The sequence below is a fragment of the Procambarus clarkii genome, unplaced genomic scaffold (genome assembly GCF_040958095.1).
Source record: "Procambarus clarkii isolate CNS0578487 unplaced genomic scaffold, FALCON_Pclarkii_2.0 HiC_scaffold_106, whole genome shotgun sequence".
Lineage (NCBI taxonomy): Eukaryota > Metazoa > Arthropoda > Malacostraca > Decapoda > Cambaridae > Procambarus > Procambarus clarkii.
In genome coordinates, this window is record NW_027189139.1 from 1,665,640 (window position 1) to 1,734,229 (window position 68,590).

Below are 68,590 nucleotides of genomic sequence, written 5' to 3' on the forward strand. Positions count from 1 at the left end.
CAAGGTTTGCTTCAATGGAGCAGTCTCCAGAACAATGAATATGGAACTCGGGACCCCCCAAGGCGGAGTCTTAAGCCCTACACTATTCAATGTACTTATGAACGCCATTGCAAATATTGATTTTCCGGAAGGAACACAACAAGTGGGATATGCAGATGATGTCCTAATACAAGCTCCCACGTTGGGAAAAATTGAACAGTCCATTGAACTCCTTGGAAGGAAATGTATTGAGCTCGGTTTCACTCTCTCCACAAACAAGACGAAGGCATACTCCCATCACAAGCGGAGAGCAAATGAAGAACTGCAAATTAATGGTGTAACACTTGAATGGGTTGACCACTATCGGTACCTTGGCGTCACTGTCGGCTCTAACAAGGGAAAGAAAGAGGAGCTCAATCAACTCATAGGAACATGCAAAAGTCGACTCAGGGCACTGAAAGCTATGACCTGGAATGGACATGGAGCCTCTATTGCCGTGCTCAAAATGATGTACACAGCCTATGTGCGCTCCGTCATAGAATATGCCGCACCAGTACTGTGCACCTATTCCCAAAGCGATATGAAAAGGCTTGAAAGCATTCAAAATGAAGCCATGACAATCATTCTTGGAGTCCCAAGAACTGCCAAAACGACTAATCTACGAGAGGAGTTGTCCCTTCCCAGTGTTAAAAGCAGAATTCAGGAGCTGAATGCTAAGCTTGCAATTAAGATAGCCAGAGATCCCCATTACAATGATATTGCCAAGAAAAAACTGAGCTCTGTGCTACTTTCAGGGGAAAACAGGAGAAGCAAAAAATGGCATCACAGAGCAGTCTGCTACCTTGAAGAGCTTCACCTGCTTGGGCAAGCCCGTGAGCTCCTGCCTGTAGAGAGGTTACCTCCCTGGGAGGATGACTCATGCAAGATCATCATCAATGAAATGGCAATGAAAAAATCCAACATGATACCACAAGAAATGAGGCACAAGTATCTCGAGGACATTTATAAAGAAGCCGGAGATGAACTAGATCAAATCTACACTGACGGGTCATCTAATCCTGTCAATGGCAGGGCTGGTGCAGCATACACGGTAATCAAGGATAATACCTTCCAACGCAGAAATGAAGGAAAAGCACGTATTGAGAACTATTGTTATGATCTCAGCCTACAGGAGAAACGAGTCTCCCTCCTTGAGAGTTATTCGTCAAGCCTGACCTGATTAGAAGGTCTAGCAAATATTGAGGTGATAACGCATATGTAAAATAGTTGCTTGGATATGTATAACAGTTTGAGATTATGGGCAATGAAGGAGAAAACAGATAAATGACGGGCTAGGAGATGTGGACATTTTGCTGGAGGCGTGAGGCTCTCTTCCGGAGGACCTTGACCTCACTTGAGTGCCAGACATCGCAGGGGGAAGCCGCGCTCCGTTGAGCTCCCGTCAGAAGGGAACCCCTAGTGATATATCTCGAAGAGAAGAGAAGTGTGCAGACGTGCCAGCTGTGGAATCGAGCTGGGGACGTGTGGTCTCAAGTCGTGGACGATAATTAGTGAATATTAAATCGCCCAGAAGCATTATTGTGGGCCGTGGGAGCGCCCTGACCAGACGCCGTCAGAGGGAAAGCGCCCTCGACCAATTAATCTGTGGTAAGCACGATATACGCCAGTTCATAGTGATCACTTGTAGTTGGTCGTGTGCCCAGCGACAGTAGCAATGTTTATTTATAAGTTAGGCATGTTTAATAAGGCAGAAAGCCTGAAATAAGAGAGTGGAGAGGGAGGAACACGGAGCGACGTCCGCCCCCTCTGAGCGCTGGCGGACGACTGAGGGAGCCTGGCTCCGGATGTAGGAAGACCCTCCCAGTGAGTGAGGACCGCCGCCAGGCGAGGTGGAGTATGGACCCGCCCAAAACGGGGGAGTCCACTCTCACTGTATGTAGAGGACAGATAGAGGTTTGAGGCAAGCATATTGTGTGGTTATTTTTGTTTATGTGTTAAGGGGAACATTTTATTGGAGTGTCGATGGGTTGCAGGTTTGTTCTTTGGGGAGGAAGTTGCTGAGAACTTCGAAGCCAGCAGATGAAGTAGCTGATGAGACTCCAAGGTAGTGGAGCAGAGGACCTCGAGCTGTGAGGAGAAGCAGCAGTGAAGGGGAGTGTCACGTGCTTCTGTAGAGGTGGAGAAGTACCACAGTTGCTCGGGGAAACTTCATGGTGTAGCAGCCAAGAGAGCTGTGGAGGACCCTAGCAGAAGGGTGAAGCACCGTAGTTGCTCAAGGAAACTTCATGATAGCAGCCTGGAGGAGCTGCAGAGGATCCTGGTAGTGAAGCCCGGAAGAACCTAAGAATATTAGGGTAGTGAACTTCCAGAGGTGGAAGGGGAAGTTCTGGTGGATTACTTATAGGGAGTTGATAGTGTTTGGTTGTCATTAGCGTGCAAGACGCAGTGAGAGGTGAGTGACTGTTGGCATTCTTACGTCAAGGAGTTTTTTATACTGAAGTATCAATGAACATTTATACTGGTATATGTTATTGCATTCAAATGCTGATTTTCTGTATATATATGTTATCTTGCTGATGGTGCAACAGTGTATGTAGACTTGATCAACTTGAGGAGGTTGATAGTATCATGTGGTGAACCATGAGATAGGATACCACTTGATAAGCTGATAATAGAGTTCTGATGGTGTTGGAGTGCAACCTGATTGTGATATTATAGAGTATAGGATTCATTATTATTATATGTGTGTATGTATCGTGTATGTGCTTTGTCCAGTAAATGTATCCCAATTTGCTGGTGTTTGCCCTCGTCCTAGTGAGGCTTCCCAGGAGGTAGTAAAGAAGGAGAGAGAGAGAGAAAGAACCAAGAACCACTGCCGTGGACAGGGTAAAAGGTAATACTAATAAGTCAAAAAGGGGATTGAGGAGATCATATCACCTAGGGAGAGAGTGGGGAGTCACAGCGGCTCGAGTGGGTGTGTGCACGTGACAACGAGGCTAAATGTTGGAGCCGCATCCCCTAAACGTGTGACGTTGACCCCCTCTCCAAGAGCCAGAAGTGCCAAGGGTGATCTCCTAGTATAAGCACTCTACCGAGTTGTGGGTTGGGTTGTCCGTAGAGAAGGATCAACGACGACAACACCAACCAACCCACAGTCTATAATACTATGCCTCTTCAACGCAAGCAGAGCTAACTGCCATTGTTATGGCGTTAAGGTTTCTTGAACGGAACACTAATGGTGCAGTGATTTGCACCGATTCAAAAGCAGCACTGCAAAGCCTAAGTAAAAATCAGGCAGAAAATCTTGCAATAGTCGCTGAAATCAAGAGAGCTGTGAGAGTACTTACCAATCAGGGAAGAGTCATCAAGTTTCTGTAGATCCCCTCCCATGTTGGAATATGTGGAAATGAACGAGCAGATGTGCTGGCTGTTGAAGGCGCTGAAGGAGACCATATTGAATACTTCATACCCAAGACTCAACTACAAATTAGAGGTATTATCAGGCAACATCACCGTGACAAGGTAACTGAGGAAAGGAGGATAGAAGCACAAACCAGTGAATCTGTACGATGGTACAACATGGTTGCAGCTGGCAATCCCAATCAGTATGGCCGAAGAGGAGGACGACGAGGGAGAGAATCTGTAATAGCGAGAATCCGTCTTGGATACAAATATCCATGGAGATTTGGAATGGAAACAACAGTTGATCAGCGAAGTTGCAGAATCTGTGGTGAGAGTGATGGACACCGCCTTGACCACTATCTACGTGAATGTGAACACCTGAGAGACATTAGGAATAACTGTAGAATAATAAACCCCACATTGTTTGAGTTAGGAAAACACTATTTGTCAAATATTGATACTGTTCTTAAAAGATTTCCCCATTTTGCACCCGCAAGATAACGTAAGCTTTTAAGGGTTGATCAATGTTAATCTTCTTGTTTGAGGAGCTGTTCACTTGAGACAGTTAAGCAAGTCCCAGGTGTGTCTGGGTACAAGTGACAGGATGAACAACCCAGCGGGTTTTCTTCCTATTGGGGAGTGTTGTACATTCTGCTATGGCGGTATGTTCACTCACAAGATGAGTGGCGCTGCCCAATAAACTCGCCCCTCGGGGCAAAATTTAAAATTTAAATTTAAATGTCATACTAAATATGTTACAATTCCATTTCAATGTTTCTGATTGCATTGATATATTGAATTTTCATAGATTTTGATTTATTTTCATTTTGATTTATTTACTTTGTATGAATTGAGTTGACACTGAGCTGTGCTGTTTACCATACCTTTCATTTCGTGAGTATAGTTTATTTTTATATTTTTTCATATTTTCATTTAATTTTTTAACTGTTTTTCTTATATTTCAGTGATGGGAACATCAGATCACTTGATGTTCCCATTTTTCAGATGGGAACATCAGACCATTTGGAAAGGAATCAGACGAGGGAATAGGGAATGGTGGGGATGACGAGGGGACGGAAGTGAGAAATGGTGGGGAGGACGAGGTGACAAGGGAGGGGGGCGGGGTAATGGTGGGGAAGGTCGAGGGGACGGGGGAGTTTGGGATGGTGGGGACGAGGGGATGGGGGAAAGTAGAATGGTGGAGAGGGCAAAGGGACAGGGAAGGTTGCTGAGCCACAGCAACTCGTGGCCGGGCGCTGCTAGTCTATATAAATAAAAATGGAAATGTTTGTTTGTTCAAAATCGCTAATCTCCTAAAGTTCTTCACCGATTGCTTTGAAATTTTCACACAACGTTCCATTCGCATCCGAGCAGGTTTTTATATACAGACTATATTGATGTCACGTCTGTGACGGAAAACACATGCGTTTTTGAAAAAAACTGTGTTTTTCATATCAGAGAAATCTTCAAAACCTCTTTACCGATTGCTTTAAAAATTTTACACAACGTTGCATTCGAATAGGCGCGTGTTTTTCTATACCTATTATATACATGTTTTACATATGACAGGAAAAAACATGCTTTTTTGAAAAACAACGCCATCTGTTGGACGTAGGAGCAACACACGCTGTAATCTCCCAAAGTTCCTCACCGATTGCTTTGAAATTTTGACACAACGTTCCATTCGAATATGCGCGTGTTTTTATATACCTATCATATAGATGTCACATCAGTGACAGATAAAAACATTTTTTTTTTTAAAAACAGCGCCATTGTAACGTAATACGATAGCATAATTGCATCTGCACATAATAGAAACACACACATGCAGTAATAAATATGTTACGAATTCCATTTCAATGTTTTCGATTGCATTGATAAATTTCATTTCCATAGATTTCAATTTATTTTAATTTTTTATTGAATTATTTTGTGTGACATTGTGTTGGAATTGACCTGAGTTGTTTACCATACTGTTAGCATTTCATAAGTATAAGTGTTAATGCCACACACCTCTGACAGGTAAAAATATTCTTTTTTTTTTAGGAAATAGCGCCATCTGTTGCACGTAAGAGCCTCAAAAAGCTATACTAAATATGTTACAATTCCATTTTAATTTCTTTGATTGCATAGACAAATTAAATTTTCATACATTTCAATTTATTTTCACTTTGATTTAATTATTTTGTGTGACATTGCATTGGAACTGAGCTGTGTAGGTGACAATACCATTCATTTCGTGAGAATAAGTATAGATGCCACACCTGTTACAGGTAAAAACATGATTGTTTTTAAGAAACAGTGTCATCTGTTGCACGTACGAGCCACACACGCTATATAATATATGCTACAATTCCATTTCAATGCTTCCGATTGCATTGATAAATTTAATTTCCATAGATTTCGATATATTTGCAATTTGATTTAATTATTTGGTGTGACATTGAGTTGGAATTGAGCTGTGTTGTTTACTGTACAGTTCATTTCGTGAGTATAGATTATTTTTATATGTTTTCATTGTTGTACATTTCATCTTTTAACTCTTTTTCTTATAATTCAGTGATGGGAACATCTGATCATTTCAGAATGCATCGGACGAGGGAGTGTGGAATGGTGAGGACGACGAGGGAACTGGAGTGGGGGATGGTGGGGAGGACGAGGGGAAACGAGAAACGCACATGTGTTTCAGAGCCACAACAATGCGTGACCGGGTACAGCTAGTAATACCATAAATAGTATCGTTGGAGGAGTGTTAGTGTGTTTGGCCTTGAACGAGTGAGGGAGGGGAGGGAGCTTTAGCTGGCTGTGTGGTGAGGTGTGTTATTGCCTGAACACACTATACCATCTTAGATGAACAGTTATGGTGAACAAAACATGTTGAGATATATATAACGTCTGTATATAGTGAATAAAAGCAAAAACAGTATGGTGCGAGGAGAATGTTGGCGAGTGAGGGAAGGTGAAGAAGGGAGTCGTGGCCAGAGGCCGGCTGGCAAATGTGGTGGCCCTCTTCGTTGTTTTTTGACTCACAATACAAGCTTAGTGGTTCATTATTGTGACCATAACATGCAGATACTTATATATAATATTTATATATAGTGTAATAAAAGCAAACCTATTTATTTATTGTTTTATGAGCATATTAATTGAATCACTAATATGCACACCATAATTTTAAGTATAGCAATGGTTTACACATTTTATTATATAAATGTATCTCACTACACACTATTGAATAATATTACTGCAAAAAAAAACTAAGGAAATCTCAGAGACATTAAAATAATTAGGTAACAATATCTTTGTGGCAACTCCCGCCTGACAGCTAAGGTAGGAGCAGACCTCATCTGCCCCTGCTCTGTCAACGCTTCTTTTTTGCCAGACTTCCCCTCCCTATTGCGGCCAAAATATGTCAACAACGATTTTTTTTTCAATTTTTTCTGTAATCAGGGAACACAAATGAACACTTTTATAAGACAAAAGAATCTTTTAGATTTTTTTTTCCTCCTGGCGGTGTTGGAGGCCAAAAATCTCATAGCGGTTTGAGGGTTAATGAGGGTACTGTTGTGTTGTGGTCACCAGTATTTAGAGTAACATAATATGTGGAGTGCAATTAGCTGTCTGTAGGACAGCTGGTTGATCACCTCTTGTTAATTTGTTTAATCAACATCAGTTTATAGTGAGTTCACATAGTGGTGTTATGGAGCCCCCCCCCCCCTCCAATTTCTCCCCAGATCCTGCTTTAAGAGTAATTTCGTCTGGCCCTGCTGATTCTCTGAGATGCAGGGAGTCTGTTGATATATGTGGCGACCAGATTGGCCACCCGATAAGGGAGAAATTTGTATTTATAAGTTTGTAAGTGAAGGCGGGAGTTGTGCCCTTGATACAAACAAAATGGCGCCCCCTGCCAGCAAATCCGCCAATTTGTAGACGGCGCCAGCTGGCTGTGGATTGGCTGGCTGAGGTCACGTGCCACGGGCGACCAATCAGCTCCCGCTGTGACGTCACCGAGTGCCCCTGGCAGTGCCAGCGGAGGTGGCGTCAGAGTTGACCTGACAGTGGACGTGAGAGGTTGTGCGTTGATCAGCTCTCGAAGATTGGAGGCCCTGGGAATCTCTCTCCGTGAATTTAGGCAGCCATCGCTGCCCACTATTATTACTGAAGACCCCGTGCTTCTGGAAAGCAAGAAGAAATCAAGTTTATTGGTCAAAGAAGTGCCAAAACTTGAGGAATCGGTCGGCGACAACGTTGGTGGGGCGGGCAGGTCTGCTGTGGCCGGGTCACATTCACTGAGGACGTTGGAGGGACGACACCGTTCCTCGGACAAGGAGCAACGCCTTGTGGAAGTAACGAGTGTGTGTATACAGTGATTAGCTCAGTGCCCACTGGGTGAACCTGGATTGGGATATCTGAAACTCTGGGAGTGGCTCGGCGGTGACGCAATGACTTTACAACACCTGTCGAGGACTTGTAGCGTGCTACTGGATCGTCAAGGACCGACTCAGGAAGTGTGGGACCTTCACACCACGGAGGGACAGGCGTCGTGAGCCAGGAATGTTGAACGCAGATCAATTTTCCCTCCATTACCCCTTGTTGTGTAGGCTAGATAGGCCACGATATTTATATATATATGTTACAGTACAATATTGGTGCACTAGTATTAGGATAGGCTGCAGGACAGCTTGTGTCCTGGACTGTTATAGAGGACAGTGTGTGTGTGGACGACGTGGAGAGGCAGTGGCCGACGTTGACGAAGAGGCCCTCTCTGTGAAAGGGTTGTTGTTGCTTAAGATTCTCTACTTGAAACAAAAAGTTCCAAGTAGCACAGGCTATGGTGAGCCCGTAGTGGACCTACCTGGCACAGGAGCGAGGCTGTAACTTGGTGTGTGATCCCCCTTTTAAATCTGCCCGGCTGACGGAGTTGCTGGAGTCCTTTCTGGACCCCTTCGTGGTCGGAAAGAAGATCTGCGGTGGTGGGCATCACGTGGTCCTCTCCTGTGGGACCAGGTAACTCTGGTGAGTCACGTGAGACAGAGAGACTGAGTACTCTGTCTCCTGAGCCCCTAGCAGCCCCCCCTTGCTGGCGGAGCTCCAGCCCACCCCCCATAACAAGAATTGGCGACCTTGCCAAGATACGTTCGTCCAGGTAAAGTGTTGCCAGGGTACGTTCGTTAGCCTACAGTGTTGCCCAGCTTTCAGGACAGTGTTGCCAGGGTACCAATACAGTGTTACCAGTGTCGTGATCAGTGTTGCCTGTGAATTCAGTGATAGTGTAACCCATCCAGCTAAAGGGCTGAAACGGTGAAATTAGTGGGTGCTGTTGTGTATGTTCGATAACATAGAGATGGAGGAAGATAAAGTAAAGAAGTTTATTGCGACGAGGGATGAGAAAATTTTGGAGGAGTATACAAAAGCTCAGCTCCAACAAGTGGCAAACCACTAAGGTAGCTGAGCGTAGGATAGAGATCATGGCACAGCTCACAGCTCGAGAGAAGACACGAGAGGAGCCATCCCAGGGAGGGTCGTCCCAAGGCGAGCCGTCCCAAGCTCCTACCAGTGTGGCCAGAACTCACAGTGAACGTGAAAGCAGAAGGGGATCCAAAAGTAGCAGGAAGGGCATGCAGCTGGAGATAATGCGAATGCAATTAGAGACCAAACTGCGTCGAGAGGAGAGAGAAGCACAGCTGCAGCGCGAGGAGAGAGAGGTGCAGTTGCGGCGTGAAGAGTGTGAGAGAGAGGTGCAGCTGAAACGAGAAGAAAGAGAGGTGCAGCTGAAACGAGAAGAAAGAGAGGCGCGGCTGAAACGAGAAGACAGGGAAGCCCAGCTACAAATGTGGCGAGCCGAGATAGAGGCGAACAGGGAGGTCGAGCTGATGGCTAGTCTCGATACCTGCACGTCAGGACGACCTCAAGGCCCGGGAGCACGATCTACCCACCTATGATCCTCTGGAGGCCGAGGCTTTCTTCCGCCATTTTGAGAGGATAGCAACATTGAAGGAATGGCCAGAGGAGGATTGGGCTGTGTTAGTGCAGAGTAGATTGACTGGTGAGGCCAGAGAAGCTTATAACATGTTATAAGCTTCTCTGGCCTCACATCGAGGAGTGCGCCATATACAACACAATCAGGAGCGCGGTTGTCCTCTCATATAGACTAACCCCGGAGGTCTACATGAAACGCTTCCGTGATTGCACAAGGGCATCGGGAAGGTCATATGTTGAGACTGCTCGGGACATGAAACGCAGGTTTCTATGATGTCTGAAGGCCAAAGAGGTAGAGACGATGGTGGAACTGAAGCAGTTGTTAGTGATGGAAAATTTCATGTTGAAGCTCCATCTGGAACTCAAGGTCAGAGTGAAGAAGGCAGGAATAAAGGACCTTAAAGCTGCAGTGGACCGAGCTGACATGCAGGAGGAGGCACTGCACCTCAGAATGGAAGGACCGCCCAGACAATCACCATTGGGATACCTTAAGGTCTGGAGGGTACTTTAAGAGTTCAGGAGGAGCGTGGACTCTCCCAAGAGTAGTTTGCCCAGTGAAGTAAACCGGTTCAAGAGCTCAAGGGACGCGGGGAGGAAGCCCCAAGCTGTGAGCCGTGGACCGAACTCGGGAGCCGGAGGTGCTGCCCGGGAACCGACGATGTGAAGTCCAAGGAGGACCCAGGGAACATCTTCCGTGGGTGCTACCAGGGTGACTGGTACAGGGTCGCCCAGGAGAGGTGGCCGGTGTTACAACTGTGGGGGGGGGGAAGGCGAGGACATTTTGCACGGGAGTGCGGTCTCCCCAGGCGTGGTGGGAACGTGGCTTTCACGAGAGTAGGGAGCAAAGGAGCCAACGATACCTTAAGTAATATGCCAGCTATGAGGGAGAAGAGGATTCACTCCTTTGTGTGTGAGGGGACGGGGAAGATAAGAGGAGCTGATCCTGTACCAAGAAGGATGCTGAGGGACACGGGATCCGACTTCACCCTTGTTAGTGAATCCCTCTTTCCCGAGGACTACAAAAGTTACTGTACATGGGAAGCCCTGATAAGAACGTTGGGGGGACAAGTGAGGATGCCCCTTCATAAAGTGACTCTTGATTCAGACTATGGTTGCCAGACTCTCGTGGTAGGGACTGCCCAGAATGGAAGCTCAGTTGATCCTAGGGAACGCCTCCTGTGGGGGATTGTGTACTCTTGAACTCGATTAAGGGCACAGAGTGAATAGAGCCCTATCGACAGAGCAGCACAACGGATGCCAGAAGTGACGCGACGGAAATTGCGAGAGTGGCATTTCCGGTATGCGCGGTGATGTTGAGACGGCGTCAGGGAAGGTGATGTGAGCGGATCCTGTCACGCCGAAGAGAACATGCCGGGTGACCTGGAGCTCGATCATTTGTTCTGAGAGGAGGCCAGAGGACAAGTGATAGGTGAGGAAGAGTCGGATAAGGGTATCCAAGTTACTTTCACCAGTCTCCACTCCACCAGTTACCACTCACCAGGTATGGACAGCGCCCATCTAGGTGAGATGCAAAGGGAAGAGTTTCCGGAGTTGGTGCGGGAGGCAGAAGGAGGTCTCACCAGACCCGAGTCACCGACTCACTTCTTCATGGAGAAGGGAGTGCTAATGAGGCAATGGAGACCGGTATGGGAGGAAGCGGGTGATGGTATGCTGAGAGTAAGGCATCAGGTGGTGGTGCCGGCGCAGTACAGAAGCACGGTGCTGAAGCTTGCACACTCAGTGGATACCGCGGGTCATTTGGGAGTGACCAAGACCTTAAACTGGCTTCGGGAACATTTTTATTGGCCGGGCACGGACGCGGATGTAAGAAAAATCTGCAAGACGTATTTCCCGTGCCAGAGGGCGGGGAAGAACGTCCCTGCCATCCCGAAAGCACTTTTGGTTTCAGTTCCTGCGTTTGGCCAGGCGTTTGAACGCCTAATAATCGACGTGGTGGGACCATTACCTAGGACAAGAAAGGGAAATAATTACTTATTGACAATCATGTGTGCTTCGATGAGATTTCCAGAGGCGATCCCAGTACAGAAGGTGACATCAAGATGTGTCATGGAACACTTTCAGCAATCCTTTGCTTGGGTAGGAGTGCCCAAGGAGATCCAGTCTGACTGCGGAAGTATTTTCCAGTCGAAGTGGTTTAGGCAGGCTATTGCAATTTGGGGAATTGCCCAACTACGATCGTCACCCTAGAGATCTCAATCGCAATGAGCGATTGAGAGATTCCACTCCACCCTGAAGACTGTTTTGAGAGTGTATTGTGAGGAACAGGGAGGAGGAGTGGGACGAGGCTGTCTACCCAGCCCGATTTTCAATCAGAGATGCTATAGTTGAGTCTCTGGAATTCTCTCCATTCCAACTAGTATTCGGGCATAAAGTGAGGAGCCCGTTATTGATGCTGAAGGAGCAGTTGACGGCGGAGAAGACGTTAGTGACAGTGGAGGAGTATGTGCAGAAATTCCATGAACGATTGAAAACGGCGAAGGAGCTGGCTGCTGAGCACCTGAAGACAGCTCAAAAGAAGATGTCGATCTGGTATGCAGGAATGCAGACCTAAGGGAGTTAGAGGTGGGAACCAGAGTGATGATGTTGCTACCTGGGAGAGGTAGAGTGACGGAATCACGCTTTGGTGGTGCCATACTCGGTTGTCAGGCGTGTGGGTCGGGTAAGTTATGAGATCAGCAAGCCGAATCGCTCCCACAAGACACAGGTTTGTCATATCAACCGTTCAAAGCCGTACTTCCCAGAGGAGCAGGAGAGTGCGATAGTGAAAGGAACAACACAGTCACAAGAAGGGAAATTGGTTCTGTGTATGGACATGAATCAAGTGTTGCCAGCAGAGGAAGGAAAGTGGGCCCGTGCCGATGGTACGCGCCTGTCAAATACAGAGATACCTGAGAACCAGGAATGAGTATGTTTGTGTGAGAAGAGAAGCAGATAAAAAGTATGAAAATGATATAGCAAATAAAAACCACAGAACCAAAGCTACTCCACAGTCAAATCAAGAGGAAAACAACAGTGAAAGAACAGGTGATGAAATGTAGAATGGGTGAGGACAGGTATACAGAGTATGACAAAGAGGTGTGTGAAGTACTCAACTACTGGTTCTAGGAGATCTTCACAGCAGAACGAGGTGAGATCACTGCATTAGGAAAGATAGCAGTAAACAAGGCAGCCTTGGAAGGGTTCGAAATTACAAGATATGAGGTCAAGAGATATCTGTTGGATCTGGACGTGAGTAAGGCTGTTGGTCCAGACGGAATCTCACCATGGGTATTGTGACGGAGTTCCCCCTCTTATAATTCTCCCACGCCTGCAGTAAGAGTCATGTCTACTTTTCCCAAGCGTTCTCTACGTTGCAGGCTACAATTTGATATATGGGAGAGAGTGAAGTGTTCTCGGAGAGCCGAGAAATTTGTGAAATAGTAATGTTTTGGCCTGTGGTTTAGGTCCTTTAGGGAGCCAAGATGGCGCTTACCTCTCTGATCTCCCGCCAAAACCGTATGACGTCAGTGGCACCGGATTGGTCACCGACAGCAATGTGGCACCGGGAGCCAATGAAACTTCCCGTAGCGAAAGTGACGTCACGAAGGAAGGGGGTCCGGCCAGCGCGCCGAGCTGGCGCCAGCAGTCAGACACGACACGTCATAGAGGTCGGACGTGCGACAAGTGGTCCTGTCAGTTGGACAGTTGTTTCCCGCTACCATGGATTTACGCGTCACCTGAAGTCCGCCAGTACTCTGAGAAGTCTTCCCTAGTTCATGTGTTGAACCAGAAGAGGGAATTGACGGTTATTTGAGCAACAAGTGCTCCAGTCAGGTGCTGTGCAAGAAGCAGTGAAGCCGTGCAGTGACGTATGTGGCGATTCACCAGTTCGTGACAGCGTAGTGGCAGACAGAGCCACTGGGTAGCTGAGGAAGAGAGGACTATTTGGGGAAACCGGACGACTGTAGCTGAGACGTAGGCGACAGCCGTTGCTGGGAGAAGACGACGGCCAGGAGACCGACTCCAACCTTCAAGAAGTCAAGAAGGAGGACGGACCTGCAGTGAGGAGGCACGGAGACGACGCGCTAAACGGTGGGACGACGAGAGGCTCTGGTAGGACACGACGACGTGTAGTGTGGGGGCGTTCCCGACACGAGGACCAGGAGCTACATCTCGACTCTCATCGGAGGATAGGGTGAAGTAGGTGTTTCTAGTTCCCTCCCCATTCCCCTTTAGTTAGCTATATTATTCGGCTATATTATCTAGCCTGAGGATTTTATATGTCGTGAGCAAGTCTCACCCATGTCACGGTAAAGCACCAGTGTGCTAGACAGTACTATCAAGAGTACTTGTAATATTCATGTTGATTATTGGTGTGTACAGGCACCAGGAACCAGTGATAAATTTACTGTGTTGTGTATATCTTTCTATAGATTTTGATATGAACATATAGTGGTAAATTATATATAATATTATGCCAGTATTTGGAGGTTAGGCTATGTGCCCAGAAACTATTTATTTTCCATGTATTGATGATTGATTTATATACCATATATATGTCTATGTTCATTCAGTGAATAATCATTTGTGAGTACAGTGAATTATTGCGTTATCGCCCACGAGAGAAAGTACTGAAAACTCCAGTGTTAATATTTCATAATATATTGTTGGATGAATAACAGTGTAAGACCATTACAGTGAGTCATTGTAGAATTGATTGTAGAAAAGACTGTTTGAGCCTGAGTACAGTGTAACTAAGTAATTCGGTTTATTTGTGCCAATATCGAGTGTGCGAGTTTCTAGTAATATTGGAGAATTTAAAGAAACCGCGCGCGTGAATCTAGAAAACAAGCAAATTTCGCGCGGAGAGACCATTGCGATCAGCTGTTCTTGACACTTGATGAGGAGGGGAGAATGTTGCCCTCTAGTGATCGCAAACTAACCGTGGGAATTACCGGCCGCGTCAGGATCAGTTGATTAATTGATTATTGTTTGGCTTTGTGACATCTCTCATACATTTTAAGTAAAATACAAAACTATCTTTGTGTTTATATCATCCCCTCCATTGATCTTGTGGCTATATTATACTGGTAAACATAGAGTGATAACAATAAGTACCTGCCTGATTCCTGATCTTTGAGTGTGACCTTGCCAAGGCTACCACTGAATACACCAGTCCACTGATGGTGTTACTGGCCACCTAAAAACACCAGTTGGCGACCTTGTGATTAACCGTAGAGCCCTATTGTTGGGGAGGGCACACGACAGTCGATGTGATCGAGTCGTGTTCTCACTCTTTCTTAATAAGAGGCCGTTAAGATTGACTGGGAGACTCTCCTGGCGTGCAGTGGCGCCGTGAGGATCGAGGGAAGACCCGCAGGGCTACGGTGAGTAACCTTGAGCATAACTATTGCTCACCCCAGACTAGAGAGAAGAGAGGTGGAACCCCCAACATTGGCGACCTTGCCAGGATATAGATCGAAGTAAAGGTTGCAGTGGTGGTACTTGGCAGTGGTGTTAGAGATCAGGTGCAGGTTAACACTCATAGCACAAGATGGAGGATGATAAAGTGACCAAGTTTATTGACTCTAGAGACGACCAGGTGCTGGAAGAGTGCACCAAGGCACAGTTACAGGCTATAGCGAATCATTTTGGAATAAAGCTGAAATCTGCCAGAGTTGGTGAAAGAGGACTAGAGATAATGGCTCAGCTCAAGGCTCGAGACGAAGCTTTGGGGGAGGAACGGCCCCAAACACCTGCCAGTGAGGGTGAACACCTGAGTATTGGTGGAAGCAGCAGGGGATCCAGCGGCAGCAGGCACAGCATAAAGCTGGAAATAATGAAGCTGCAGCTAGAAGCACAGCAGCTAAGAGAAGAGCGAGAAGAGCAGCTGAGGAGAGAGGAAGCACAGCAGCGCAAAGAAGAGCGAGAAGCACAGCAGCGCAAAGAAGAGCGAGAAGCAGAAGCGCAGCTGAGGAGAGAAGAAGGACAGCAGCGCAAAGAAGAGCGAGAGGCACAGCAGCGCAAGGAAGAGCGAGAAGCAGAAGCGCAGATGCAGCGTGAGGAGCGAGAAGCACAGATGCAGCGTGAGGAACGAGAAGCACAGCTGCGCCGGGAAGAGCGAGAACGAGAAGCAGAAGCACAGCTGAAGCGTGAGGAACGAGAAGCACAGCTACGCAGGGAAGAACGAGAGCAAGAAGTTAGGATGAAACAACAGGAAATAGAAGCCAACAGGGAGGTGGAGCTGAAGCGAGCTGAACTGGGACTAGGTGCCCCTGCCCCGCCACAGGAAGACCGACGAGTGAGGGAACGAGACCTGCCGGTCTTTGTGCCTAGTGAAGCCGAAAGTTTCTTCGATCACTTTGAGAGAGTTGCTGCTATGAAGAGGTGGCCGAGGGCGGAGTGGGCGGAGTTGGTCCAAGGGAGGCTCACGGGTGAAGCTCGTGAAGCCTTCACTATGCTCGACTTCCAAGAATGCACTAACTACGATGCGGTAAAACGAGCTGTGCTCCGTTCCTTTAAACTCACGCCAGAGTGTTACCGGAAGAGGTTTAGAGAATGTACCCGGTCACCAAGAAAATCGTATGCGGAGACGGCGAGGGACATGGAAAGAAAGTTCCTTAAGTGGATGGACTCTGAAGAAGCGGGGTCGGCCGAAGAAATCAAGGAACTAATGGTCATGGAAAAGTTTATGTCCGTGCTCCCTCCGGAGATCAGGATGAGGGTAAAGGAGGCGGACATAAAGGACCTGAGGGCCGCAGCCGACCGAGCCGACATGTTAGAAGAAGCCCTACGCCCACGCCGAGAGGGACAGCACCGACCACCCGCATACGTCGGAAACGATAGGAGTTATAGAAGGACGGATGGATGGAGGACAGGAGTGAGTTCTCCCAAGTCCCATCTCTCAAGTTGGAACACCCGAGGATCAAAAGGTGCTGTAGAGCCGATAGGGGAGAACCAAGCTGAGAGCTCGGGAACTGTTACTGCAGCGAAAGAAACGACAAGTGAGGCGAGAAGGACACAGGGTGCGACGGTCTCTGGAGGCAGTGCTAAGGCGAGCGGTGGCGGATGGTCTCCGCCGAGGGGCCGCTGCTACAACTGCGGAATCATCGGACACGTCGCGCGGGAATGCAGACGCCCTAAGCAGCAGGGACACGTTGCTTTAGTGATGTTCGATGACCAGAGGGCCGAGGGAGTGCGGGATGAACCCGTGCTAAATGGGGAGAAGAAAGTTCACCCATTTATGTGTCAAGGAACCGTAAGGATGGGGGTCGCAGACCCCATCCCAGTGAAGATGCTAAGAGACACCGGGGCTGACTTTACCCTGGTAAGTGAAACCCTGTTCCCCGAGGGTTACGAAAGTACCAGTGTGGGGGTGGCACGGGTGGCCACTGTGGGAGGCCCAGTGAGGATGCCCCTACACCAGGTAACTTTAAATTCCGATTATGGCTGCCAGACCCTTGTGGTGGGAGTCTGTACTTCAATGCCCAAGATGGAGGCACAGGTCATTTTGGGGAATGACGCATGTGGAGGATACGTCCTCCCGCATCTCGTGAAGGGCGAAGAGTGCCTAGAACTAAACAAGGAGACAGGCGGAGAGTTGAACGTCTGTGGGGACGAGAAGGGAATCGCACCGGTGGCGATCCCAGTTTGTGCTGTGATACCAAGACGACGCGAAGAACAAGGAGGTTGTGGATCTGATGGGGCTGAGGAGACGACTGACAGCCTGGGAACAGATCACCTCTGCGTAGGACCCAGAGAACGAATGCAGGGCGAAAGTAGCCCGAATGGTGAGTTGCAGATGACCCTCACCAGTTCTCCAGGGGTAAACCGCACTCGTCTCGGAGAGTTACAGCAGGAGGAGTTCCCCGAATTGGTTAGTAAGGCCGAAGGTGGACGTGTGGGTCCTGAGAAGGCTTACTTTCCATTTATCTATATTATATATGCCATGCTATTCATGATGAAGGAACGATGGACACCAGGAGCGACCGTGAGAACGGTGAATAAATATGTCCAAAAGTTCAAAGAACGTCTCACTAGAGCGAAGAAACTGGCTAGGAAACTCCTGAAGAAGGCGCAACGTAAGATGTCGGAGTGGTACGACAGGAGAGCTGCGCAGAGGGATTTTCAGGCCGGATCCAAAGTAATGGTTGTGCTGCCAGGTAAAGGTAGAGTGACCAGGTCGCGGTTCAAGAGACCATACCGAGTGCTGCGACGGTTGGGTCCAGTGTCGTACGAGATTGGGAAGCCGGATGGACCCCGAAAGGAACAGGTGTGTCCCGCAGACCGCCTGAAACCTTTCTTCACTGTGGAAGGAAGAGCCGACAAGCAGGACGGAAAGATGTCCCGAGAAACCCAGCGGAAGACGGGTCTGTGTGTACCGAGGTACCGAGAACTCCCGGAGGAGGAAAATAAGTGGTCCAGGGCGGACGGCACGAGTCTCACCCGCACTGAGAGTCTGACAAGGATCAAGTTCAAGCACATCAAGGGGAAGGACGACGTAGTAGCGGACGCCCTGTCCCGCATACACTAACGAGACATGACTCTTATTTTAAGGGGAGGGGTATGTGACGGAGTTCCCCCCCTTATAATTCTCCCACGCCTGCAGTAAGAGTCATGTCTACTTTTCCCAAGCGTTCTCTACGTTGCAGGCTACAATTTGATATATGGGAGAGAGTGAAGTGTTCTCGGAGAGCCGAGAAATTTGTGAAATAGTAATGTTTTGGCCTGTGGTTTAGGTCCTTTAGGGAGCCAAGATGGCGCTTACCTCTCTGATCTCCCGCCAAAACCGTATGACGTCAGTGGCACCGGATTGGTCACCGACAGCAATGTGGCACCGGGAGCCAATGAAAACTTCCCGTAGCGAAAGTGACGTCACGAAGGAAGGGGGTCCGGCCAGCGCGCCGAGCTGGCGCCAGCAGTCAGACACGACACGTCATAGAGGTCGGACGTGCGACGAGTGGTCCTTTCAGTTGGACAGTTGTTTCCCGCTACCGTAGATTTACGCGTCACCTGAAGTCCGCCAGTACTCTGAGAAGTCTTCCCTAGTTCATGTGTTGAACCAGAAGAGGGAATTGACGGTTATTTGAGCAACAAGTGCTCCAGTCAGGTGCTGTGCAAGAAGCAGTGAAGCCGTGCAGTGACGTATGTGGCGATTCACCAGTTCGTGACAGCGTAGTGGCAGACAGAGCCACTGGGTAGCTGAGGAAGAGAGGACTATTTGGGGAAACCGGACGACTGTAGCTGAGACGTAGGCGACAGCCGTTGCTGGGAGAAGACGACGGCCAGGAGACCGACTCCAACCTTCAAGAAGTCAAGAAGGAGGACGGACCTGCAGTGAGGAGGCACGGAGACGACGCGCTAAACGGTGGGACGACGAGAGGCTCTGGTAGGACACGACGACGTATAGTGTGGGGGCGTTCCCGACACGAGGACCAGGAGCTACATCTCGACTCTCATCGGAGGATAGGGTGAAGTAGGTGTTTCTAGTTCCCTCCCCATTCCCCTTTAGTTAGCTATATTATTCGGCTATATTATCTAGCCTGAGGATTTTATATGTCGTGAGCAAGTCTCACCCATGTCACGGTAAAGCACCAGTGTGCTAGACAGTACTATCAAGAGTACTTGTAATATTCATGTTGATTATTGGTGTGTACAGGCACCAGGAACCAGTGATAAATTTACTGTGTTGTGTATATCTTTCTATAGATTTTGATATGAACATATAGTGGTAAATTATATATAATATTATGCCAGTATTTGGAGGTTAGGCTATGTGCCCAGAAACTATTTATTTTCCATGTATTGATGATTGATTTATATACCATATATATGTCTATGTTCATTCAGTGAATAATCATTTGTGAGTACAGTGAATTATTGCGTTATCGCCCACGAGAGAAAGTACTGAAAACTCCAGTGTTAATATTTCATAATATATTGTTGGATGAATAACAGTGTAAGACCATTACAGTGAGTCATTGTAGAATTGATTGTAGAAAAGACTGTTTGAGCCTGAGTACAGTGAACTAAGTAATTCGGTTTATTTGTGCCAATATCGAGTGTGCGAGTTTCTAGTAATATTGGAGAATTTAAAGAAACAGCGCGCGTGAATCTAGAAAACAAGCAAATTTCGCGTGGAGAGACCATTGCGATCAGCTGTTCTTGACACTTGATGAGGAGGGGAGAATGTTGCCCTCTAGTGATCGCATACTAACCGTGGGAATTACCGGCCGCGTCAGGATCAGTTGATTAATTGATTATTGTTTGGCTTTGTGACATCTCTCATACATTTTAAGTAAAATACAAAACTATCTTTGTGTTTATATCATCCCCTCCATTGATCTTGTGGCTATATTATACTGGTAAACATAGAGTGATAACAATAAGTACCTGCCTGATTCCTGATCTTTGAGTGTGACCTTGCCAAGGCTACCACTGAATACACCAGTCCACTGATGGTGTTACTGGCCACCTAAAAACACCAGTTGGCGACCTTGTGATTAACCGTAGAGCCCTATTGTTGGGGAGGGCACACGACAGTCGATGTGATCGAGTCGTGTTCTCACTCTTTCTTAATAAGAGGCCGTTAAGATTGACTGGGAGACTCTCCTGGCGTGCAGTGGCGCCGTGAGGATCGAGGGAAGACCCGCAGGGCTACGGTGAGTAACCTTGAGCATAACTATTGCTCACCCCAGACTAGAGAGAAGAGAGGTGGAACCCCCAACAGTATTGAAAGAGTGTGCAGAAGCACTATGCTTGCCACTCTTCATAGTGTATTGTAGGTCATTAGGGCCGGGAGACATACCAGAAATATGGAAGAAAGGTAATGTATTTCAAATATACAAAAAGAGAGAGACAGACAAGAGGCACTGAACTACAGGCCAGTGTCCTTAACCTGTATACCATGCAATGTGATGGCGAAGATCGTGAGTAAAAACATTGTAACACATCTGGAGAGAAGGGCCTTGACCTGATACATCGCCAACATGGGTTCAGGGAGGATAAATCTTGCCTTATTGGCATAATATTTACACTTGAAACTGTTTATGCACTCTGCCTTCACCACTTCTCTTCCTAATGCATTCGATTTGTCAACTACTCTGACACCAAAAAAGTTCTTTCTAATATCTCTGTGGCTCAATTGGGTACTCTAGCGTCCCCTTGTGGGTGTGCCCCATTGTTAAATAGCTTTATCTGCCCTATAAATTCCTTTGAGAATCTTGTATGTGGTGATCATGTCCCCGCTAATTCTTCTGTCTTTCAGCGACGTCAGGTTTAATTCCTGAGGCCTCTCCTTGGAGCTCATACGTCAGAGTTCAGGTACTAGTCTGGTGGCAAACCTATGAACCTTTTTCAGTTTAGTTTTATGGTTAACTAGATATGGACTCCATGCTGGAGCTGCATACTCCAGGATTAGTCTGACATATGGTGTTCAAAGTTCTGAATGATTCCTTACACAAGTTTATAGCATCCGTTCTTATGTTGGCCAGTCTGGCATATACCACTGATGTTATCCTCTTGGTGTGGGCTTCAAGGGATAGATCTGGCATGTTATCAACCCCCAAATCTTTCTTTCTCTCTAACTCTTGAAGAACTTCATCTCCCAAATGATTCCTTGCATCTGGCCTCCTGCTCCCTACACCCATCTTAATTACATTACATTTTCTTGGGTTAAACTCTAGCAACCATTTGTTCGACCATTTCTTCAGTTTGCCTAGGTGTTCCTGAAGCCTCAAGCAGTCCTCCTCTGTCATAATCCTACTCATAATTTTGGCATCGTCAGCAAACATTGAGAGGAATGGGTCTGTACTCTGTAGGAGATCATTTACGTATATCAGAAACAGGATAGGACCGAGTACAGAGCCCTATGGGACTCCAATGGTGATTTTACGCCAATCTGAGGTCTCACCCCACAATGTAACTCTGCTTCCTATTGCTTTGGTACTCCCTTATCTACTGGAGCACCTTACCAGTTACTCCTGCTTGTTTCTCGAGCTTATGTACCAGCCTCATATGGGGTACTGTGTGAAAGGCTTTCCAGCATTCCAAGAAAATGCAGTCTGCCCATCCTTCTCTTTCTTGCTTAATCTTTATCACCTGGTTGTAGAATTCTATTAAGCCAGTAAGGCAAGATTTATCATCCCTGAACCTATGTTGGCTATTTGTCACGTCAGGGCTCTTCTCTTCAGATTTGTTACTATTTTTTTTTCTCGCGATCTTCGCCATCACATTGCATAGTATACAGGTTAAGGACACTGGCCTGTTGTTCAGTGCCTCTTGTCTGTCTCTCTTTTTGTATATTGGGAATTCATTACCTGTCTTCCATAATTTTTGGATGGGGCTGGGGGGGGGGGACTGGCACCTCTCGACTCGTAGGTTAGGTGACGGTACACACTTGTGGGTATGGGAGAGGGGGGAGGAGGGGTGGCAGAGGGATGACACAAACACGTTTGTATAATTTCGAGATATATCACTGCACAATATTGTACACTTGTAATCTGGTTCACTGTGGACTCGATGCACTTAAAACACGATACCTGTTTCCTGAGAGCTGAGGTTTCTAGTTTTCAGGGATGTTTTCATAAATACTTACACACGGGACAACCCCGTCGTCTGACCGCAAACATCCCATCGGCCCCCCCCCCCCACCCACCAACCCCCAATCATAGCTGAGGGAGCCCCTCAGAGTGCCCTTGTCGGCCCTCACTGTAGTTCAGGCGCTTCCACGCTGCCTATCCACTTCTTTGATCATCAGAGTTGCGCGGCATTAGGTAACGGGGTTCTCTCTCTGCGGGACAATCAGCTGTGGTAAGGCTTCTCATAATAAAGTCATTAACCTCCCTGTGTCTTGCATGCGATCCTCATGACTTTTGGCAGAGAAGGCCATGTTGTTAATACCTGTCGGTCACTGCCTCGCCGAATATAACTGTATTCGGTGTGGATTGGGGCCATGAGGCAGAGAGCCACGGCAAATCGGAGGGCCTGCGGTGTGAAACGTGTGCCATTTGCTGACTTTGGGGATGCTAATGGAAGTCTCCTGCATGGGGAACTGCTACACCTCTAAGTCAGGCAGTGTCATGTTGTCACAGCTTCTAGGCATGTCACAGCTGCTTGGTCGACAATGGGGCAATACCAGCTGGATTTCTTGTTAGCTTCACAAGGTGGGGGTGAGGTGCTGGCCCTGCAAGAGAGGACCAGCACCTCACCGCCACACACACACACACACACCCGTAATTACATAAGTGTAATTACCTAAGTGTAGTTGCAGGATGAGAGCTACGCTCGTGGTGTCCCGTCTTCCCAGCACTCTTTGTCATACAACGCTTTGAAACTACTGACGGTCTTGGCCTTCACCATCTTCTCACCTAACTTGTTCCAACCGTCTACCACTCTGTTTGCGAAAGTGAATTTTCTTATATTTCTTCGGCATCTGTGTTTAGCTAGTTTATATCTATGACCTCTTGTTCTTAAAGTTCCAGATGTCAGGAAATCTTCCCTATCGATTTTATAAATTCCTGTTACTATTTTGTAGGTAGTGATCATATCACCTCTTTTTCTTCTGTCTTCCAGTTTTGGCATATTTAATGCCTCTAACCTCTCTTCGTAGCTCTTGCCCTTCAGTTCTGGGAGCCACTTAGTAGCATGTCTTTGCACCTTTTCCAGTTTGTTGATGTGCATCTTAAGATATGGGCACCACACAACTGCTGCATATTCTTGCTTTGGCCTAACAAAAGTCGTGAACCATTTCTTTAGTATATCGCTATCCATGTATTTAAAAGCAATTCTGAAGTTAGAGAGCGTGGCATAGGCTCCTCGCACAATATTCTTTATGTGGTCCTCAGGTGATAGTTTTCTATCTAGAACCACCCCTAGATCTCTTTCTTTATCAAAATTCTTTAAAGATTTCTCACATAATATATAGGTTGTGTGGGGTCTATGTTCTCCTATTCCACATTCCATAACATGGCATTTATTAACATTTAATTCCATTTGCCAAGTGGTGCTCCATTTACTTATTTTGTCCAGGTCATCTTTAAGGGCATGACAATCACCTAAGTTTCTTATCCTTTCTATTATCTTAGCATCATCAGCAAACATGTTCATATAATTCTGTATACCAACTGGTAGATCATTTATGTAGACAATAAACATCACTGGTGCAAGAACTGAACCCTGTGGTACTCCACTTGTGACATTTCTCCAGTCCGATACATTGCCACTCATCACTGCCCTCGTTTTTTTATCAGTCAGATAATTTTTCATCCAAGTTAGAAGCTTACCTGTCACCCCTCCAATATTTTCCAGTTTCCAGAACAACCTCTTATGTGGAACTCTGTCAAAAGCCTTTTTTAGGTCCAGATAGATGCAGTCAACCCAACCATCTCTTTCCTGTAATATCTCTGTTGCTCGATCATAGAAACTGAGTAAATTCGATACACAAGATCTTCCAGATTGAAAACCATACTGTCTGTCTGATATTATATAATTTCTCTCCAGGTGTTCTACCCATTTAGTTTTAATTATTTTTTCCATTTTTTTGACTATTACACTTCTCAATGATACCGGTCTATAAGTAAGAGGGTCTTCCCTGCTTCCACTTTTGTAGATTGGAACTATGTTAGCCTTTTTCCACACATCAGCTATAACTCCTGTAAACAGGAATGCCTGAAAAATCAGTTGAAGTGGAATGCTGAGCTCAGGTGCACATTCTCTCAGAACCCATGGTGAAACTCCATCTGGACCAACTGCCTTGTTCTTATTTAGCTCCTTGAGCATTTTTTCCACTTCATCTCTAGACACCTCTATGTGCTCTATGTTGTTCTCTGGAATTCTTATTGTATCTGGTTCCCTGAAGATTTCATTTTGTACAAACACACTTTGGAACTTTTCGTTTAATGTTTCACACATTTCCTTTTAATTTTCTGTGACTCTATTTCCCATTTTCAACCTCTGTATATCATCCTTTACCTGCAATTTCTTGTTTATGAATTTATTGAATAGACCTGGTTCTGTTTTACATTTGTCTGCAATCCCTTTTTCAAAATTTCTTTCTGCCTCTCTCCTCACTGTCGTGTAGTTGTTTCTCGCATCATTGTATCGCTGGTATGTTTGGGGTTTGGCCTCTTTCTGTATTGATTCCATTTTTGTGTCTTTTTGTCTCTGGCCCTCTCACACTTTCTGCTGAACCAATCCTGTTTCCTAGTTCTGCTTCTCTGTTTTGGTATAATTTTTTTTGTGCCTTTATCATATATTTCACAAAACTTGACATACATCTCATTCACTTCCTTACCTAGCAACAAGTCTGTCCAATTATACCCACTAAAAAAATTTCTAAGGTTGCCATAATGTCCTCTCCTAAAATCAGGTTATTCAATTGCATCAACCTTCATATTTTCTTCCAGATTATAACGCATTGCATACTTTATTCCCAAAAAGACATGGTCACTTTTACCCAAGGGAGGAAGGTATTGAATGTCAAATATTTCTTCCTCCTTCCTGGTAAATATCAAATCTTGCATGGAGGGAACGTCCCCTTCCCTCATCCTCGTAGCTTGTTTAACATGTTGATACAAGAATGTTTCCAGGATTAGGTCTACAAATTTACAGGTCCAGAAATCTTCTGTTTTAGCTTCATATGCTTCCCAGTCTATGGCTTTCAAGTTGAAGTCGCCGACTATCAACATTTGTGAACTATCGTTATCCGCTCTCGCTATGATCTCTCTCATTATTGTTATAAGACCTTCTCGTTTACTATCTAGCTCCTCCTTTGACCATGTGCTGCTTGGTGGTGGACTGTATGCATTTATGATCATTAGTTTATCATCCTCATGGCAGATCTCAAGTGCTATTATGTCAACTTCTTGTGGATTGGCAGTTATTATTTCGTTCACCTTTAGGTGTTCTTTCACCAGCACAGCAACGCCACCGCCTTTCCTAATTTTTCTATCCCGTCTCCAAATTGAGTAGCCCCTTGGGAATATGACCTCATTTAAAATAGCATCTTCAAGTTTTGTCTCCGTGAGTGCAACAATGTCTGGTGTCTGGAGCTGTATTACATCACTTAACTCCAATATCTTCGATCTTACTCCATCTATGTTGGGTTATGCAATCTTCAGGAACTTGTTCCCCCTATTCTTATTTTTCACTCCCCCTCTCTCTAATGATTTTGTTGGTTTGCCTCTATGTACCACTTTACTGGTCTGCCTACCCCTATCACTTTGTAGAAAAAAGAATTGATTTCTTCTTCATTCCCGCTCTCATTTAAACGTTTTGCCTCGGCGAGGTTTAGTTTCAGCTTCTCTCTATCTTCTTTTGAAAGATCTCGTCTTAACGACCACACTTTCCCATCCTCATCACTTTGTAATTTTCTAGCATTCCTTAGTACTTCTTCCATCTGTTTGGCACCATTTAGGGTGATCCTCAAAGGTCGATCTTTCCCTTTTACATATCTGCCTATTCTCCTGTAGTCGCACACATTCTCTATGGTTGTAAGACCTTCCACGAGGCCAACAATTTTATCTACTACTTTTGCTTCTTCTACAGCTCTTTCTAGCCTAGATGTTATCTCCTTTTCCTTGGAGCCAAAAATTATCTGGGACTTGCTCCGATCAACTGAGTTTTGCACCAACTTCGGGTTAGATGCCAATTCTTTTCTCACTTCCAGCCTAATGTTTGTTTTATCTTGGTTGCTGCAGTGTTTGACTTCCTTTACTGCTTCTTCTATTTTTTCCTTCTCCTTGGCCACTTGTGCATAAGTGAGTTGCATATCTTTGTTGCACTGTTCTATTCCCTGTGTCACTTCCTCCATCTGTGCTGACAAAAGCTGTTTCTCCTGTTGAAATTCCTTACCTAACCTATTGTAGTCATTTATGTTTAAATTTACTTTAAATTCTTCCAAAGCTATTTTTAAGAGTTTATTTTCTTCTTCCATGGCTTTGCAATTTGTTTCCAATTGAATCTTATCCTTGCGCAAGTCTTTCACTACACCCTCAAGACATACAACTTTGCTATTTAAATGGTCATTACTTTCTTTCAATTTACTAATTATTTCTACATGAGAGGTCACTATAGTATCTAATTTTACCAACTTGTTGTATAGACTGGTTATATCAATGCTTTCTTCACTGAATCCAACAAAATCAAGCTCTGTTTTGTATTTCCTCTTGCCGGCGGCCATCTTGAATGTTCTTCTCTGCACTGGAAACACTAGGGCAACTTTTTCTCATCCAATTTTTCACTTCCCTTGGCACATTCCTGTTATCTCACCTATTTTTCAAAAGCACTATACCTTTATGTACTCTGGGACACCACTCACTATCATCATCCTTTACTACATAACTTAGGATTGTTGAAATATGCTGGAGCTCCTCTTGTCTGCCTCTTGGGAAAGAACTTGGGATAGAACCGTGTGTGTGTGTGTACTCACCTAATTGTGCTTGCGGGGGTTGAGCTCTGGCTCTTTGGTCCCGCCTCTCAACCGTCAATCGTCAATCAACTGGTGTACAGATTCCTGAGCCTACTGGGCTCTATCATATCTACATTTGAAACTGTGTATGGAGTCAGCCTCCACCACATCACTTCCTAGTTTATTCCATTTACTAACTACTCTGACACTGAAAAAGTTCTTTCTAACGTCCCTGTGGCTCATTTGGGTATTCAGCTTCCACCTGTGTCCCCTTGTTCGCATCCCACTAGTGTTGAATAGTTCATCCTTGTTTACCCGGTCGATTCCCCTGAGGATTTTGAAGGTTGTGATCATGTCCCCCCTTACTCTTCTGTCTTCCAGTGTCGTAAGGTGCATTTCCCGCAGCCTTTCCTCATAACTCATGCCTCTTAGTTCTGGGACTAGTCTAGTAGCATACCTTTGGACTTTTTCCAGCTTCGTCTTGTGCTTGACAAGGTACGGGCTCCATGCTGGGGCCCCATACTCCAGGATTGGTCTTACATATGTGGTGTACAAGATTCTGAATGATTCCTTACACAGGTTCCTGAACGCCGTTCTGATGTTAGCCAGCCTCGCATATGCCGCAGACGTTATTCTCTTTATGTGGGCTTCAGGAGACAGGTTTGGTGTGATATCAACTCCTAGATCTTTCTCTCTGTCTGTTTCATTAAGTACTTCATCTCCTGTTCTGTATCCTGTGCCTGGCCTCCTGTTTCCACTGCCTAGTTCCATTACTTTGCATTTACTCGGGTTGAACTGCAACAGCCACTTGTTGGACCATTCACTCAGTCTATCCAGGTCATCTTGTAGCCTCCTACTATCATCCTCTGTTTCAATCCTCTTCATAATTTTTGCATCGTCGGCAAACATTGAGAGGAACGAATCTATACCCTCTGGGAGATCATTTACATATACCAGAAACGGTATAGGTCCAAGGACTGACCCCTGCGGGACTCCACTTGTGACGTCTCGCCAATCTGAGACCTTACCCCTCACACAGACTCGTTGTCTCCTGTTGCTTAGGTACTCCTCCATCAACCGGAGTACCTTCCCTTTCACTCCAGCCTGCGTCTCCAACTTTCGCACTAGCTTCTTGTGTGGCACTGTATCAAAGGCTTTCTGACAATCCAAAAATATACAGTATACAGTCTGCCCACCCTTCTCTTTTTTGCTTTATTTTTGTTGCCTGGTCGTAGAATTCAAGTAACCCTGTGAGGCAGGACCTGCCATCCCTGAACCCATGTTGATGCTGTGTTACAAAGTTCCTTCGCTCCAGATGCTCCACTAGTTTTTTTCGCACAATCTTCTCCATCAGCTTGCATGGTATGCAGGTTAGGGACACAGGCCTGTAGTTCAGTGCCTCTTGTCAATCCCCTTTCTTGTATATCGGGACTACGTTACCTGCTTTCCAAATATCTGGCAGTTCCCCTGTTGCCAGTGATTTGTTATACACTATGGAGAGTGGTAGGCACAGTTCTCTTGCTCCTTCCTTTAGAACCCAAGGGGAGATTCCATCTGGGCCTATAGCCTTCGTCACGTCCAACTCTAATAAACACTTCCTTACTTCCCCACTGGTAATCTCAAACTCTTCCAGTGGTTCCTGGTTAGCTATTCCCTCACTTACCTCTGGAATTTCTCCTTGCTCTAAGGTGAAGACCTCCTGGAATTTCTTATTCAATTCCTCACACACTTCCTTGTCATTTGTAGTGAATCCTTCCGCCTTTATCCTTAATTTCATAACCTGTTCCTTTACTGTTGTTTTTCTCCTAATGTGGCTATGCAACAATTTAGGCTGAGTCTTTGCCTTGCTTGCGATGTCATTTTCGTATTGTCCTTCTGCATCTCTTCTCATCCTGACGTATTCATTCCTGGCATTCTGGTATCTTTCTCTGCTCTCCAGAGTCCTGTTATTCGTATAGTTTCTCCATGCCCTTTTACTTTGCTGCTTAGCCAGCCTACATCTCTGATTAAACCATGGGTTTCTCATTTTCATTTCTCTGTTTTCCTTTTGGACTGGGACAAACTTGTTTGCTGCGTCCTTGCACTTCTGCGTGATGTAATCCATCATATCTTGGGCCGTCTTTCCCCTGAGCTCTGTTTCCCATGCTATATCTATTTGGAATTTTCTTATCCCCTCATAGTTTCCCTTTCGGTATGCTAACCTTTTGGTTTCGGTATCCCTCCTCGAGTTCAATAACCCTTCTTCAATCAAGTACTCAAACACCAGTACACTGTGGTCGCTCATTCCTACTGGGTCCTCAAAACCGATTTCTCTTATGTCGGAGTCGTTCAGAGTGAAGACTAGGTCGAGTCTCGCTGGTTCGTCATTGCCTCTCATCCCTGTGGGTTCTCCGACATGCTGGGTTAAAAAGTTGCTTGTCACCACCTCCAATAGTTTGGCTCTCCACGTATCCTTGCCTCCATGCGGTTCCTTGTGTGTGTGTGTGTGTGTGTGCATTCACCTAGTGATATTCAGTTAGTTGTGCTTGCAGGGGTTGAGCTCTGCTCTTTCGGCCTGCCTCTCAACTGTCAATCAATCGACTGTTAGTGACTCAGAATGTTCGGTAATATGTTTAATGTTTGTGATGTGCTGTTTGTGATGTTCATATATATGAACACGTTGTACTGAATGGGATGAGAATAGCTTGAGCTACCTCATCCCTTTATGTGCATTTTACCTCAATAAACTTATTTCAATTTAATTTCAAATCAACTGTTACAAACTCTGAGAAACTCTCCATTTTTTCTCCCATCACCGGGGATCGAAACCAGACCCTAGGATTATGAGTCCAGAGCGCTGCTCACTCAGCTATCAGGCCCCCCTGATATGTTCTCACCAAGTTGTGCTAGCGGGGGTTGAGCTCTGGCTCTTTGGTCCCATTGTGTGTGTGTGTACTCACCTAGTTGTGCTTGCAGGGGTTGAGCTTTGCTCTTTCGGCCCGCCTCTCAACTCTCAATCAACTGTTACTAACTACTAACAAACTAGTTCCCCCCCCCACACACACAGACCCAGAAAGCAGCTCCGTAACAGCTGTTTAACTCTCAGGCACTTATTTACTGCTAGGTAACAGGTGCATCAGTTTGAAAGAAACTTTGCCCATTTATTTCAGCCTTTTCCGGGAATTGAACCCCAGCCACCGAATTACGAGTCCGGCACGCTGTCCACTCAGCTACCAGAACCCCTGTTTGTGTGTGTGTGTGTGTGTAATTACCTAAGTGTAGTTACAGGACGAGAGCTACGCTCGTGGTGTCCCGTCTTCCCAGCACTCTTCGTCATATAATGCTTTGAAACTACTGACGGTCTTGGCCTCCACCACCTTCTCACCTAACTTGTTCTAACCGTCTACCACTCTGTTTGCGAAAGTGAATTTCCTTATATTTCTTCGGCATCTGTGTTTAGCTAGTTTAAATCTATGACCTCTTGTTCTTAGAGTTCCAGGTCTCAGGAAATCTTCCCTATCGATTTTATCAATTCCTGTTACTATTTTGTATGTAGTGATCATATCACCTCTTTTTCTTCTGTCTGCTAGTTTTGGCATATATAATGCCTCTAGCTCTCCTCGTAGCTCTTGCCCTTCAGTTCTGGGAGCCACTTAGTAGCATGTCTTTGCACCTTTTCCAGTTTGTTGATGTGCTTCTTAAGATATGGGCACCACACAACCGCTGCATATTCTAGCTTTGGCCTAACAAAAGTCGTGAACAATTTCTATAGTTTATCGCCATCCATGTATTTAAAAACAATTCTGAAGTTAGAAAGCGTGGCATAGACTCCTCGCACAATATTCTTTATGTGGTCCTCAGGTGATAGTTTTCTATCTAGAACCACCCCTAGATCTCTTTCTTTATCAAAATTCTTTAAAGATTTCTCACATAATATATAGGTTGTGTGAGGTCTATGTTCTTCTATTCCACATTCCATAACATGGCATTTATTAACATTAAATTCCATTTGCCAAGTGGTGCTCCATTTACTTATTTTGTCCAGGTCATCTTGAAGGGCATGACAATCATCTAAGTTTCTTACCCTTCCTATTATCTTAGCATCATCAACATGTTCATATAATTCTGTATCTCAACTGGTAGATCATTTATGTAAACAATAAACATCACTGGTGCAAGAACTGAACCCTGTGGTACTCCACTTGTGACATTTCTCCAGTCCGATACATTGCCTCTGATCACTGCCCTCATTTTTCTATCAGTCAGAAAATTTTTCATCCATGTAAGAAGCTTACCTGTCACCCCTCCAATATTTTCCAGTTTCCAGAACAACCTCTTAAGTGGAACTCTATCGAAAGCCTTTTGTAGGTCCAGATAGATGCAGTCAACCCAACCATCTCTTTCCTGTAAAATCTCAGTTGCTCGATCGTAGAAACTGAGCAAATTCGATACACAAGATCTTCCAGATCGAAAACCATACTGTCTGTCTGATATTATATCATTTCTCTCCAGGTGTTCTACACATTTAGTTTTAATTATTTTTCCAATATTTTGAGTATTACACTTGTCAATGATTCCGGTCTATAATTAAGGGGTCTTCCCAGCTTCCACTTTTGTAGATTGGAACTATGTTAGCCTTTTTCCACACATCAGCTATAACTCCTGTAAACAGGGATGCCTGAAAAATCAGTTGAAGTGGAATGCTGAGCTCAGGTGCACATTCTCTCAGAACCCATGGTGAAACTCCATCTGGACCAACTGCCTTGTTCTTATTTAGTTCCTTGAGCATTTTTTCCACTTCATCTCTAGACACCTCTATGTGCTCTATGTTGTTCTCTGGAATTCTTATTGTATCTGGTTCCCTGAAGATTTCATTTTGTACAAACACACTTTGGAACTTTTCGTTTAATGTTTCACACATTTCATTTTTATTTTCTGTGACTCTATTTCCCATTTTCAACCTCTGTATATCATCCTTTACCTGCAATTTCTTGTTTATGAATTTATTGAATAGACCTGGTTCTGTTTTACATTTGTCTGCAATCCCTTTTTCAAAATTTCTTTCTGCCTCTCTCCTCACTGTCGTGTAGTTGTTTCTCGCATCTTTGTATCGCTGGTATGTTTGGGGTTTGGCCTCTTTCTGTATTGATTCCATTTTTGTGTCTTTTTGTCTCTGGCCCTCTCACACTTTCTGCTGAACCAATCCTGTTTCCTAGTTCTGCTTCTCTGTTTTGGTATAATTTTTTTTGTTCCTTTATCATATATTTCACAAAACTTGACATACATCTCATTCACTTCCTTACCTAGCAACAAGTCTGTCCAATTATACCCACTAAAAAAATTTCTAAGGTTGCCATAATGTCCTCTCCTAAAGTCAGGTTTTTCAATTTCACCAACCTTCATATTTTCTTCCAGATTATAACGCATTGCATACTTTATTCCCAAAAAGACATGGTCACTTTTACCCAAGGGAGGAAGGTATTGAATGTCAAATATTTCTTCCTCCTTCCTGGTAAATATCAAATCCAGCATGGAGGGGACGTCCCCTTCCCTCATCCTCGTAGCTTGTTTAACATGTTGATACAAGAATGTTTCCAGGATGAGGTCTACAAATTGCAGGTCCTAGGATTGCACTTCTGTGCAATTTTTGGACCCTAGAAACCTAGAAATCCTAGAAACCATCTAGGTACAGAAACCAATGTAGATCTAGGAAATCCAATCCTAGAAACTAATCTGAAAATGCTGATGTCAAGTTTGGCCTGTCTGTCAAGACAGCTTGGTGAAGTGGATATGTTGGCATATATCATGCTCTTTCTGTCCCACCAAAGATTCTGATCAGCTGTGATCCATTCAAGCAAGGTGTGTTATTTGACTTCCTTTGAACAAAAAATAAGAGACAGCATTCTAGTGACTGTGTTTAACCCTTGAAATGCACATACCATTTAAGGTTTTCAACTCATGGTATGCATATCATCCTAAAATGTTTCAGGTATAGTACTTTACAACCTTGAAACTCCCACTAATAGTGTTCCCAATCAGTATTTGAGACCTCCAGGAAATATCTGCTATCTTAAAAAATGACAACATTTTTTTAGGATATTTTTCCTATGCTCAGGGCATAGTTTTTAACGTTAGGAAAATGAACCTTAGTTCGAATACTGTACTATTTTTCTGTGCATATGCAGATCCTGTCTGATGTAGCCCTTGTGCAATACTCAGCTACATAGTAAATTGTAGTGATGCTGTCTTGCATCTTGAACCTGATTTGTTTGTAAATTACTGTATTTACAGGTTGCACCACCAACATGACGTCCAGGACCCAGCACGATACCCACTGCTACGTGGCCAGGCAACAAAACTCTCCGTCAAGTGCTTCATTTGCTCTCTTCACTTAGCCAAGTTAGTTATAGTTGGATATAATTTATTAATAGTCAAAATCTTGAAGGTGTTTGAAAATATTCCTGTTAATTTAATATTCTGGCACTTCATGAAGTGCCAGACCAACTGGATATGTGGACCTGAGGGCCACTCCAAGCAACACCCTGTTGGACTGAGCTCTCTCAAGTCAAGCCTGCCCCCAGGCCAGGCTTGGAGAGAACAACAACATCCGGAACCCCATCCAGGTACAATCCAGGTTGGTAAATCTGATAACACACAAATGTTAGAAGCTCCTAGCAGCTGTAACCAAATGTGTGTGTCAAAACGAAGGAGATCTTCGGGTTTACACTAAGTTAGGTTAGAATATATTGGGTTCACATTCCTGGTATTTCCCCTTTTATACCGAGGGTGAGCAGGGAAACATGCCCTCACTAGCATATCTTGCTTAGAGGCTACCCTTTTCCAGGCTATCAGAGGGGAGTCTGAAGGAAAATGTTGCCATGCAGGACACCTCCATGGTGTCCTTGAATTTGGTTTATTTTCTCCCTGTAGGTTCTTGTTGCTGTGGGAACATACCTTGAAGGGAGCACCATCCTGGAGAAGGGAATCGGCTGTCATCCAGTCCTCAGAAGATCCCACCTCTGTAGTGTCAAAAAAAAAGTTGCTACTTCCTGTAGAATCCTCTCTGGATATCTTCTGTCTCTGAAAAATGAGCAAAGTACTGTATATCCAAATCCTTCTTGAGTTTGCTGTCAACCCTTGTTACTTGCCTTATACTGTTTGTTATCATATTGACATCCTAAGTGCTGTTTAGTGCCTTTTGAATATACCATGACACAGATGGGGTTATATAGTCTTCCTGGCTTGACACCTTCTGTTGATAATTAAACATTTAAAGCTTGGTGAACAGAGGCATTACATGAAAGGAAATGTGGTCAACCATCTCTTGTCTTGCTGCAGGATCGAACCCAGGACTTTCTATTGTGAATTGACTGCGCTGATCACTTAACAACAGGGCCTTGTAATGAGAGTGCATTTAAAAATTTCAGTATTAAAAACTAAAGGTAAAACTTTTAATTAGAAAATCTTGGTCAAAAATCATTAGTTTATTAAAAGTTATTTACACCACACTATATATTGTGTATAAAAATATGCAAGTTTGTTTTCTGTCATGTATAGTAAGAAAACTCCTCACAAACCCTTATGATACTGAAATAAAAATAAATTACAGACGAGTCACAATAATGTGGCTGAAGATATGATGACCAAATCATTCATCAAAAGATATATAACGGCGACGTTTTGGTCCGTCCTGGACCATTATCAAGTTGTGTGTGAAGGAGTCCATACATACGACTTGATAAGGGTCCAGGATGGGCCAAAACGTTGTTGTTTCTTCACCTTTTCATATGTGGTTTGGTCAGCAAAAACTTTGAATATCTGGAGAGGATTTAGTCCTAGTTCAGATTATCAGGACTCCACAACCAGTCCCCAGGCAAGGCTTGGCAAACTGGCAGTCAACCCCATAAATACTTTCATCAATTTCATTGTACTGTGTATTCAGAATTTGTATTTTCTCAAATATAAGTTAATATTATTACACCAGAATGTTGAATAGTTTGGCCTAACTTAGGTTCAGTTGTGAGCCATGTGTAAACCTGTTTTTCATTCATAAATGGAGTTTGGTGGCTGGATTAATATGCACTTGGCCTTTGTTGATGAAGATGGGTTAGGATTCCATTACTTTCATAACTAATTCAGGATTTACAAAGATTTAATGTCTAATGATTTCTTTTTTAAGCTGTGTCCTTTAGGAATTGATAGGTGGTCATAGGTAGAATGTGTTGATATTTTAGACAGTGACCTGTTTACCTTAATGATAGTGTGTGCTGTTCTGTACCTGAAATATTTGTGTAAATCAGGGGGGTTTCTCAATCTGGGATACACATACCCCTAGTACTCTCTAATGTTTGTTCCAAAGTGGCTATTAACTAGAGCAAACTTGGAATATAAAAACACTAGAGAGAGCACGAGGAGAATGCGTTCCCCAGACTGAGAAACCCTGCTTGAAATGATTGTGTATGGTGATGTGACTATCATATGATAATAGTTTATAACTCCACTCCTTTTTTTTTCAGCTGGATAGTGAAGGACGAGTCAAGATTCCCAATACCTAATGCTCATGTGTGTGAACGATGCCTTAAGATGTTCTGCTACAACAGTCAAGGGGTCAAGATTAGTAATATCAAAGTGTATCCTTTCATTGATGAATTTATGACACAACAGAAGAAGCATGCAGATAATACAAAATTTATGAGCAAGTTTGAAAAAGATGGTTAAATTCCTACTACATATGATGGGTAAGGCTTATCAGCATTAATTCTGTACCCCTCATTTATTAGGTAGAGGCATTATAGGAAAAGAACTAAAAATATACAAAACAATATCCATCCATTCATCCGACTTTCCCTACTAATTACATCATACGCAGTCATTACATACTTGTAAGGCATCCTTATTAATTGTCTACTACAATACTATGTTAAATATTAACTCTTATTTAATAACATGATTGCTTCTAGCCTTGTTCCCTACCACTTTGCATGCTGTTAACACTTTTGAATACCATGGATCAGCTACATCCTGTTGAATGCTCATATGTACTTTAGTTTGAGAAATCTTGGTAGTTCTCGGCAAATTATAACAATTATTCTTTGACTTATTTTCTGTAAATATTTCATGGTGCCAAATTATAATATACTGACACTCGATTATCCAGGATTCGAATATCCGGAAAACGCCCATATATGGCCAAAATCGTGACCAGATAAAGTTCTCAATATCCGGCCAAAATGTCCATACGAGCCAGAAAATCAGGTGTTTTGCCTGAATAAAAAAATCTGGTCCGGTTAACTTGCTGCCGATGTTGCAATATCCGGACAGTCAGCCGGACAAGGAGTGAATTGTCTGGATATGAAAGCCAGGCCCCGGGCTGTACCGTATTAGTCCCGTATGGCTGTGGCTCGAGGCGCATGGTGTAGGAGGGGGTGGGGTGGGTGGGTCGTGTCGGGAGAGATGGGGAGCATTGGGAGGGACCACCTGAGGGGATAAGGGGAAGGTGGAGTGGCCTATACACTACAGTATAGGAATTACCATTAATTTTAGAACAATTCATCATAGCCAAAACAAAAGAAATACTAGTAATTATGTAATAAAAAATACTATACAGGTTTCCTAAAAACAATTTGCACAGGCTGAAGTTGCCTTAAAAAATAGTGATTTTTTTTTCCTCCTGGCCGCCTACGTAACGTGCCTCCCTGCCCCAAGTGGACCCGTCCAGGCCTGACAAGCCATGTGCTCTCGTCCCTCGTGAAATATTTTTTTAAATAACTTTATTTTCATAGTAACTTTGAACATATTTGGCAAAGACTATGTCTGGTAGCAGCATCAATCGTTCTGGAGGTGTTAAGAGGAAGAAGGTTGTCCTAACAGCTAAGGACATGTTACGTGTTATACAATGTTGTGAAACTGGCCGGTCGACTTCAAGTGTTGCCAAGGAATTTAATATAGGCACTAGTACTGTTTCTGATATAAGGAAACAAAAAGAGAAATATCTGAAATACATTTCAATCAGTGAGAATGAAGGTGCAAGCACTAGCAGAGGGTGTAGGAGAAAAACTTTGAAAAATTCTACGCATGTACAGTTGGATGAGGCTGTGTACAAATGGTTTGCTCTGCACCGCACAGCTGGCGTGACAATTCACAGCCCAGAAATATAAAATGCTGCAAGCAGGTTTGCAGCAAGCCTTGGATAGAGAATTTCCAAGCTAAAGAAGGGTGGGTTGCAAGGTTCAAAGGGGGACACAATATTGTGAAGAGGAAAATTGTCGGTGAAAAATCGAGCGCAGATACAAGCAGTGTAGAATCATTTAAACATAAATTAAGAACATACATTTGGCAAATAATTTATATTCTTATCAAATTTATAATGCAGATGAAACGGGTTGTATTGGAGGAGTTTACCAGAAAAAAACTCTTGCTATGAGGAGTGAGGGTTGTGTGCCAGGCCGTAAGTTAACAAGGACAGGGTGTTGGCCATGATGTGTGCGAATGCTGACGGCACAGACAGAATTACGTATGCAATTGTTGGCAAATCAAAGAAACCAAGAGCCTTGCAACAATGCATGGACAGACTACCAGTGAAATATTATAACTCAAAGAATGCATGGTTTACACAGGAGATCTTTCTTTCCTGGTTTCATGTGTTCTGCAGGGAAGTTCGTGACTATCAAGTTAAGAAACTCAAAGTAAGGCCAAGCGAAGTTTGGCTTTGCTGCTGCTTGATAATGCGCCTGCCCACCCCAGAATTGACACGTTAACCTCACATGATGGCAAGATAACGTGTATGGCACTTCCTCCTAATACAACCTCTCTCATACAGCCTATGGATCAGGGAGCTATCTGTGCCACAAAGAGGTTGTACAACATAAAGATGCTCAACAAAGTTTTGGTGGTTTTGCCTCTTCCGGAAGATGTCAAACTCGGTGTGGATAACAGGGCTAAAAAAAAAACTTGCTTACCGGGGAAGGGGAAACCCCAGACCCTCGCTCTGGCAATTCACCCTTTAATTCTTGGCTGATGTGTTCCTGGCAGGTCGTGTGCCTCTGGCTCCAGATTTTGTCTCGGATCTTGTGCCTTGTGGCGTAGTCGTCTGTCTCCGGTCGGTCTGCGAGCCAGGAGTATTATTCTTCAAGTACTCAGGCTGCATGCGCCTAGGGTTTCCTTCCCTAGATGCCCTATAAGTACTGCCCTTGGGGCTTGGGGCAACCTTCCACAAGTCACCTTGGGGTCAACTTCTGCTGTGTCTTTTACTGCTTGGTGATAGACCACCCTTTGAGTCGGCAGGGGTTTTTGTTTATCCCTGTTTCCCTCTGGGTAGGGGGTAGTTTTTGTCACTGGTTGGGGCGCAGGGTACAGTGCTGCTTGTTATCACCTCTCATAGCGGCCGACTCTGTTCTGCCTGGGCACGTTGTTTTCTTGCTGGGTTTTCTTTTTCTTTTTGTTTTCTCAGCCTTGTGGAGGGTCTTCCTCTTGGTTAGTCATTTCCTATTGTTATTAGTGGTCCTCCACTAGGCCCCTACTAGTGTACAGGGATGTCCCAGGGATGCAGCTTTTAGCAGTTTGCTTGGTAGTTTTGGGGTGCCGGTTAGCTGGCACCCCAAAATGCCTGCCTGAGCCTCCCTTAGTATGTTACCAAGGCTAAGGGCCCTGGGAAACCCCCATAGTCTCTCGTTGGTCTGAAGGATACGACCCCTGAGTCCCCTCTCACTTCGTGCGAGGTTGACGGTTGCTCTGTCCCCTTGTCTCAGGGTGACAATCACCAGTTGTGCCTCTGCCATGCTGCCTGTAGGGTCAGTTATTCTTTTGATACAGAGTCGTGCAGTGTTTGTTTATATGTTCTCCAGCTTACCCAAGCTACTGATCATGATATGAGGGTGCAGGCAGCCGAGACGTTGCATGCTCGGTTTAGGTTGCTTCCCCGGATGCCTCGAGACAGGCCCCCAACGGCCTGTCTCGTTTTGTTCCCCTGTCCACGGAATGGATGGTCGACGCCGATTCCTTCCGTTGACTCTGCTGGACGTTCGGGCCTCTGGAAGTGGATCTCTTCGTGTCGGCGTTGTTGAGGCATCTCTCGGTATACGTGACGCCCTTCCCCGACTTCAAGGCTGTCGGGGTCGACACTTTCAGGCAGGACTGGGCGAGGTGGGGTTACTTGTACCTCTCTTCCCCGGTTCAGCTGTTGTTCCAGGTCCTGGCTCCCTTGGAAACTTACCAGGAGAAGAAATGTCCTTCTGGCTCCATGGTGGCTGGCCCAGCCTTGGTTTCAGGCGCTGCTTGCTCAGCGTCTGAACCCGAGGGTCTTCTCGCAGATCCACCTCTTTCAGCAGATAGGTCCAGCCCGGTTCAAGGCTGGTTCGTTTGTTCTCCTCGAGTCTTCGTGTCTGGAGTTTCTGACTTGGGTCTATCATCATTTGTATGGAGCATAGGTGGCTTCATTGTTGGTCTCCCACCCGAGTGCTTTGTCTCGGTGGCAGTATGAAGTTTCCTGGCGGTCCTTGCGATTTTTCCTATCACTGTGTAGGTGTACTTCAGTCTTTGATTAGATTGTTTTGTCCTTCCTTTCGTGGTTGTTCCAGGACCATCATCTTACGCTCAATATTGTCGCCTCGTATCATGCGGCCCTGCGGAACTGCTGCAGCTTGCATTCGGTATTGATGTTACTTCTGCGCCGTTCCGCAAACTGTCTCGTGCATTGTTTCAAGCTCCGGCCTGCTCATGCATCTCCCGAGCCGTCCTGGTCATTGAACCGGGTACTCTCTTTTCTCTCTCTTCCTCGGTTTGTTGTGGCCCCTTAGGTTCAGAATCAGGATTCTAAGGATCTTTCCTGTTAGCATTGGCCTCTTTGGGTCGGATTGGGGAGCTTCATGCTCTTCTCCGATTCTGGAGAACGTCCTGGTGGTAGGTTTGTTTGTCTGCAGCCGTCTCCTTCTTTTCTGGCGAAGAATGAGTTTGCTGCTTTCCGGAGGAGTCCTTGGGTTGTTGAGTCTTGGTTGGCTAGGCCGATAGTGCATCATGTGTGTGTCTGGTTGCGGCTCTTCGCCGTTATTTGCGTGCCATGGCTTTAGTGGCCAGGGACGTGCTTTGAGTTGACGCGGTTTCCCTCCTTCCCTGCTCCTGGAGTCATCCGCAGGGTTATGAAGTCTAGCCAGCCTGCGGTCTATCCTGCAGATTGACTGTGCCCACGATGTTCATAAATTTGCTGCCTTGGCTGCTGTTTTTGGCGACATTTCTTGGGTTGACATTTGGGTGCAGGGTTTTTGAAGGTTGAACAGGGTCCTGGCCGCTCCCCACCTTGTCAACGTTCCAACGCAGGCCCTCGTAGAGCCTGAGTTGCATTGGGTTGGCGATGAGCCTCTGGGTGAGTCCCAGAGGCTCTTCGGTACCCTTCCCTCCCCTCCAGTGTTTTCGCATGTTTTGACATCCAGCCTCAGAACTGAAGGGTGAATCGCCGGTGTGAGGGTCTGGGGCTCTCCCTTCCCCCTCCCGGGGAGGTGGGGGGGGGGGGGTTGCGTAGACAGCTGTGTGGCAATGTGATTACTTCATGCTAGCTTGCTAATTTTCATTTGGAGAGTTCAGTCCACTCGTTCGGCTTTCGGTAGCAATCATTTCACCAGAATTCGGGTTTGTTTTGGGGGCGCCTACCTTTCTGGGTGCCAGACACGGTCGATGGCAGACATAGAATACTCCCAACCTCATGGGGGTGTCTATAGGCCATTGCTCCTCGTGCCTCTCTGAGGGGGGGGCCAGGTTCTGGCTCGGGGTCCCCCGGTAGGCAAGAACTCCATGCACATTGACTGATGCCAGAAAGCTAATATATCCATTTCAGCCTGAATAGCTCTAGGGAGCCTCTGGGTTTCACTATGAAAAATGACGTTTCATTACATTCAAGGCTGGTTTTTTGTTACAATATTCCAGCATTGGTAATGATCTCTCAAGTTTTCAGAACATCTGTATCTCCAGTTCATACTTGTCTGTTCCTATTTTTTATATTGCGGTAGTGGACCCCACACCAATTCTGTGGGTAGTAGTGGACCCCATATCAATCATATGGGTGGTATTGGACCAAATACACATTGTGTGACTAGTTGTGCACCCCATATCCATCCTGTGGGTGGTAGTAAAAGTTTCAAGTGTCAAACGAAGGCTTAATAAACTGCATTAATAGAATGGTAAAAAAATATATATATATATAGTGTTAACTATTTTAAACCTGATATTCCTAATGTTAATTTCCTCTCATCCTCAGGTCCGGCCAACTACAGTTACACAAGAGAAGACAACGAGGACAGTCTCTGTACTGAACATGAACAACAATGGAATAAAATGATGCACTGCCTACTGTACTGTAGTACTGTACTTAGTTTTTCTCTTAAACTGGTTGAGAGCGGTACAGCCTTTGAACGTGATTGGGAGTATCATTCCACATTCTGGGTCCCGTTGATTTGCAGAGCATTTCTAGTTTGGTTAAGTTGCACTCTTGGAATATCAAATACTGTAAGTATTTGATTCTGGTGTGGTTGGTGCCCACATGTTTTGTTACAATCTTCTAGGAAGCGTTGAAGGTCAGGATTGGCATTTCAGTTCGAGAGTTTTTAATATATAGGGTACACTTGAGAGGATGTACAGTGACTTAATATCTAACATATTCAAAGATTTAAGTAAGGGTACCGAGTGTTGTCTGGGGACAGAGTTGTTTGTTGTTCTAATAGCAGATTTGTGTTGAGTAATTAGAGGACGTAGATGATTTTGGGTAGTAGAACCCCTTGCACAAATACCATAATTGAGATAAGGATAGATGAGAATAATAGAGCATCACCAGGGCAGGACAAGGTACATAATATCTGATCTTGGAAAGAATGCCAACAGTTTTAGAAATATTTCTTGCTCTGTTGAATGTGGCCCTGGAAATTCAGCTTATCAATGAAAACACCAAGGAATTTACTACCTACTTTATTACTAATTTGTATATTGTTTATTCTTAGATTAATTTGATCTGAAGATTTATTACCAAACAAAATACAGTATAGGTTTGGTCAACGTTAAGGGTGAGTTTGTTAGCAGTTAGCCAAAGGTGGACTTTATTTAGTTCAGTATTCACTATCATAGAACTGTGTTAGAACTGAAGAAAATGAAGGTTGTCATCAGCAAATAAAATTGGTTGAGGTGTTGAGATGCATTTGGAAGGTCATTAATGTAAATGAGAAAGAGGAGAGGGCCAAGTATTCTGCCCTGTGGAACACTAATGTTGATGGGAAGAGTTGGAGAAGTGGAATCATTCAGAAAAACATACTCGAGCCTGTCACAGAGGTAAGAGATTGAAGGTATTGGAGGGAGTGACTTCTGACTCCATAACAATGTAATTTAAAAACCTTGTGTTGGTTGACAGTATCAAAGGCCTTATGTTAGGTCAACAAATAACCCAACTGGGAATTCACCTTTATCAAGAGCTGCATATATCTAGTTAATCATGCTAATCAGTGCATCTTAGTGCTCTTTTTTTTGGTCTGAAGCCATATTGGCAAGAGCTAAATATATTGTGTTTAGCTAGATAAGAGTACAGCCGCTCATAGATTAGCTTCTCAAATATTTTTGACAAGGTTGGCAGAATTGATAAAAGTGAAATTGTTGACATCAGTGAAATCACTAGCAAGGGATTACCAATGGATGAAAAGAAACTATTGAATTCAATAGCAGTGTCAGAGGCTGAAAGCACGCCGTCGTCATTGGATATGAGTACAGTATTGATTTTATATTCAAATATTTTTTTATCCTAATATTTGGGAAATAGTGCTCCAGGTTTTCTTAATGTTGCCCTTAATTTGGTTAAATTTATTTTCGTAGTATTTTATTTTGGCTCTCCAAATTATTTTAGACAACATTGATGAGTAAATCTTTGAAACTTCTTTCAAAACGACTCCTAACCTATATTTCTTCTCGTGGTCATGTTTTTTATCGATAGATTTAAGTATACACTTTGTAAGCCGTGGATTGTTTAACCTTTTAGTTGTGACTCATTTTGTTAGCATTGGACAGTGGGTGTTAGAGAGGCTCTTAGAGTTTTTTGAAATGTTTGCACTGCTAGGTTAATGTTCACTGTTACCCAAGTCTCCCAGTTGATATTAGCAGCAGCAATAAAGTTGCTTATAGAAGTTCGACTGTGCAGCCTAAAGCTTATCTTCATTGTATCTAGAGGTGGTTTATAAATGTTGGTTAGGAGAAATATGGGGTAATAGTCTGTGGTCCTATCAGTGATTATCCCTGAACTAAATGGAGAGGGGTATGTTAGTCAAGATGTGGTCAAGAGCAGAGGCAGTCGTATGTTATATGTAATAATTTACTGAAGCACCAAGATTTCTCCCAAGTGTTAACCTTTAACAGGATGCACTGTAGAATAGTGGTTTAAATTATGGGTTGAAACATTAGCCAACACAAAATGGAGACCTATAACTTGTTTTGTGGTTTTTTTTTTTTTTTTTTTTTTTTTTTTTTTAACTATTTTCGGTAAAGAATAAACTATTTTAGTAAAGAGTATTCATCCGTCAACAGCTATCATCTTTGCCAACAACTTCATTACAATCTTAATTATTAAGCCTTAAAAATCATCCCATAAAATAAATACTAAAATAAGGAGCCATAGGTGGTAGCTATGTATACCTACCATAGGTGATCTATAAATCTTAATAATTTTAATACTAATAATTATTACTACTTAACTTTACCTCAAATCAACTAGATTTTCTTGATTTTCTTGGAATATTGCTGCCCCTCGGGCTGCTCAAAGGCAATCGGAGTTGGTAATCAATTCCCTCCTTACGGGTGAAAGATTCGGCTAAATTTGGAGCAGTGTGCTCAGTCCCACAAGGTCTCTGTGCTGTGTGTTCCACAAGGTTGAATTACTGACCATTCCCAGGATGCACGAACTGTATACTAAATTGATTAACATATATTACCCAATACCCATTAGCTGTTTGAGGGTGAGGTGCAGAGTACATGTGGGGGTAAAGAATACTTGTGCTGGTACATAGTACTTGTGGTGGTATGGAGTATGTGGTGATACAGGGTACATATAATTCACTGTGTCGGGGGACAGGAAGTAATTATCAAAAGAATGCACCAAACCCGGATGGCTATGTAGCACCATCAAATGTGTGGAATAATCAGAGGGCGCTAAATATCACCAAGGATGCCAATACGAGAACAGAAATGGATAAGGTGTCTGATATTGAAAGTGTCCAATTCACCAAGAATTCTATCAAGGGACAAGTGACTGTGAAGGACGGTCGGAAAACAAGACACATGCTCGTCCTGGAAGTCAGAACAATAAGGAGCAGGGCGGCGCTCCATTAAGTGACCGAGTTAAGCATGTATGGCCAATACACAACCTCGCCAGAGCCGTTTCCCATCGCTGGTTACTGTGGCAGGACGACGGCCATGAGGACACACTACTCTTAAGAGTATGCAGTTTGTTACAGTAACAGAAGACCAACAATCTCGCCAACAGGTAAGGATGGAGGAATGAATAACTGGGTAAAAGTTGGAATAAGGAATACCTTTACGGGAGATGGGACAGAGTATGTATATATATCCCTTATTTACTGTGCTATATTACAGTATTAACGTTAATCCGTATCATTACTGTTATTTCAGTATTTTATTATGAGCATAAATTATTATTACGGTATGGCGTCGCTTTCCTAAGCGACGCCATACCATAATTTCATCTCCTACTCTGTGGCACATTGCCGTCATATATTATTTACAATATTACTTTGTATTCTTAATATTATTCTTATTACAGTTACTGATCACTAGTTCCTTGGCGTCGATTTAACTTTGCACCCGTTCTACAAGATGTAGCCAAAGTTCTCGGTGTACAGCTGCTGCTCTCGGATGCTCATTGACAATTCAAGGCAACACTCGATGGCTACTTAAGGCAGATTCCTTGGCTTCTCTTCAGCTTTATCATCCATTTGGAGGCCAACATGAGATGGAGACCAAGGGTAATGTTCCCCGCTCCCATACTTAGTACAGTAATTTGTTGTATTTGTCGCGCTTTGTACACAAGCATGTTACAGATATGCCTTAACGTATTGCTTTATATTCCATTTATTGTTTATATATTGACTTGATATTATATATCCGTTCTATGGTATATGTATTAATTATATATTATGATTGTGTATTGTATTATAACAGATTGTATTTGTTTTGAGCCACCCTTGCCGATTTACTTCTGGCTATCTTATCCTGCCTTTATTCCTAGCAACGGTATTTCGCTCCCTTCGTTTCACTGAAAGTTTCATTAGAATTGTTAGCTACCTTACATTGCTACAGTTTAGTTATTATACAAACTTATTCTCCTTCCTCCCCCAGTGTTTTCTGTGCCAATGTTTCTATTTGGGGTTTCATCCAGGATTGTTTAATTAAGGAATCTTTTTAAATCCTGCGTCAGGGCACCCCCCTCCCTCCCTCTTATGCCAATCTCCTGCACTACCCTTAGTAGCTAGGTCTCCTCCATATTAATTCAGATAGGGTTTACCCCTCTCAACCGAGTTCTTGCTTGTCATGTTACAACTGCATGCCCGCTTCTGCCCACCCTTACCGCCTTATTACTTTCAGCCCGGGGAAGGTGATCTACTCGGCAAAAGGTCGACACACGCTTTGACTGGATCAGGTATCATTTACATGGTCAAGAATAGACATTATCTTCGGATCCTACAAGCACAATGCGGGATGCACGCCTACCCTAGCCTGGGGCCAAGCCCGGCCCGTGCCCCAGTGACCAGGCAAGACTTCTCCAGGATGCTTCGCGCCGCCATCGCAGTGCTAGGCTCGCCTCCAGCTGATTACGCCCCTCACTCCTTTAGAATTGGCAGGGCCACTCGGTTGTCTCTCCACTCGTCTCGGTACACGTGTCGTTGCTGCTGCTCCTCAGGATGTAGCTTCCCGCTTGGCTGCCTTATCCTGCCTTGGCGAGATCCCTGTTCGGGTCTCAAAGAACGCTCGGTTGAATGCCAGTGTTGGCACTATTCTCCTCCCACCCCATGTTGTGACCAGTGTTCGGAATCTGCAGGACTGCCACGATGATATTCGGCATATCCTTGATGCCCAAATCCATTTTGTCCTCCAGGTAGACTCGTTTACTCAAAAAAAAAAAAAGTTTATTTAGGTAAGGTACATACATAAGAGATTTTACAAAGAGTGATGGATTTATAGTTAGGGCTAGTACATACAATGCCTAAAGCCACTATTACGCAAAGCGTTTCGGGCCTACTCGTCCCCCTCATGGTCATCACCGTCATCTCCTTCGGGTTGTGAAGATTACCTTTGATGGTAGGACCCTTCCATCCTCTGTCATTCTTGCTGGTGCCAGACTGCTCTGTCCAGGAGTACATTCCTTCTTCTAGGCTCTGTAACAAGTGCTGGAGGTTTGGGCATGTTGCCCTCTGCTGCTCTGGGACTGTCTCTGTCCTTTGTGTGGGGGCGAAGGTCACTCTAAGTCGGAGTGCACTTCTTCCAGGTTCGGTGCCTCGACTGTGGTGAGGCCCATCCTACCTCCTCCCATGAGTGTATCCATTATAAGCTTGAGGCAGCCGTCCTCAACTTGAAGCACTGGGAGCGTTTATCTTTTCCTGAGGCAAGACGCCAGGTTCGCCGGCTCCCGCCTTATGCTAACGTCTCTTATGCTCGCATGTTGCGCTCTTCCTCTCCCTCGTCCTTCCCACCTTCCTCAGACTCATAACCGTCTCCGGGCCTTGAACCCTGATAGGCCCACTGCCCCTCTTTGTTCCTTTGAGTTCTGTCCCGAAGGGTCCCCCTCCTGGTCCTCTGTCTGGGGTGCCCCTTCTTTCTACCTGGTCTGTCATGTCTCCTGTGTCTTCTTCCTTGTCTCTCTCCGATCCTCCTTCCCATCCTTCTCCGTCTATTGACTCTCCCCGCTGCCTGTCAGTGCGGGCTGATGTCCATCGCTCTCCTAATGGCCGTCGTGTGTGCTCTCGTTCAGCTTCTCCTGTTGAGATGCTGGAATCCGTTGCCCAGTACGTAGTTGCTGGGACACCCGTCTCTTTAAGTCAGAAGCGTAAGCCTGGCTCCTCTCCTTCCTCCTCCTCGACGGGTAAGAAGGCTTCGCTTTCTTCCTCGGCCCCTGCTTCTGACTTTCACTCCTTCCCCTCCCATTTCGGTGGTTGTGCCCCCTGTTCCTGCTATGGAGGTTTTCTTTGGCCCCCGCTTCCCTCTCGGTTGCTGCCCTTGCTGAGGTGCGCTCCCCTCTTTCTCCTCCCCCCCACCCCCACCCCCCTCTTCCTGCTGCTGTCCTTGACTGCCCCTCTCGGTTGTCTCCTCCTCCTCCGGACCCCGCCCGTCCGCCTATGGTCTGTTCTCCCGTTTTCTTCCCTCCGTCTTTGCTCAGTTTACAAATGCCCTCTAACCCTGACTTTGCTGACCCTGATCTTCTTTAATGTGCTATGTTGCTCTTTCGCCTTTGTTTCTTCCTTGTTCTCTGTTGTCTTTTCTCTTCTCATTGGTCTATTCAATGGAACGTTCGAGGTTATTACGCCAATTTCCTTGGACTGCAACTTCTGATTTCGCGGTTTTCCCCCCTTTTGTGTCTGTCTCCAGGAGCCAATGCTTGGTGCTCGTCCTGGTCATTTTCAGGGCTATTCCTTTCTCTCCCCCCCCCCTCCCTAGCTGTTGCTGGGGCTCTTAACTCTTTTGCTCTCTTGATTCGCTCTGTTCCCTTTGTCCCCTTACTTTTTCCTTCGCCTCTCCATTGTTCTGCCGCTCGTATCTTTGTGGGGAAATGGTACACCATTTGTTCCATTTATCTCCCCCGAGTGTCCCGCTTTCTCTTCCTGATCTGAAATGCCTACTGGACTCCTTGCCGGAGCCTGTGCTCCTGCTGGGTGATTTCAATTGTCGTCATTCCTTTTGGGGTGATGTTCTGACGAACACCCGAGGTCGCCTTCTTGAGCGATTTATCCTCTCTCCTTCCCTGTCTCTTCCGAATTCTGGTGAGCCCACGCATTTGGACTCTCGGACTTGTACCCTTTCCTTTCTTGATCTTTCTCTTTGCTCGTCTTCTCTTTACTTGGATTTCACGTGGTAGGTCCTTGATGACCTCCATGGTAGTGACCATTTCCCCATCCTTGTTACCTTTTTCTCTTTTCACCCTCCTCTCCTTCCCTAGGTGGCAGTTTGCTAAAGCGGACTGGAACCTATTTACCCTCAGTGCTGCTCTCTCTGACCTCTCCTTTCTGCCTCTCCCTCGCTCTTCCTTTTTCATGAGTCTTTGAAGCTGACCTCCGCTCTATTCCTCGCTCTTCCTCTCGGGGTCCACGGAATTGCATTCCCTGGTTTGGAATGCAGACTGTGCTCGGGCTGTCCGCTGTAAACATGCAGCCCGGAAGACACACCGCCGTTGCCAGACGGCCGATTCTTTTCTTTCGGAAGGCAAGTGCGGTGGCCCGTAGGGCCATCCGTACGGCTAAAGGTGAATGTTGGGCATCTTATGTCTCCCTCCATTACGTCTGAAACTCCTCTGCCACATATCTGGAAGCGTATCCACAAGATAGCGGGCAAGTTCGTTCCTGATGTTTCACCGGTCCTTCACATCCGTGGTACTCTTGTGGCGGACCCGTTACAGGTCACTACCGAACTGGGTTCCCACTTTCTTGTTAGCAATGGTCTTCATCTTCCCCAATCTTTCCTTCTTTGTAAACCTGTCCTTGAATCTCGTCCTTTAGATTTCTGTACTAGTCTTCGCCTTCCCTATAACGATCCCTTCTCTCTGAACTTTGTTCTGCCCTGGCCCTCTGCACTTCTACGGCGGCGGGCTCCGATGGCATTCATTGAGATGCTTTGCCATCTCCCTCTGTGCACATCTCGGTATTTACCGAGTCTGTGTAATCGAATCTGGGAGACGTCGTTAGTCACTGAGGACTGGCTCGATGCCGTTATCCTCCCTGTTCGCAAACCGGGGTCTCTGGGAACATCCTCTAAGGACTTTCGCCCTATTGCCCTCACAAATTGTCTGCAAACTCTTTGAACATATGGTTAACGTTTATCTGATGTGGTTCCTGGAACACCGTCACCTCTCCCCTTCTCAATTTGGTTTCCACAAGTGGCGCAGCACAACAGATGTCCTGGTGAACTTGGTCTATATTCGTACAGCTTTTGCTGCGAAGACCTCCGTTGTTGCTGTCCTTTTTGACCTGGAAAAGGCTTACTCATTGGCAGGCTTGTTGTTCGTCTGTTACTGGTAACAAACTACGTTCTCTTAAGTTGTCCTCGTGGCCGTCCTCCTACCACCGTAACCGGCAATGGGAAACGGCCCTGGTGAGGTTGCGTGTTGGCCATGCTCGCTTAACTCAATTACTTGATGGAGCGCCGCCCTGCTCCTTATTGTCCTAATTGCGTTGTCCCTCTTACGGTCGTGCATATCCTTGTTGAATGTCCTGACATTCATTCGTAACATTCAGTGCTGGTTTTCTTGCACTACCCCACTCAGGACAAGCACAGGATGTAAAAAAGCTACATGCTATTGGTGGCAACACGTGCCTTGTAATGCAGTAAACTTGGAGTTAGGTTTCAGGTGTGAGTCCTTTTTCCTGTAGCCCTGACTCTCGCCTTGTTGCCCATGAATCTTCCCATGGTGATAATAAATAGGTACATGAACAAATTTGTACATCACTTGGTACCCCTACTCAAATCTCTGAATGTTAGATATTAAGTCACTGCACATTCTCTCGTGTATTATACATATATAAAATGCTGAACTGTAATGCCAATCCTTACCTCAAAAGTTTCATAGAAGGTTGTAACAGAACCCATGAGCACCACACCAGAAATAAATTTTGATATTCCAAGAGTTCGACTTAAACTAGAAATGCTCTACAAATCAAGGGTCCCAGAATGTGGAATGACCTTCCCTACCATGTTAAAGACTGTACCCCTCTCAACCAGTTTAAGATAAAAATGAAGCATTACCTAATAAATTCCCTGTAACCTACCTATTGTCAACCCATGTCTGTTTTCTTAAACAACGCTGTTTGTCTACCTAATTGTATTTGTGCTGCTTTTTCAGCCATGTTTCCCTTTATCTTTACTGTATTTGTGCTGCTTTTTCAGCCATGTTTCCCTTAATCTTTATTTGTTCTCAACACATTTTATTCTTTATACTCAATTAGTATTAAGTTTTAGTCATTAATGTTTTTCCTGCCCGAAACGCTTTTCGTAATAGTGGCTTTAGGCATTGTATGTACTAGCTCTATCTATAACTCGATCAATTTATGTAAAATCTCTTGTATGTATGTACCTTACCTAAATACTTTTTTTTTCCAACAAATGTAGAAGACAAGTTTTCATAAAGATATGTAGAAAAGTACCTATTTGAAGAGGTAGTGCCTATCCAAATAGGTAGAATATGTTCAAATTTGCAATAATCGAGTCCAACAAAATGTGGAAAACGGTAATTTCATAAGGAAAGAAAAGTACCTATTTGAATAGGACCTGTCCAAATAGGTAGAAATGTTCAAATTTGCAATAATTAGGTCCAAATGTGGAAAACTCTAATTATCAGGAAAGAAAAGTACCTGTTTGAATAGGTAGTACCTATTTGAATAGGTAGTGCCTATTTGAATAGGTAGTAGATCCAAATTGGTAGAATATGGTCAATTTGCAATAATAAAGTCCAAATGTGGAAAACTGTAATTTCATCAGGAAAGAAAAGTACCTATTTGAATAGGTAGAAATTACCTATTTGAATAGGTAGTACCTATCCAAATAGGTAGAATATGTTCAAATTTGCAATAATAAAGTCCAACAAATGTGGAAGACTCATTTAGAAAAGTACCTATTTGAATAGGTACAAAGTACCTATTTGAATAGGTACAAAGTACCTATTTGAATAGGTAGTACTTATCCAAATCGATAGAATATGTTCATATTTGTAATAAAGTCCAATATGGAAAACAGTAATTTCATAAAGGTACCTATTTGAGTAGGTATAAGTACCTATTTGAGTAGGTATAAGTACCTATTTGAGTAGGTATAAGTACCTATTTGAGTAGGTATAAGTACCTATTTGAGTAGGTATAAGTACCTATTTGAGTAGGTATAAGTACCTATTTGAGTAGGTATAAGTACCTATTTGAGTAGGTATAAGTACCTATTTGAGTAGGTATAAGTACCTATTTGAGTAGGTATAAGTACCTATTTGAGTAGGTATAAGTACCTATTTGAGTAGGTATAAGTACCTATTTGAGTAGGTATAAGTACCTATTTGAGTAGGTATAAGTACCTATTTGAGTAGGTATAAGTACCTATTTGAGTAGTATAAGTACCTATTTGAGTAGGTATAAGTACCTATTTGAGTAGGTATAAGTACCTATTTGAGTAGGTATAAGTACCTATTGAGTAGGTATAAGTACCTATTTGAGTAGGTATAAGTACCTATTTGAGTAGGTATAAGTACCTATTTGAGTAGGTATAAGTACCTATTTGAGTAGGTATAAGTACCTATTTGAGTAGGTATAAGTACCTATTTGAGTAGGTATAAGTACCTATTTGAGTAGGTATAAGTACCTATTTGAGTAGGTATAAGTACCTATTTGAGTAGGTATAAGTACCTATTTGAGTAGGTATAAGTACCTATTTGAGTAGGTATAAGTACCTATTTGAGTAGGTATAAGTACCTATTTGAGTAGGTATAAGTACCTATTTGAGTAGGTATAAGTACCTATTTGAGTAGGTATAAGTACCTATTTGAGTAGGTATAAGTACCTATTTGAGTAGGTATAAGTACCTATTTGAGTAGGTATAAGTACCTATTTGAGTAGGTATAAGTACCTATTTGAGTAGGTATAAGTACCTATTTGAGTAGGTATAAGTACCTATTTGAGTAGGTATAAGTACCTATTTGAGTAGGTATAAGTACCTATTTGAGTAGGTATAAGTACCTATTTGAGTAGGTATAAGTACCTATTTGAGTAGGTATAAGTACCTATTTGAGTAGGTATAAGTACCTATTTGAGTAGGTATAAGTACCTATTTGAGTAGGTATAAGTACCTATTTGAGTAGGTATAAGTACCTATTTGAGTAGGTATAAGTACCTATTTGAGTAGGTATAAGTACCTATTTGAGGTAGGTATAAGTACCTATTTGAGTAGGTATAAGTACCTATTTGAGTAGGTATAAGTACCTATTTGAGTAGGTATAAGTACCTATTTGAGTAGGTATAAGTACCTATTTGAATAGGTTGTAGATCCAAATTGGTAGAATATGCTCAGATTTGCAATAATAAAGTCCAACAAATGTGGAAAACTCTAATTTCATCAGGAAAGAAAAGTACCTATTTGAATAGGTATAAGTACCTATTTGAATAGGTAGGACCTATTTGAATAGGTTGGGACCTATTTGAATAGGTTGGACCTATTTGAATAGGTTGTAGATCCAAATTGGTAGAATATGCTCAGATTTGCAATAATAAAGTCCAACAAATGTGGAAAACTCTCTAATTTTCATCAGGAAAGAAAAGTACCTATTTGATAGGTATAAGTACCCTATTTGAATAGGTAGGACCTATTTGAATAGGTTGGGACCTATTTGAATAGGTTGTAGATCCAATTGGTAGAATATGCTCAGATTTGCAATAATAAAGTCCAACAAATGTAGAAAACTCTCTAATTTCATCAGGAAAGAAAAGTACCTATTTGAATAGGTATAAGTACCTATTTGAATAGGTAGGACCTATTTGAATAGGTAGGACCTATTTGAATAGGTAGGACCTATTTGAATAGGTAGGACCTATTTGAATAGGTAGGACCTATTTGAATAGGTTGAACCTATTTGAATAGGTTGTAGATCCAAATTAGTAGAATATGCTCAGATTTACAATAATAAAGTCCAACAAATGTGGAAAACTCTCTAATTTCATCAGGAAAGAAAAGTACCTATTTGAATAGGTATAAGTACCTATTTGAATAGGTAGGACCTATTTGAATAGGTTGGACCTATTTGAATAGGTTGTAGATCCAAATTGGTAGAATATGCTCAGATTTGCAATAATAAAGTCCAACAAATGTGGAAAACTCTCTAATTTCATCAGGAAAGAAAAGTACCTATTTGAATAGGTATAAGTACCTATTTGAATAGGTAGGACCTATTGAATAGGTTGGACCTATTTGAATAGGTTGTAGATCCAAATTGGTAGAATATGCTCAGATTTGCAATAATAAAGTCCAACAAATGTAGAAAACTCTCTAATTTCATCAGGAAAGAAAAGTACCTATTTGAATAGGTATAAGTACCTATTTGAATAGGTAGGACCTATTTGAATAGGTAGGACCTATTTGAATAGGTTGAACCTATTTGAATAGGTTGAACCTATTTGAATAGGTTGTAGATCCAAATTAGTAGAATATGCTCAGATTTACAATAATAAAGTCCAACAAATGTGGAAAACTCTCTAATTTCATCAGGAAAGAAAAGTACCTATTTGAATAGGTATAAGTACCTATTTGAATAGGTAGGACCTATTTGAATAGGTTGGACCTATTTGAATAGGTTGGACCTATTTGAATAGGTTGTAGATCCAAGTTGGTAGAATATGCTCAGATTTGCAATAATAAAGTCCAACAAATGTGGAAAACTCTAATTTCACCAGGAAAGAAAAGTACCTATTTGAATAGGTATAAGTACCTATTTGAATAGGTAGGACCTATTTGAATAGGTTGGACCTATTTGAATAGGTTGAACCTATTTGAATAGGTTGAACCTATTTGAATAGGTTGTAGATCCAAATTGGTAGAATATGCTCAGATTTGCAATAATAAAGTCCAACAAATGTGGGAAAAGTCTAATTTCATCAGGAAAGAAAAGTACCTATTTGAATAGGTAGGACCTATTTAAATAGGTTGTAGATCCAAATAGATAGAATATGCTCAGATTTGCAATAATAAAGTCCAACAAATGTGGAAGACTTTCATTTAGAAAAGTACCTATTTGAATAGGTAGAAATTACCTATTTGAATAGGTAGAAAGTACCTATTTGAATATGTAAATGAACAAATTTGTTGCAATAAATTCCCACAGATGTAGAAGATGTAGGTATCTAGTTTTTATATGTAGCAAATTACCTATATGAATAGGTAGAAATACCTATTTGAATACGTAGAAAGTACCCATTTAAATAGGTAAAATAGGTACATGTAAAAATGAGAGTATCTAGTTCTCATAAGGATATGTAGAAAAGTACACATTTGAATAGGTAGAAAAAGTAACTACTCGAATAAGTTGAAAAGGACCTACTTGAATAAGTAAAAATATACCTATCTGAATAGTGTCTATTTGAGTAAGTAGAAAAGGCACATGTAGAGGACAGTAACTAGTTTTCATATGAATAGGTAGAAAAGGTAAATAGGTAACTATTTGAATAGGTAGGAAAGCATATTCAAAATGGTCTCTAAAGCCTGAATGTGTTGTAGAGAACCAGACACAGCACCTGGCACTGTTCCGGACTACATCCAACTGTTTCAGGGTCCCTGGAAAAAGTTCCAGTGCCTATGTAATGGATCTTCCTCCCCCAAACAATAAAGAAAAAAATTTTTCACACTCCACTGCTATCACTGGCATTGCAATATCAGTAGCACTTTAGAGTTACCTAGTTAGGTCTCACCCATTCTTATCTGTACACACATCAGTTCACTTGCTGTCATGTACCATGTAATTTATGTACAGTAATGTTGACATGTAGCACTAGAATGAAAGTCTGGATGGTTTATTTTTTTCAATGGTATGTAATTTGGACAGGGTGGTTTGTGTTAAACTCTCATACTAAAGCAGGATAAATGAAACTACAGTAGCAAAACGATAGTATTTCCTTCTTTTAAAATTTTAACGTGCCATCAGAGGGACATTTTACAACACAGTTCACAATGCTCTGTGAGAAAATCAGTTTGGCTGGAAAAATGGGAAGTTCATTTAGGGGAGACAATGAGGAATGCACGGCAACTGAGAGAAGCTGTAGGGGAGAAACTATTATTCATGATACAGTACTTTTAATATCTCATTTATGAAAGAAATACTAGACAAAATCCAGTACATTACAGTATCGAGGTACTAATTATTGACTTCTGCTTGTGGCACAAATTTAGACACTTGTCAATGTGTATTCATACACATTTGGCTTACATCGAGGTCCACCCCCCTCCCTCATCAAGGCCGAATTACTGACCCCGTCAAGGATGCAACCCCCACAACAAGCTAACTAACTCCTGAGTACCTAATCACTGCTAGGTGAAAAGAAATGTGCCCAACCATTTGAACCTGGAATTCTCGATTGTGCGTCGAGAACAAACCCATCTGTACTACCGGGATCCTAACACAGCACAGGGTGGTACAGAGTAAATGTGGGGGATAAAGAGTACATCAAAAAAACAAAATCAAAATGTTTATTCAAGTAAAGTGCATACATACAAGGTGAGATACAAACATTGATGGATTTATTGATAGAGCTAGTACATACAAAACCTAAAGCCACTGTTACACAAGCGTTTAGGGCAGATGCCACATATGCCGATGAAGAGTACATGGGGGTAAAGAATACATACAGCTACATATGGAAAAACAGGGTGCATGTGCTGGTAGTATTGGACCCCAATACCCATTCTGTAGGTGTTCTAGTCCCTATTCTCATCCCATGGGGGGGGGCCCCCCCCCCGAGTGGGTTGTGGATCCCATACCCCTCCTGTGACCGGTATTGGTCCCCCTACCCATCCTGTGGGTGGTAATCTAGTGTACCCTATATGCGGTAGAGGTAATCCTGTAAAGGGGACTTCTACAAAACAACCCTCATTTGCAGAATTGTTTAAAAAGATACCTGAAGTTAGGTCTGCAGTAAGGGAAGTTACCATGGAAGTGGCTTCTTCTCAGGAAGCATCTAAATGTACTAGCAGGCTGATGGAGTAAAAAAAAAAAGGGCAGTAGTAATAGTAGGCATTAAGGAGCAAACAGAGTCCAGTCCAGCGGAGAGGAGAGACAAGGACAAAAACGAAGTTAATGAGATCCTTCAAGGGGTGAATACGGAGAGGGCTGACCAGAATAGTGAAAAGGTTTTCAGGCTCGGACAGTACAAGGGCAGAGACCGATTGATAAAGGTAGTATTCACGAGCGAGAACACAAAAGAGGAATTGTTGGCAAGGAAGAGCAGACTAGCAAAGGTACTGAAGTTCTAAAAAGTATTCATGCAGAGGAATATTACAAGTGACGAGAGAATGAGGGAGCGCAGGAAGAAAGAAAAGAATCGGGGAACCACATCCCCAAACCCTGCAATCACAGGGGAGTGAGGAACCCTTCATGAGTAGTTCAACAGCCAGTGAGAGAAGCACCACCCCTACCTTCCACCCAATAAGGCATCCTACCTGCCCCAACCCTGGGAGCCGGTCGGCCGAGCGGACAGCACGCTGGACTTGTGATCCTGTGGTCCTGGGTTCGATCCCAGGTGCCGGCGAGAAACAATGGGCAGAGTTTCTTTCACCCTATGCCCCTGTTACCTAGCAGTAAAATAGGTACCTGGGTGTTAGTCAGCTGTCACGGGCTGCTTCCTGGGGGTGGAGGCCTGGTCGAGGACCGGGCCGCGGGGACACTAAAAAGCCCCTAAATCATCTCAAGATAACCCCTGCCAGCTCCCACTAGGTGCCCACCTAGGGCACCCTCCCCAGGACCTCCCTTCTCCCCCACCCCCCTAAGCCCTGCCACAAACCCTCCCTCCTCTTCAGCCCCACCTTCTCCCCATCCCCCAAGCCTCTCTCCTCCTAAACCCCCCCCCCCCAAGCCTCCCCTTCTCCCATTTCCCCCCCCCCCCCAAGCTCCCTCCCTCCCTCCTCATACCAGATCCTCCCAGCCCCTGCACACCTCCAGCCCCCCTTTCCTCAGCCCTCCCATTCCAGACCCTCTCTGTTTCCCTGCTTCAGGGGAACCAACAGAAATTGAGAAAGGACAAAAAGTCATTCTTAGGGTGATATACTTGAACATAAACAGGATTACAAGCAAGATGAGTGAATGCAAGAGAAGTGAACCCAGATGTAATCGGACTCACAGAAACAAAACTCTCAGGAATCATAACAAATGCGGTATTTCCCCAGGACTACACTGCAATAAGAAAAGAGGGAAGGAAGTGGAGGTGGTGAAGTGGCCCTACTATGAGAACGAAATGAGTTTCAAGGAGATGGTTATCCCGGGATGCGAGGGCTTCAGAGACTACATAACAGGCACCATAACAATGGGAGGACCAAGAGTAGTAGTAGTAGCAGTGATATATAACCTTCCACTGAATGACAAGACCAAGGCAAGAGCATGACAACAGCAGCATGGCAGTTAACACTATAATTAAGAGGGCAGCCTCTGTTGCCTGTAGAAATAGATCCCATCTGCTCATCATGGGGGACTTATATTACGGAAGGATAGACTGGGAGAACAAGGAACCGCACGAGGTGAAGATACATGAGGGCTAAACTATTGGAAGTGGCGACAAACTTTTTAAGCCAGCATGTCAGGGAACCCACAAGGACAAGAGGAAACGATGAACCAGCGAGATTTGACCTAGCCTTCATTCTGAACAACTCCGACATAAGGAAAATCGGTTTCGAGGCCCCAATAAGAATGAGCTACCCCAGTATACCGACGTTTGAGTATCTGGTTGAAGAAGGGTTAATGAACAAGGGGACACAGGTGGAAACTGAGTACCCAAATAAGCCACAGGGATGTTAGAAAGAACTTTTTCAGTGTCAGAGTGGTTAACAGGTGGAATGCATTAGGCAATGATGTGGTGGAGGCTGACTCTATACACAGTTTCAAGTGTAGATACTGTATAATAAGAGTCCAGTAGGTTCAGGAATCTGTATACCAGTCGAGAGGCAGGACCAAAGAACCAGAGCTCGACCCCTGCAAGCGCAACTAGGCGAGGACACCGGAAGTGGAAATGGAAAATTACAATTATTGTTCAAAATTGATCAGACTATTCTGGTATCTACGGGATGGGACATACTATGGTACGTTAGGAAGGCTTGGTGCCTGGTGACAGCTAATAACTGCAAATCTACCACAGGGAAACTTAACATTAGCATCATAGGAACTATGAGCATTGTGACAAGTACTATGATAACCCGAGGACTGGTTGGTATGCAACCTGTCTTGTTGCATGGCATGGCTTCAATTCTCAAATAATTATAATCAGAAGAAAAGTCTGAAAATGTTCGCGTAATGAGGGAATCAGATTTACATAAACACAGTACACATGTCCTCACTCTTTAGATGCCTCAAACAAATGGCACTCATTTGCACACTTTATAATAGTTAAACGTTAGTAAAATATTTCTAAACTTTTATTTTTAAGCATTTAACGTAATGCATTTAATGGTGACAAAATTTGAAGGAAATTACTTTGAGACCTTTCAATTACTGCACCCTCTTCCAGAATCTTGATCTTTTGTCAAGAAATCTGGTTTTTGGAGGAAAACTCAGTGGCAAGATTCAGTCCATTGCTTGAAGTGATCCATTGTACAAGGGTCTGGATTTGGCAGGGTGAAATGTATAAAATGAATAAACTATTTGTAAGTGCATAAATGTATATAAAAAAAGTGCTTTAAATGTTTTTATTTCCTAATACAGTATTGGTTTTATTATACAATTAAACAAAATGCTCAGACATCAGAGATTCTATTAGATCTATATTAGTGTGAATAAACAGTACAGTACTGTATTGCCAAATGTACTGTTTCACAAACTTGCTTTGAAGCACCAAATGCAGCACTTTTTTTTTCCATTTTTTTTCTGTGGGGGTTTATAGATATATCTCGAGTTATATCTTGAGATGATTTCGGGGCTTTAGTGTCCCCGCGGCCCGGTCCTCGACCAGGCCTCCACCCCCAGCAAGCAGCCCGTGACAGCTGACTAACACCCAGGTACCTATTTTACTGCTAGGTAACAGGGGCATAGGGTGAAAGAAACTCTGCCCATTGTTTCTCGCCGGCGCCCGGGATCGACCCCGGGACCACAGGATCACAAGTCCAGCGTGCTGTCCGCTCGGCCGACCGGCTCCCTAGATGGCATGGACTACTGCTTAATATTGTGACTGCATATGCTGTAATTACTGAAGTGTTGTTACATCATAATAGCTATGCTCATGGTGTCCCATCTTCATAGTACTCTGTCATGTATTGCCTTGAAACGACTGGTTTTGGCATCTACCACTTAACTTGTTCCATCTGTCTAATATGTAAAAATGTTTACAATCATTTCACGTTTTCTAAGTAATTTGTTGAATTACTAGTATAACTACGAATTTAGTATCAAAATATTTTCAACTGAATTCTCTAAGATTATATACAAGAAAACTACAGCACAGTACAGTATTTACACAACGGCAATTTTCATACTTTTTCGAACTGGTCGATTCAAATAAAATAGCTCGGAAACTGAAAACCAAAAATTTTGTAATCAGATGACCGGCTTTAGTGTCACTGGCACATTTATTGTTCGGGGTATGGATGACGAGTTTTAGCATCAGAACACAAATGTTAACAAGACAATTTCTATGAAGTATATAAATCATTGTTATATCATATGATCACATTACATTAAGGCAATAAATTGTTCGCATCAGCATGTACATACCGAGTAATTTTAAAATTAAACAAATTCTAATATTCATTATCTTCAATTCTCAGATCATTTTTTACCAACAATGAATTTAAATGTTCAAATGCCCATTATAATTAACATACATAAAATACCTAGTACATAATAATGCAAGACTAGTATATACAGAATACAAACTACCTTCAGTATTGGTAAAGTGAAGTGTTTATGATGACCTCAGATTTGTATGTAAAACATGGCAACAATGTACATAAACTCTCCACATAATACCGACTATGAATATTTATACACAGTATAGTATATCCATTTGTATCTGAATGTATGCCCATATATATGAGCACATACATGATCACAAGCATGTATCAATATGTATGTAAACATTCAAATATGCATATATACAAAATTAATTATATAGTATACATACATATACAGATGAACACATGCATGCATTGAGCTATGAGGAAACTAGACTGACCAGTCTGCTCATTAAAACTTATTTAATGAAAAATAATATACGTAGCAATTTAGATTTGAATGAGTTTTCTACTGATGAAAATTCATCTGAATTCAGTAAATGATAATAGCAATACTAAGCAGACCAAGACTAAGTGACCTTTTGTAGCCACTTTCTATTTAATCACATGTTTGATATGAAGATCACTACCCATCTATACGCAACAGTTTCCTCCGTTAAATCGGAACGAGTGGTATCATACACAAAAATCTTGCATGTGTAGCAATCGTTCTACAATACCTTACCTTGTGGAAATTCTAAGGATCAACGTCCCTACAGCCCAGTCTCTGATCAGGCCTCCTAGTTGGTTATCTCGAGATGATTTCGGGGTTTTTAGTGTCCCCGCAGCCCGGTCCTCGACCAGGCCTCCACTCCCAGGAAGCAGCCCGTGACAGCTGACTAACACCCAGGTACGTATTTTACTGCTAGGTAACAGGGGCATAGGGTGAAAGAAACTCTGCCCATTGTTTCTCGCTGGCGCCTGGGATCGAACCCAGGACCACAAGTCCAACGTGCTGTCCGCTCGGCCGACCGGCTCCCCGGTCGGTTTAGTCAACTAGACCAGTTGGATGCAGTTGCTTGCAGCCTGATGTATGAATCACAGCCTGATTGAGCAGGTATTCTTTGTACGTGTTTATCAAGATCTCTTTCTAATACCACGAGAGGTCGGCCAGTTATGCCCCTTATGTGTAGCAGGAAAGTGTTGAGAAAATTGTGCCCTTTGATGGTGATAGCTATTTCTCAGAACTATCATGCTCTTATTTCTTTTACTGTTCTGAACTTTCTAAATTTTCTGTGTTCACAAAAAATGGGAATTCCAGTGGCACTAAATGTAGAAATATCTTGCGGCAATTGAATGTGAGTAAGTAAGCAGAAAGTTTTTAAGGAGTACCCAAAGTATGCACCAAGGAATCCTCTCTACATCATGAGAGAGTATTGTGAACAAGTAATTATTATAAGGTAAGAAGTCCGTGAAGACTACTCAGTACTGCCCGTGTTGCAGGACTGTATTGTGAACAAAGTGGTATCTACTACATACTGCATAATGGGACCTTCATACCATCATGCATCACCTTACCTTGAGGTTACCTTGAGGTGCTTCCGGGGCTTAGCGTCCCCGCGGCCCGTCGTTGACCAGGCCTCCTGGTTGCCGGACTGATCAACCAGGCTGTTGGACGCGGCTGCTTGCAGCCTGACGTATGAGTCACAGCCTGGTTGATAAGGTATCCTTTGGAGGTGCTTATCCAGTTCTCTCTTGAACACTGTGAGGGGTCTGCCAGTTATGCCCCTTATGTGTATCACAGTCAAATCTTTACTGCTAACCACAACCATACTAATCAATCAAGTTCATAACTACATATAAAAATAAAAACTCATCAATGTTATCCCTCTTAAATTACTTCCGTCATGGGTATATGGAGGACGTTATGCTTTGAAGAAAACATTTGCTCTGTAATGCTCATATGTAAACAAAATGTTCAATATTTACCGATTATTGCTGCCATATAATAATTGCTACCCTGCTTGGCTTTCTTTAATTCATGTTTGTGAAAAATAGTAGTTAGTGCAGTATTTAACATTGTAATCAAACTGATTAAACTGCCTCATGCAAAATGTATTAAGGCAGCTCCAGCACACTATTCATAACTTATTACGTTTTAAAAGTTAATTATATTAAAGTAATTATCAAAAGTTACAATGGAGTAGAAATTATTAGTTATTACATATTAACAATTATGTTTAATCATATATTATGTACATATTTGATAAAACATACAAGTCCCATCCACAAATAAAACAGAGATTTTCATATTAATTAAAATTCCATTTTGTAAGAATTAAGAGAATTAATGAGAAGTTTGATATTTGCTCTGTCTAGGTCACTGGCTGCTTAGTGTTGACCTTTTGTACCCTACATCATTTTAATACTTGTACTATCATTTTTACATAAAATATACCTCTGTATGAAACACATTCTACAACAGCCAAATATTTTAATTAGATATCTTACCTGCCGATGTGATTCACCGTCACTCGTCCCTCCCGCCACACACTACTGTGGCTCCACGTGCTCATGCCGCCTCTACATGCACCTCACAAAACTTAAATAATAGTAAATTTAATAACTATTAAAGTAATATTTAAATATTAAAAACAGTAATACCAACTTATGACGAGAAGTACCTGAATAATCCGAGTTTCACAAGTTTTAGTCTCCTCACTATTGCTATCACACATACGACTAGGACACCTAAAGATGATTAAACAGCTTAGAATCACTATACTATAATTTCCCTCTCTCTTTACAATTATGAGAATTCTCAAATCATGAGCACCAGACTAAATATGAAACCACCACAGATTGCATTACTGTACACTGATGGAATTTTCAATCTCCTTGTAACCATTCTGAGCTGTATAAGTCATCCTGGCTTAGTACTTTCTCCCTTATAATTCCTGTTCCTGTAACCATTTTGAACATTTCTTGATATTAACCCTCAAACCGCACATATCATATATAAATGATATCAGTGACAAAACCGAAACCGCGCACATCATTTATATATGATTTCGTGTCTAGCGCTATAATTTAAGGTTGCCAGTTTGTGATATTTGAAAAAAAAAACCTACATTGGTGAGGATTGCCACAGACTTTCCCCATCTTGGTGAAAAATGTAAATGGTTCAACAGCAACCATAATGACATCTGAGCTGGCTCCAACGTTCATCACATAACCATTATGATACCTTTATACACACAACCTTTATTACAAAGCAGAACAATGAGACACTCCAGAGTTTTAGGCTTTCTAATAGACTCCTGTTACAAAAATGTGGCTATGCATTTACATCCTGTTTATAAAATTGTGTGCAATGTCACAGAATAACTTAAAAGAACAATTAAACTTAATTAACCGCAACACGGCTGTAATATAACAATGTATTATGTTGGAGGTAAGAGCACAATAGGACCTTCATTTGTATACCTTACTTATTAAGCTACTTCAAATGAAAGTGCAGTTTTGTGCATTTTATTATGCAAAGTAAAATACAGTACTGTATTACCATTTGTTGACAAACATTCATCATCGGTAATGTTCTTGCTGGTCTGGTTTCAAACATTAATGACGGCAGGATATTCAATCACTTGCAAAATAGTGCACAAGAAACATTCACTGAATAAAAATTATAGTTTTCTAAGTGCAAAAATACGGTTATTTAAAGATAATTTTCAATATATTGAAATTTTAATTAATTTATGATAATCTTTAACTTTATTGCAGCAATTCTAAAAAAACATAAATGAACCAGTATAAAACACTGGATTCAGCTTATCAGATTGACTCTCTAAAACATTACAATCAAAGTAACAAAAAAGTATATTTGAGGAGTTAGCTAATAATAACTTAAATTATTGTATCACTTTGATTTAACATTTTTGCCACTCAATTTAAAGCAGAAATTTTAGTTACACGAAGCCTTTGACCCCAGTCACTGTAAACAAATGGTTCACTATACCACATTAGACTTTCCTACAGGCAAATCTCACATACTGTAATTTATTTACATATCTTTAAAATAAACTATAAACATAATTAAAATAAAAGTAATCATGCACTGACAAAAGCCGTACAATATCTTTAAAATGCAACTGAACACAAAATACCATTGTTCAAGAGTAATTAAAAAATTAACCTTCAAGAATAGTTTCCAAGATAAGTGAAAGACAGCCAAAAACACTTTCTACATTTGTATAAAAATACTTCTTAAAAAAATAGTTTGATGAAAAGTACTGGCCATTTTTCCTGATACTTCAGGAGATATTAATAAAAAATGGCAAGTTTCTGTGGTACAACACGAGTATCCTAACAAAATACAGATAATGTATACAGTACTTCTAAGCTGTTCCTTGAAAACATCAAAATGTTTCCTTTCCGAGCAGAACAACTTTTCTGTACAAGCATTAGTTACACAATAAGAAATTGGCAAGCAAAATTACCTATTCCTAAAAGAATAATGCCAAAATGGAACACAAACTGATACCAATGGAGTTGATCTTGTGTATAGAGCGCAACCATGTAGGTGGCACACGGTAACACGAAGATGTACGCCAGTCCAGCAATAGCACCAATCCAACTAGAAATAATAAAAATTGTATATTTTTACTAAATGAATATACTGATAACTTTGCAATCTCAAACATATTCACATGACACTATTTTCACCTTTACGAAATCCCATACACCAGGCCTCTGCGGAGTCCCCTATATACAGCCCCTACTAAGTCCCATACGTCATGGACTCCTACAATCCTACTTTCCGTACCTATTACCATCATCATACACTGATTCAATAAACATAATTTGTTTATTGTTTATAATTTGTCAAGTTTACAATTTCTGCTATAATCTTCATACTTCCTACTTCATCAGTGCCCTTTTCACCCGAGATGCCTGATGATCAAGTACACATCACTCATCAATTGCTTAGAAATTTTTCTGTCATTAACCCTTGCACTATGCATAGGTACCATTATGGCACTCAGTCGGCGGTGCACATGGTACCTCAAGGCATTTTTACATATAGGGAATGATTCAAGACTTCATCGGGAAAAGGGGCTCGTATCATGTGCCTCAGGACTCCAATAACGGACTTCATCTTGAGCATCCCTACTGGCTGTGAAAGCCTCAGTACTGAGAGACGGAACAAGGTTAGGGCTTGCAGCAGCAGCTCACAGCACTGCTGTGCAGCTAGAGTTCACAGCACCATTTAATTATGATGAATAAAATAAGTAACAAAATAAAATAAACGTAACAAAATAATTTATTTCGCCTTAATAGTGTCAGAAGATGATCCTCACTGTGATAAAGGCTATTTACAATGTCATATTAGTGAACACAATGCTAGCTGTGATGTTCACAGCATGAGGTAGAGAAAAAAGCACCCAGCCATTGTTTCTTGAATCTACGCATCATGAAACAACCTCATGTTCCTTTACAATATAACATTGTGGAAATGGATTCCTATTCAGGATTTGGTGACAGGAAAGTGATAACAGTAGTTCTGTGGCTAGTCATAGCCATGTGTGTAGTATATTGGAAACATTTCCTTGCATCAGGTGACTGCTAGTGTTGTCAGCTCCTATCACATGGCTCCGTGCTGTTTTGATCTCGTCAACACCCGCCAGAACTGCTTATTGGTTCATAATGGTGCATAGAAATGTTCATAGATGTATATATTGAATGAAAAGAAAGAAATGTTTCGATGAATGAAAAGAAGAAATGTTCATGCGTGTATATATACTGCAATAAGCAATAACAGCAAAACTCTTATTGTTTAGGGAATATAATGTCACTTTATATGAGCACCATATTTTCCGGGGGGAGCCCCGTCGGCTCCCCGGAGGTATCCAGGCTCATATTGCTAATATTAGACTTTGGCATCAGTGTAAAAGTTCATAGACCTATGTAGGAACAACGAGCCAGAACCTGGCCCCCTCAGAGAGGCACGAGGAGCAATGGCCTATAGAAACGACCATGTGGTTGGAAGCATTCTGTGTCTGCCATCGACCGGGTCAGGCACCCAGAAAGGTAAGCATCCCACAACAAACCCTAATTCTGGTTAAGAAATTGCAACTAAAAGCCGAACTAGTAGACAGAACTCCCCAAACAAAAACGAGCATAACGCCATCACGTCTCGTCGGCGTGCCGCCGTCTGCGCAGCTCCCCCCTCCATGGAAGGGGAAAGGGAGAGCCCCACACCTCCCGCGCCGGCTATCCAAAACCTCATTTCTGAGGCTGGATATAAAAAACATGCAAAAAACTGCCGACCGGAGGGAGGGAGGGTCGCCTAGGAGCCTCCGGGTCTCACCCAGAAAATGGCGTTTCATTACATTCAATGATGGTTTTCTGGGGGGGAGCCTCGTCGGTTCCCTGAAGCTAACTACCCAAAGACAAGAACAAAAAAGGAGAAACCCGGGAGGCGGAAACCACACGCCCTGAACCTGAAAGCAAGACAACTGGCAACACCAAATGACCCCGCGGACAACCCAGGAGACCCGAACCCTGGAACAGGGATGAAGGGAACTTGGGTCACAGAGGCCGCGGCATGCAGGCAAAGTCCGAGAGCCACACCCAGACAAGAAGAAGGACCCCAGCCAACTAAATAAGCAGCAACAAACCCCAGGAACCCCCTTTGGAAAAAAAACAGCCATCCCAACCTCACCAGAAAAGAAGAGACGGCTGCAACAAACAAACCGATCACCAGAAACCACGGATAAACAAACCGGAACCGAAGGGGCCACAACAAACCGAAGGGTAAAGAAAGTGAGCATCCTGTCCAAGACCAAGATGGCTCAGGCGGCTCACGAGCAGGCCATGGGCAAACAAAACCCGAGACAGCTTGCAAAACGGTGCAGAAGGAACACCAAAACTGAAAGCAAGCCGTAACATCTCCGCCAGCGCCGCACGAGACAAGGCAACAGTAGGTATCAAGATGATGGTCCTAAACCCTCATGAGAGAAGGACAAGACCACGTCAACAAAAAACACAGGATACCTGTACCTATACTGTATCGGGAGCCGGTGGCTGAGCGGATAGAACACTGGACGTGTGAAACTGTGGTCCCGGGTTCAATCCCGGGCGCCGGCGAGAAACAATAAGCAGAGTTTCTTTCACCCTGATGCCCCTGTTACCTAACAGTAAAAAGGTACCCGAGAGTTAACCAGCTTTTGGTTGTTGGTTCTTTCCCGGTTCCAGGGAAATAACCAACCCGGACGAGCAATCATGCCCCGCCTGGGAGGAACCCCCCTCCCCACCGGGACCCAGAAAAGGTCAACAAGGCTGATAACGTATGACAACGACAAGCCGCTGCTTGCCGAAAAGCTGAGCCGCAGACTCCGCAAACAGCAATGACAAAATGGCGACAAAACCCCAAGAGCCAGGGCCCAGGCAGAGGCCAACGAGGAAGCGAGCACCACGAGCCGACATGTGAGACGCAAAGCAAAAAAAATCGACACCACAACCCACAGGAGCAGCACCACCAGCTCCAGCAGGACAGAACGAAGCATGCGTCGCTGAATAATAGATGAGGAGAACCCTCCAGGACGTGTACCACACTACAACAAAAAGGTACCATCCGGAAAAGGAACAAAGAATAGGCCGTAGCCATAGCCATAATCCTAGCTCCCCTGTCCTAACGAAAAGGAACTGAAGGGGCAGGAATGGGTGATTGAAAAGCTACATCCACCAGCAGACATTGTAACACAGAAGCTGGTAGTAACATACAAGATGATGAAAGAACTCGGTTCTATAACTGAACACCGGGGCTGTCCAATCTCAGGGAACTGAATAAAGACCTAGGAAGCAAGTGGTAATGGAATGTAAATGATCAAGTATACAGTATATACACAGACACTCCAATGTACATTTAAGGATGCAGCCAGGCACTGAACAACAGTCAATGAATGAGTCTCCAGAGAGCACCGACTGAGTCAACGAATGAATGCCCAGAGAGCATCAATATAAGCACTAAGTAAGGTCACGTTAAGATGCACGCAAATGGGCCAAGCAACACACTACCCTACACTCGTCCAAAAATCAAGAACCAGCGCCCGGCTGACAGTGTTACCAAACCGTATACTCTCACCTGTAGAGCGTAGACACTATCGTGTAACGACACAGCCGAGCCATGTAACATTCCGGGAGCATCGTCAGATGATTATGTCCAGAGTCGCACGCACTGCAGGAGAAGACTAGGTGTAGTGTAGAGGTGGAGGCGGCGCCACTCCGAGCCACCCCACACCCGTAAGTAGCGAAAAGAACTAGGTGTTGTCCCTACATACAAAACCCAGAACACCCCCAGGATCGAAGGGGGGCTAAGACTGGAGAAAATGAGCGAGTGCAGCATATGACCTTAGATAAAGATTGTAGAACACTAACACACATGCACACCGACAATAAACAAAACAGTCACCCTCGAGCTATGCGCAGAACGCATGAAGACTGAGGAGGCTCCTCCCTCCTGTTGGGGAAGGAGCCTACAAGGTTTCTTAAATTATCATAATAAATACCGAGACAGATTACCGAGAGAAGAGGAGATAAGAAAATTAGATGCAACAGAGAAAGACAATAAGCAGTACAGAAGAGTACAACGAGGCCCATAAAGGACCAGAGGTAAACCTCACTGGAAATCGACAGATGTTCCAATAATATGGCAAGTACGAAGATCCACCCAAACCTTCGAGACCCCCTGATAATCAAGCACAAAATCACAGAGGTCCACAGGGGCCCATGGCCATGCAGGATCCCAATACGAAGTGAACAAGATCATGACATGACGGAGAATACATGTCCTATATAGAAAGTGGAGAAAAGCACCCAAAGGAATGACTGAACCGACGGACCCAAAGGGACACGGAACAGAACCCTGGGAGGGGCAGACAAGAAACCATGTAACACCACTATAAAGTACCATTAATAATATAACACTACTAAAGTTGTACACTAAGTATTATTGTATCCTAGACTATATTTGGTGAGAAGTAAAATAGAGGAAGGAAGGTAGGAATAAGCGATGGAGGAAAAGAAAGATTTAGAAAACACGAGGAGCGCACGGGAAGGGGAAGGGGAAGGTAGGATAAGGAAAGGTGAGGAGGAGGAAGGAGGAGACAGGGGGTA

General features: G+C 43.5%; 3 long non-coding RNA genes across 4 annotated transcripts; 2 read left to right on the forward strand and 1 right to left on the reverse strand.

Moving 5' to 3' along the window:
• The first annotated feature begins 32,877 nt into the window (after positions 1 to 32,877).
• LOC123773154 (uncharacterized) lies at positions 32,878 to 50,575 on the forward strand. 2 transcript variants are annotated; one of them, XR_011226271.1, is made up of 5 exons: positions 32,878 to 33,145; positions 35,263 to 35,484; positions 40,992 to 44,246; positions 44,544 to 44,745; positions 45,365 to 50,575. It is a non-coding gene; the product is annotated as an uncharacterized lncRNA (long non-coding RNA). The 2 variants fall into 2 exon arrangements; XR_011226270.1 differs by having other exon boundaries at positions 32,879 to 33,145; positions 44,544 to 50,575.
• Positions 50,576 to 52,643: 2,068 nt separating this feature from the next.
• LOC138360290 (uncharacterized) lies at positions 52,644 to 53,715 on the forward strand. The gene is made up of 2 exons (XR_011226273.1): positions 52,644 to 52,765; positions 52,914 to 53,715. It is a non-coding gene; the product is annotated as an uncharacterized lncRNA (long non-coding RNA).
• LOC138360289 (uncharacterized) lies at positions 52,943 to 53,590 on the reverse strand. Its single transcript, XR_011226272.1, has 3 exons — positions 53,518 to 53,590; positions 53,127 to 53,294; positions 52,943 to 53,088 (listed from the first exon to the last, which is right to left on the reverse strand). It is a non-coding gene; the product is annotated as an uncharacterized lncRNA (long non-coding RNA).
• Positions 53,716 to 68,590: the final 14,875 nt, after the last annotated feature.